The following is a 72,089-nucleotide window of genomic DNA, read 5'->3' as shown; positions in this document are numbered from 1 at the left end:
TAATCCTCCAAATGCACCTCCTTCCCCACCCCCTGCTACAAGGTACAGGAGTGGAGGGGATGAAGTTGGAGTAGACAGAGAAAGCAGTCAGAATGCTTGATCTTTCAAAGAGCTCTCAAGTCAAACCAAAAATGATTTAGTTATAACTCCTGGATAGAGTAATGTCCCTTTACAAGAATGTCATCTTTATACAAAAGGTTCTTGCACGTGCATGTGGCTAACCATACACCAGGATGTGTTTTGGAAGTTTGCAACTGCTGGTGTCCCATTGCTAGCAGAGAGGGAATTAACTTCAATTGTGCTAATTCAACCCCTTTACCATGTGTCCAATATATGTGAACAGATCTCTCTGTGTAATTGACAAACTGCTGATGCATTTTTAGCATACAAAAGCTCATATACTCAAAAATTGGCAAGAACTTTCTCAGGAAAATATGAAAAGGATGATTGCACTGTATTTCAATTCAAAACGGAAGTGACATTTCACAGTTAAAAGTTTGTAACTTACAGGTGCCTGTTTTCAGTCAAAATATGAGCCTTTTCAGTTGAAAATTCATCTATTTATTTATTTATTTAACAGTTTTATATACCGACCTTCATAGTAAATAACCATATCGGATCGGTTTACAATTAACAAGAATAAAAAACTGGGGTAACTACAGTTAGGCTCCTAAGATTTAGGCCTATTTGCTTAGATTTAGGCTCCTAAATTAGATGCCTAGTGCTGAAAATCACTGCTCAGCTCTCAGCTAGGTCTTCCCGCCCTAATTCTGCCCCTGTAGCCACCCAAGTTTTTAAGGATCCTAAATTTAAGATTTCGGCCCTGGTAAATTTTTAAAAGGGCCAATTTAGGGGCCTCCCAGAGTTAGGGGCCTAAATTTAGAAACGTTCACATTAAAAGGCCCGTGCAAGAGAGTATTTGGCCCGCACGTGAGCAACACGGATTTTAAAAGCCACAAATTCCGGGAGCATGTACAAGCTAAAAAAAAAAAAAAGGATGAAGGTCATGTCAGAGGCGTTCCAGGACAGGGCCAAGAGTTACACACATATTTTAAATCCAGCGGTCACAGCGCACGCAGGCTGTTAGCCACACATGACTACTTCTGCTCTTGAGGTGTTAGGCCTAAATTGACTGGGTGAGAGGTCTGGGTCAACGGGGGGAGGGTGGGGGGGGATGACCTTGAGATGGGCAAACCAGTGGATTATTTGGTAAAACTGGGAATGTCTTTTACGTGAATGTGTTTTAAAATCCACTTACCTGTGCGCGTTAAAGCTGACAAATCCCTAAGTGGAATACGTTTGCTCATGTAACTGCTTAAAATTAGGAGTGCACATGTGCGCAGTAGGTGTATTTTAAATCGTATACGCGTAATTGCGCGCGTTATTAAAAATTTCAATGTATGTGCGTTCGCATGCTCATATACACGTGTATGGGTGCCCGCACACTCATTTTAAAGTTACCGTCTGACTTTTTTTTTTTTGCAGTCAGAGGTGTGAATCTTTAAACAAAGTTAAGCAAATTTGCCACAGAATTACCGCGGAATTTTGAAAAATCCGCCACAGAATCGCGAAAATTCTGCCACTGGAAACTGGGGGCCCTGATTAAGGGCCAGACCTGCTTAAGGCTTTTCCCTATTTTCTGATTATGAGAAAAAATGCTCAGTACATCTGGCCCATGTATGGACTCATCTAATTATTTCCCAAGTGGGTTCTGGTGAACCATTTCCAGCCGACTCGTCTTGCTGCAGACATTTGTGCCCGCCTCGCACGATGAGGAAGTGGTTACAACCGCACCCAGCGCAATTATGGGGAATTGCGCACCGATTTAAGTCTTTCAGGCTGGCGAAGTGAAGCTCCGCCATGGACGTTTCAGGAGGTTTGGTCCCGGAGGAAGTGGAGAGCTTTCTCCAGGGAATGGATACTTCTGGGACTTGGTGCCCAGATTGTAACATTTTGGGGAACCACAGCTGCTCTTCCACGTGGAAATGTGACCGCTCCGAGAAAACCTGGGGGGGGGGGGGGGGGGGGGGAGCTGGATCAAGGGCAGAAAGAAGGAAAGCTCTGATATGTGGGATACGGGTGCAAATCCAGTGCCTACAGCTGAGAAGTCCTGCTTGGCCTGGGCGTCCTCGGCCTTGATAAAACTTGGCTGCCGTTGCCGCCTGATTGTGTTTCCTCTTCTATCTCTTCTTGTGTTTTATTTTCATTAGCAACGTCCTTCACAATACTCATCTGTTCTGTAATTCTGGACACACACCTTCTTAGAAAAAGCTCTTAATAAAGAAAATGTTTAATAAAAAAAACCATCTCCAAAGACAATGGATGCTGTGTTCCCTTTCCTACACATTTCAGGGATGGAGGGGGCCCTCATCCCCTCGCTCTCCCTGCCCAATCTTGCCCCTTTACACCCCCCACCCTCTTTTCCTGCCCCTTCCCTCTCTGCTATCTCGCTGCCCCCTATTTCTCCTAGACCTGCACTTTCGCGGTAATTAGCAGTTCAGCTGCCCTAATTCCCCCGTGCACCGGCTCCAAGACAAACAGCCTGTGCTTGGCTCCGGCCTGGTCCCTCCGCGCACACTCACCTCTGTGTTTGCAGAGCGCCGGCCCGGCGCCTGCCAAGAACAACACCCGGAGCCCAAACGCTTCTTCAGGTTAAGAGGCGGCCCTGGAGCGCTGGTGCTGGCCAGCCCTGGCACAGTGGGATCCACTCATCGGGAGGCAGAAAGGGAGTCTCTGTTCCACTTCCCCAGCCGGGAGGAGAAGGGAGGGAGAGCTGCAGCTAACAAGGAATCTGGTATGAAGCTCCAGCCCTCCCCCCCCCCCCCCCCAGAGATGGAGATGGGAGAGAGATAGAGGATGCGGGAGGAAGTCAAATCCTGTGGTTGCTCAATGGTTAAAAAAAAAAAAGGGTAGTCAAGCTTTGCGAGCGTAGATTTAAAATACTATAAATACCTTACGCATAAGCAGCTGTGCACTGTTTGTAAGAGAAGTCAGACGTACAGCGACACGCAACCCTGGATCCGACAGCTGAAAAAACAATCAGGTGGGAAAACAAAATGCTTTCCTCACACAGGGATGGAGACCTCTGCTCACCCCAGAGAACATTCCTGAGAACAAGAACTGCACAGAATCAGACCAGGAGCTGCAGCCCAGCCAGGGGCACCCAGCGCTGCCTGTGTCACCCAGCAATGGACCCAGACAGACCAGGAGCTACAGCCCAGCCAGGGTCACCCCGCAATGGACAAAGACAGACCAAGAGCTACAGCCCAGCCAGGGTCACCCAGCGCTGCCTGTGTCACCCAGCAATGGACACAGACAGACCAAGAGCTACAGCCCAGCCAGGGTCACCCCGCACGGCCTGTGTCATCCTCATTACATAGAGACAGACCAGATTTACAGCCCAGTCAGGGTCACCCAGCGAGGCCTGTGTCACCTGGCACTGCACAGTGACAGATCAGGAGCTACAGCCCAGCCAAGACTTTGTCACATGCCTTCTAGAAATCCAAATACACTATCAACTGGCTCAACTTTACCTTCATGTTTATTTAGACCTTCAAAAAATTCTAAAAGATTGATAAAAGATTTCCCCTTGCTAAAACCATGTTGACTTTTCCATCATGCCACAACTTTCTATACGGTCAGTGATTTTGTTTTTAAGAATGGCTTCTATCATTTTGACAGGCACAGACATCAGACTCACTGGTCTATAATTTCCCAGAACACCCCTGGAGCCCTTTTTAAAAATTGGCATCACAATGGCCATTTTCCAGTCTTCAGGACGTGTGGCTGTTTTAAAAGATAGGTTAAGATTATTAATAATAGGTGAGCAATTTCACGTTTGAGTTCTTTTAGAACTCTGGGGTGGATGCTATCTGGTCCCGGTGATTTGTTACTGTTTAGTTTCTCAGTTTGATCTATTACATTCTCCATTGTCACAGATATTTGTTTTAGTTTCTCAGAATCTTCACCATTAAAGAATGTTTCACGTGGGAATATTCCTAACATCCTCCTCCGTAAAGACCAAGACAAATAATTAATTCCGTTTTTTCGTGTTATTTCCTTGTCCTCCCCGAGCAACCCTTTTGCCCCTCAGTCATCTAATGACCCAATTGACTCCCTTCACAGGCTTTTTGCTTTGAATGTACCTGAAAATGTATTTATTTTATTTATTTAGAAACTTTTATATACCGGTATTAGTGGGGACATCATACCAGTTTACATTTGAACAAAAGGCTTGAAAATACATGTTAACAAGGAAAGTGAACCGGGAGGGGGATAACAAGGAGCAGTGTGGAAAGAAAGATTAATGTAACAGGAAGAAGCATAAGTTAACAGTATAACTAGTTCCTTAATATAAGGAAGTTGCGATCACCATGAGGCGGTGTAGGGATGGGGTGGATGGGGAATCTATTCTGGATAGGCTTGTTTGAATAGTAGCGTTTTTAGTTTATTTTTAAATTTGAATAAACATGGTTCGAAAATGTTTTTATTAGTAGTTTTTGTCTCACTGGCAAGCTTTTTTTCAAAGTCTGTCTTAGCCTGTCTAATTAGAGTTTTATATCTAACTTGCCAGTGCTTATGCTCATGCCTATTTTCTTCATGTGGGTCTGCTTTCCATTTTTTGAACGATGCCCTTTTCGCTTTTACTGCCTTCTTTACCTCATCATTAAACCACCTCTTTTAATGCAAGAAATACATTTTATCTGGGCTTCCAAAATGGTATTTTTAAACAATGTCCATGCCTCATGCAAAATTTTAAGTAACCCTTGTAACCATTCCTTTTAGTTTTCTTCTAATTAATTTCATCATTCTATCATAAAGTTCTTTGGTACCATAGTAGTTTAATTAAGTCCTCCCTCCAGTGATTATGTCAAATTTGATTGCATTATGATTGCTATTGCATAGCAGCCCCACTACAGTAACCTCTTGTACCAGGTCATGCGTTCCACTGATAACCAGATCTAAAATAACTGTCCCTCTTGTCAGTTTTAGGATTAGCTGCTCCATGCAGCAGTCATTTATGACATCTAGAAATGTAAGTTCTACAGCATGTCCCGATGAGGTCATTGAAATCTCCCATTATTATTGTTTTGCTAAATTTAGTAGCTTTTTAAAATTTCAGCTAACATATCACAGTCTGTTTCTACATTTTGGCCAGGTAGCAGGTAGTATACACCCGCTGCTATATTCTTACCTGTCACATTTGGAATTTCTATCTATAAGGATTCCACAGAGCATTTTGTTTCCTGCAGGTCTTTTATCATGCTTGACTCTGCCATCCTTTACACATAGTGCAACTCTCTACCAATTTGATCTGCCCTGTCACCCTATTATAATTTATATCCTGGTATCACAGTGTCCCATTGGTTATCCTCCTTCCACCACATCTCTGAAATGCTTATAATGTCTATATCCTCATATAATGCCATACATTCTAACTGACAGTACCAGCCTTATTTTTCAGATTTCTGGCATTCGCATAGTTATTTACAAGTATTTTTTTTATTTGTACTTTAAGTTCTTTTTGTATTCACAACCTGCATATTAGCAAATGATATAGGCAGCTTAGAGTCATTCACATCTGGGTGCTCTTTGTCTACATCTGTCTGGGCTACTTCATCCTTAAACACAATCTCTCTTCTGGAATATTCTAACTTCCTGCTTTGCAAGTATCTTTGGAACATACAGCCCTCCAAACCGTGTGCTTCTGAATGACTGTCGGCTTTCCCCCATGGTCTAGTTTAAAAGCTGCTCTCTCTCCTAGTAAAAGGTTATTGCCAGCAGCCTGGTTCCACTCTGGTTACGGTGAAGCCCATCCTCGCTGGAATAGGCTCCCCCTTCTCAGAGTATTCCCCAGTACCTATCAAACCTAAAACCCTCTTCCCTGAACCATCGTCTCATCCACGCATTGAGACTCTGGTGCTCAGCCAGCCGCTGGGGTTCTGAACATGGAATGGGAAGTATTTCTGAGAATGCAACCCTGGAGGTTCTGGATTTCAGTTTCCTACCTAACAGCCTAAATTTAGCCTCCAGAACCTCCCTCCTGCACCTCCCTAGATCATTGGTACCCACATTGTCCCATCAGCTCCTCCCCAGCACTCTCTATCATCTTATCTAAGTGGTGCATGCCTATAAATGTTAAATGTTCAAGTTAGTTATTTTATTATCTAAAATGTATATGTTTTTTATTATTTAATTGATTTCATGTTATTTTACTGTGAATGTGATTCTGTAAACTGCTCCAATCAATATTTTTTGAAGGGCGCAATATATAAAACTTTTAAATAAATAAACATGAGGTCAGCTACCTTCACACCGGGTAGGCAAGTTACCAAGTGATCCTCAAGCCCAGAGGTCACCCAGCTGTCTACATTGCTAATGATCGAATCATCCATTGTAACAGCTCTCCTAACCTTTCACTCCTGGGCACATGGTCCTGGAGGCACCTCCTCGGTGCGAGAGAATAAAACATCCCTTGGAGGGTGGGTCCTAGCTACAGGATCATTTCCTGCCCAGCAAGTTGATGGTCTCCTGCCAGGCGACCTTGCTGCTCCACAGCAGCGCTGCTTGACTGGAGTTGGGATCGCTCTACCAGGTCTTCTTTATACCTCTCTGACTGCCTCAGCTCCTCCAGAGATCAGACTCGCTCTTTGAACCGGGTGCACCTACAACCTGTCACCAACAGGCAGATAATCATTCATACGGCACTCGGTGCAAAAGATTGGATAGCCCCCATTTCACTGCTGGACTTCTATCTACCTATACATTTTATGGAGCTGCTAAAGTTTTAAAAGCTGATCAAGAAGTAGGTATGTCTCTTGTTTAAGGGCTTTTAAATTATTTATTTGGTGTCTACGGTTTTTAAATTGATAACTAGGTGACATGCTGGTTTGTGAATGATCACTAACAAGACTAAAATCGGTCAATCATTAAAATCACGGTTAAGTGTATCTTATTCTAAATCATTAACTGACTATTTTTTTTAAAAAGATTTTCCTCTTTTACATGAGGGGGAGCGGGTGGTTACCTATATTAAAAATAAAGTCACTGGGGTGAGTGGGAGAAGCGGAGGGGGTGGATGGGGACCATTACTCTCATCTTTTCAGATCAAGTAAAGTGACCTTTGCAAACTCAAAATTCTAACACTTACAAGTACTAACTTTACTTACAAAATGAATCCAAATTCTCTTCTCCCTAAAGACACACAATTCTTAACACTTGCAGACTATTACTAGCCTTAAAAAACTAGAGTCCATATTCAGTCACTGTCTGGATAGTAAAGTTAGCCGGATAAGTTAATCCAGCTAACTCGGGAGGTATATTATTTAATAGCACAGCTGCACTAACTTTAGGGCAGGTCTCTGTCCCAGGCTTAGCTGGCTAAGTTATCCAGCTAACTCAGTTACTATCCTTAGCAGGACACATGGAGGTAACCTGCATGGAGCGACTGTTCCTACTATAAGCAAATTGCTGGAGAGACTAGCTGGCCATTTGCTCTTAATCTGCAGTCATTAATTTCGGAGTTAGCTAGATATCAAAGCTGGCTAACTCAAGTCCCCCCTAGTTACGATCCCAGAATACCACTAAATTATCTGGCTAAATTCTAGGTAGATAACTTATTTCCCAGCTAGAATTTAGCTTGGATAAGTGCCCAGATCTTCATTTAGCAGAATAACTTCTGAGTTATCTGGCTGAATGCTTTTGATTATGGACCTCCCGACACACAATATGCACAGCCAGTAAGTGAAGAATTTATTTTTGTTTTCCATTTTAAGCATTCTTTCCCGGTAAGTCCGGAGATGAAGCTTCTGCAGTCAGCATTCCCTCTGGACACAGACCGGGAGCTACAGCGCAGCCTGTGTCACCTGGCACTGAACCAGACTGGGGGCATCAGCACAGCTTGGGTCACCCAGCACATTGCATTGCACACAAACCGGGATCAAAGGCCCAGCTTCACTCTCCTAGAAGGAGCTCCCAGTGCTAGCACCATAACAACGGCAAAAGAAAGGCCTTATCATAAGATCTATACAGCGATTCATAAATGTTATAAATAGATAAAAAAAATAAAATAAACAAACAACAAGCAGCCTCAGCACGTAAACCACCCTGCCATACTCTATAGCACCGATGCCTTACAGATGAGGTGCAGCAGAAAGTGCCATCCCAGACTCCCACTGCCGCATTTGCCGTCAGCCAGGTCTTCTCTGACTGAAAGCAGGGTAAGAAAAGTGCACAACTCCTGCAAGGCAGTTTACCTGTCTACCTTGCAAATATCACTCCTTTTGTCTAAGAACTTGCTTTCCTGCAAGTTCAGGAAGAGAAAAAAAAATCGACAGGAAAAAACGAACAAACCTGCAAAAGCATAACCTTTTCAAAAAAAAAAAAAAAAAGGCTCTTGGAGGGGGACAGCTGTTGCAGAAGTGGACCCTTAGGGCAAGGCGGGATTGGTACAACCTGCAGGGTCCCCACCGTCGGCAGGCGGAGCCGACCGGTGCAGAGGCCCAGCTGGAGCTTCCCCAGTACCAGCCCTCGGGTGCCGGGGGCTTCTGGGTTGGTGAAGATGCAAAGCTTGGGAGACGAGGCAGGCAGGCACAGCGGGGAATGCAGACAGGTCAGGCCACAATCTGAGTTGGAAATATGCCCGAGATGTAAAACAGAGAAGAGGGGTCTAGGCTGCATATTTTCTTATGATTGTCATAACAAACACCTCCACATTCTCCTTTTCCTCCGCTTCCCTTACTTCAGGAGGTACCACCCCACTTCCCTTATTTCATAGGGAACCCCCCCTCCCCAACACATCACCTGCATATACTCCAAAGTTAGGTCAAGGTGGGTGACATGTAAATTTGTCTCCTCGTGCGCTGAGAAAGAGAGACCGGTAAAGAAAAGAGTTAGCTGTAAGAGCTGCCAGTTTTTAATGGAAACCCTGATGAGAGAGGAGCCCCCTGGACCTGCCCCAAATCCCTGAGAAGAACCTTTTCTAGGTCAGAGTGCCCTGCGATTCCATTTCCTGCAGGACAGTGTCCAGTCCTACTCCCTGGGTACTTATAAACAGCTTTTGAAGCTAAGGGTCTGCTTAATGTTATACTGCAGCAACTGGCTAGGATGCTGGAAACGTTATGGCAGAGTCAGCTGCACAAAAGCTGGCAGGGTGCGGGGATAAGCCCCAGACTTTCTAACAGACTTTTTTTTAGTTTTTAAATTCAGTCACTGTCATTTTCAGTGCATGGGAGAGGAAGGGGAGGCAAAAGATTATCAAGATGCATGACAATCCTCCCTCTGAGGAAGGTGGAAGCGTTAGGTGAAATAGGCGACTGCCTAGAGTGTCACAATTTTGGGGGCGGAAGCAGCAGGACCAGGCCAGAGCAGATTACCAACCTTACCAGGCCACCTGAGAGAAGACAAGTGGCGAGACTAGTAAAGAAACAGAGCATCTATCTTTGTCCCCTCCCCACCTGACATTACACTGCGGCTGAAGGGGGACTCCAGATGGAAGAACGCTGACTGGACTCGGTGAGAAAAGAGTGGAGAGAGCGACTGTGGAGCAGAAGGAGAAAGAGAGAGAATATTCCTGGGGCTGGGAAGAGAAGGAGAGTTAGAGATAGGAACACTCCTGGGGCTGGAGTGGGGGGGGGGGGGGGGAGAAGAGGTGGCATGGCTGAAAGTTTACCTAGGCCATTAAATACCTTTGCACAGGCCCTGTCTCACCCCGCCCCCCATTACCAGTAAAGAATTTTCCAGCTTTTGCTGCTTGGAAAAAACCTGTTTGCTGACACCATCCCAGGTGGATATAATCAGATTATAATTCTGATAATAAGCAATAAACTACAGCAGTAAATTTATTATTCCCCTCCCTCTCACCACTTCTCTCCAAACAAGTCGTTCCACGCTATGTCCTGCTTTCTTTAGCAGTACAAAAAAAAAAATGTGATAAAGAAACTAGAGACTGATATTCCAAAATAGCCACTGCAAGGCAGTGCCTCTATGTTCCCCCTTAAACCAGTGCAAGACCAGACGAGGTGCCTGATCCCCTTTAATTCTCCTTGTGAGAGAGAGCTCTGTGGGCAGGGCCCAACAGGGGAAGAATAAGAGCTGGAACCCAGCTGGGTTAAGTCAGTACCAGGCCCAGGTCTCCAGGAAGAAGGCAGCTCCTGCAGAATATTGCTGTCCAGACACTGAGCTGCAATGAAGCTATATGAGTACTGAGGGAAGTGTTACTAACTGTGAGTAACTGGAGTACACCGTTCTGAAGGTAAAGACAATCTACTAATGTGTATAGGCAAATAAAGATATAGTGTTTTAAGAAAGGATGGAGTCAGGATGTGTTTATGTCTCCAGGTGTGTGGCTCGGTCCCAGAGCCACACACCTGGAGACATAAACCGGAGTGAAGGCATTTTTTGCTATACTTCGGTATAAAAAAGACTTTAAATAAATAAATTAAATAAATAAATAAATAGGTGTCAAATGTCAGCCGAATTTAGGAGCCTAAGTTTACAGCCGAATATTCACCTAGATTTGGGTATCTAAAAAAACACTCAGGTCCAAAATGTAAGGTACATTAAAAATTAACAAAATGAAAAAAAAAAAACCTAAACAAAACAGGAAAAATTAAACTGTGAAACAAAATGACAAAACGAGAATTTTTTGGTTCACTGTTCCTACTCAGACTATGTGGCTGAGTCGGGGGGGGGGGCTAGTTTTTCCCTAAATAACCAGCTCGTAGATGTCTATAATGTGATATGGTGTTGAAAGTTTGAACCTCGTGTAAGTCTGACAGCTTGTGAGCCAGTTTCCAGCCTGCAGCGAGCCCCTCAGTGCATCAAGATGACAAAGCTTGACCCCCCTCCTGCAGACCTCAGCTTTGCTGATCCGGCATCCTGGTCTGACTGGCACTGGTGATTTGCCATGTACTGGATGGCAACCAAGCTGCACGTGGAGGATGAGGTGCTGCAAGCGTGCACACGTTTATACTATGGTACCTGAAGCAGAGCACATGTTCAAGTCATTTGTCTTTCAGGCTGAGGTATGAATAGGTTCTGGAAAAGTACAAGGAGCACTTTATTCCCAAGTGCAATGTAATTTATGAGGGGGCAATGTTCCACCAGCGATCTCAGCTCGAAGGAGAGCAAGTGGAAGCTTTCATTAGGCAGCTGGTTGAGCTGGCTGAACACTGTGACTTTGGAGCTGTTAAAGAGGATGAGATCCAGGGCAGGCGGGTGACTGGAATTCAGGACAAAGCTGCAAATGCAGAAAGACCAGACATTGTCACAGCCATGGAGATGAGGGCACTCTGAACTGGTTAATACACAGAACCAGGCTTCAAGCACACAGAGCATAGAGGAGGCCTTGTGTGGCAAAAATAAGCTTCAGAGCAGGAAGCAAAGTCAGAGCAAGCTGTAATGCCAAGCAAGCACCTGGAGACTTTACTCCCAGGAAAAAATGAGAGAATTTGGAAGGTGTGGTAGAGATCTGTCTATCAATGCATGCCCAGCCTTACACAGAAAAGGCAATAAGTGCCAGAAAGCTAGTCACCTTGCAGCAATGTGCTGTACTGAGGTGTCAGAAGCAGTCACACAGGGAAGTGAGGAACCTTGGTTTCTAGACTCTGTAACACAACAAAATAGCCATTGACAAAATGCCTGAAGATGTTAGCATCATATCAGGAGCCAGCATGATACAAGAGACTCTGCAAATTGCAGGCACACCAGTGACGTTCAGCTTGGATTCTGGAGCAGACACCTCCTCTGTCTTAACTGTAGCTGCTACGTAAGAAACCTCCCTTGAAGCCAATTAACATGATTTTGATGAGCCCAGATTTGGTGCCCAAAAGAGATCAGTTCATAAAACATACTCATCTTGCCTCTTGTCATTGACTTAGGGAATATTCCTTCTAATTGGTGATGGATTCTGAAGGTGAAAATCTACTAGCAGAAGTGGCAATGGGACTTAGTCACCAAGATGGTGAAATGAGAGTCTTAAGGGGGAAGTCAGTTAAAACTCTTAAAGCAAGGAGCAGACCCTTTCAGTATAGACCCTCCACACACACACACACACACCAACTATATTCCAATTCCACTGCCGCCAAAGTTTAAGGCAGAGATGAAAAGTGTGGTATGATTAAAAGGTAACTCAACTGAGGGATGTAACGTATGGGTTTCAGTGGTCAAACACAATGGAATCATCTATCTATATGGATCTGATGAAATTCCATACCATTGTCAAAAGGGAGTCATATCCTTCCCCTATAGAAGAGATAATGCCCAAGCTGGGAGGAGGAGCGACTTTCTCCAAATGTGACACTACCAGTGGATTTTGGCAGATCCCCTTAGATAGGGAAAGTGCCAAACTAACTCCATTTTTAACACCATAGGGACATTACTGCTTCTGAAGACTCCTATTTGGCATGTCTTCAACTCCCAAGATATTTCAGTTCAAGACAGATAGAATTCATAGAGGCCATTATGGTGTAGTTACCAACATGGATAATGTTAGTCTATGACCCCAGAGCAGAGAAACAATGCACATTGTGTACCCTCCTCCATACCTCAGATGGCACATTGACCAGGCATAATCATCGGCCTATTCATCTCATCACTGATGAAGTGGATCTTGCACCAGTCCAAGAGACTATGCAAATCCACCAAGGTCCTTGAGGCCTGCTCAAAGCAGTGATCTCCAAAAGGTCATGGTTTCCAGATCAGGTCGAATAGTGAAACCTGTTAGACTGGATTTATAGTCTGGAGATGGACAGCTAGGAAAAGGATAGGTCATAATGAAATAAGCTAGATGTTTTAGCAGATGAGGCATGGGTAGATAAGACATCAATAAGAAATAAAGAGAGAACTAGAGAGAGGCGACACTAAGATCTGAAGGATGAAGCAAGTGTCAGTGAGGATAAGTCAATGCCCTTCAGTGCATTCAATAGTAGAGCTACAAGAAAAATCTAGCAAAGAGATAGAGAAACTCAAATCCCTTCCAGACTTTATTTTACAACATAAGAGTCACCAATCTCAGTGCCTATTCATTTCAATTGTACACCGTAAGAGACATCTGTCACAGCATCTATTATTCACCATAAGAGATATCCCTACCAGCCTTCTAAAAAATATGGTAAGACCTGATATGGCCTACCAGCAAAGGTTGTGACAGATGTGTTCTGTTATTTTATGTATTTACTGTTTAGTGTTATGCTTATATGTAACAAAGAAACATAGCAATGACTGAAAAAGACCAAATGGTCCATCCAATGGTCTGACCAGCAAGTTTCTTATGGTAGTAAATGCCGCTCCGTGCAGGCTACCCCCTAATGTTTCTGGGGTGGAATTATACATTCTGCTTCTGTACATCATATTGGGGATGAGGTTAATAAAGTATTTTAAATAAATATGTAACCCCCTTTCAGGTAGACGGCCCCCGATGCAGGGGCTACAGCAGTCCCAGGGATGTCGTACACTCCCAGACCTCTGTCTCACTCAAGCACCAAGCTTCAGCCCTGGGGGATGGGGTTCTTCGGCAGGGGGTCCGAGCCTCCAGGGCCTTAGGTGCTATAGTGAAGTAACGAGGCTGCACAATCACTCTCATTCATTCACTACTCGCACTCACTCACAGTACTGGGGTGGTTGATCCAAAAGGGCACACTTGAACGAAGGCTCAGAGTCCAAAAGTGGTGTTCAACTCCTGAAAAGCTTTACTTGAATTTAAAAAGTAATTTCCACGTTAGGATTCAAAAAATGATAAATAAGAAGAGAAAAATACAAATAAAAAATATGCATGTTTCTTCATCCATGGTGCCTCTTATGATGACCCTCCCTCTCTCAGCTGCGTACAGAGCCAAAATGCCCTCCCCCAAAAGGGTCAGCATACACCAGGAGGTGATGGAAAAATTCCCCAGCTTCAAAAATTGATGGTTTCTTCAAAACTCTTTAAAAATCTAATCTGTTTTCCACCTTAACCAGGAGGTCCTCCCTCTCAGTCAGGAAATGGTACAGAATAGCAAAACCAAAGCTTCTCAAATCTTTGAAAAAAATAAATAAATAAACCTCTTGATCCCAAAAACCTTCTCAAAGAACTAAGCTTTGAGGATCTACTCAAGAGTCCTGCATTGATCTTATCTGAGCGAGCTCAGCCCTCAGTATATAAAGGAACATATAACCCATCCCCAAAAAGAGGAAGGGCCAAACACCGGTGGAGGGCTCAGAATATGCAAAAACCCACATAAAAAAAAAATCCCAAGATGAACCCTGGGGGAAAAAAAAATCCTTGTCAGGTTCTAATCCCCACGCCCAATAAATAAATACATAGATAAATAAGTAAAGAGCTGAGAGATCAGGGAAGAGTCCTGGGGGAGGGAGGAGTTGCTCTGGGATTGCATGGGGGGTAATTTTTGCACATATCTACCCAAAGTGGACGAATCTCAGCCGGGCAGAAGGGATGGGAACTTTGCTCTTTATCTGCCATAATGGACACGGTAACATAGTAAACGACAGCAGATAAAGACCAACATGGCCCATTCCAGTCTGCCCAGCAAAATGTTTAGGATTATAACTGCTGCCGTGCCGGGCGGTTACCCCCATGCCTTCTGCTATTGTTTGTAAGTTGTATTTGCTGCAAGTTATCCCCATGCTGAAAGGTTAGCACAAGTTACCCCGGTTCTCCATTCTCATCCCCTTGCCACTAGGGCTCCTCTGCATTTATTCCACTCCCTTTTGAATTCTGGTACTGTTTTTTTGTCTTCACTACCTCCTCCGGGAGGGCATCCCAGGTATCTACCATCCTTTCTCTGAAAAACCATTTCCTGACATTGTTCCTGAGTCTATCCCCACTGGAGCGTTATATACCATGACCCCCTAGACCTACATATTGTTTCTTGTGCTTTTTTTTTTTTTTTTTAAGGTATTTAGAAGTCAGTTTTATATCCCCTCTGTCTCTCCTCTCAGGTATACATATCTAGGTCCTCAGTTTCTCTTTCATGTGTCTTTTGGTGCAGACCCTGCACCATTATGGACACCTTTCTCTATCCCTTGAGAGATGCGGCCTCCAGAACTGAACAGAGTTCTCCAGGTGAGGCCTCACCAAGGACATCACCACCTCCTTTTTCCAGCGGGCTATTCATCTCTCTCTGCAGCCCAGCATCCTCCTGGCCCTAGTCACCACCTTTTCAGGCTGCTTTGCCATCTTCAAATTAGATGACACAATGTCTCTCTCTCACGGTTTGTGCACATCGGTTTCTCACTAGGAGTGTGCCATCATTTTATTTTTTATTTTTCATTTTGTTTTGATTAGAGTGGAAATTGAAATATTGTGCCCTAAATCCCCAAAATGAAATGAAATGAAAAAAAAAAAAAAAAGCTAACATGAAAAAAATCCAAAAAGAAACTTTTTGGGGGCTGAACACCCCTATTCTCTTGCCCCCAGCTATGTACAGCTCCTTTGGATTTTGGCATCCCAAATGAATGACTCGGCACTTTTGGGCACTGAATCTTTACTGCCAAGCTTTTCCCCACTCCTCAAGCCTTTTTAGTTTTACTTTTCATTCTCTCTGCGCCTTCATGGGGTATCCACTCTGTTGCAGATCTTAATGTCATCCACAAAAAAGACAAAGCTTTCCTTCTAACCCCTCCCCAGTATCACTCAAAGGGATTGAACAGAATCAGCCCCACTGGGCAGTAGATAGTTCACTGTCCTCCCCTTTGGCAGAGTCTCCATTCATTTTCCCATACCCAAGGTAAGACTAGCCGGCCTACACTTTCCAGCCTCTGCTCTGCTACAACACTTGTGAAGCTGCTCCACAACCACCCTCTCCTCCCATCTCGGAGGATCTACTGAACAGGTCCCTTCAATGTACCCGCCAGAACCTCTCTGGGCTCCCTCAGTATCCCAGGATGGATCACATCCGGCTCCAAGGCTTTTGTCCACCCAAAATGCTCTCCTCTGTAAATGGGGTGGCGTCTACCCTTATCTAACTAGCAGCAGTCTTCCACCACGGCCTTCTTTGGTCAACACCGAATTGAAATATTTCCTAAGTGTTCCTGCTTTCTCCTCAGCACCTTCCAGTTTTATAATTCCACCTCTAGGCTTAACAATATCTGAAAAATGTTTTTCTACTTCACTTTACCTCTTTAGCAATCTTTTATTCTACTTCTGCCTCTGCCATCCCGATTTCTTTGTCTCTTTCAGCTTTACCAGGAATTATTCATTGTGAGATCCTTGTACTTTCTGTACGTGGATCTTTTTGCTTTTATTATGTTGGCCCCCTTGTTGGAAAGGCAGGCCCGGTCTCCTTCTCCTCTTTTATTACATAAAGAGTTGTTCCCATTTATTATTGCGGGCCACAGTTCCTCACCTATCTTCTCCTTGAGGTAACTTCCCCATTTTACCAGAAATCGGTCTTTTTGAAATCCAGGACTTTGAGCTTCGTGTGACTCCTTGCCGCCTTGACCCTTGCATGAGATCCTACCCTCTGATGATCACTGGTGCGCTCAGGTGGGATCAGGGCCAGTGCTATGTTTTGCTGCACAGTGCGAACAATTACTGTGCTCCCCCCCCACCCCCCTCAATTAATTCAGTCTCTGTCCTGGAGCCATCAAAAAAAGTCCAGCAGCCCCCGATCCAGGGAAGGATGTTAGTTATCTTAGGCAAACCTTACAGCCTTGCACAAATACACCCCCTCTACAGGCATACACACACAATTCAATTATGCATTTATAACTGATTTTACATGGAAAAAGCATATTCAAAAGTACAGCTTCGGAGGCAAAAATATCACTTACAACAAGCATATTATATTGACATGCACTGCTGTGGTACCAAGCAGAAAATTCTGCAAAAAAAAAAAAAGACACTTGGAACCCCTATGGAATTAGACTTTTTGTAATGTGTGCTGGGTGTGGGCTTGGTCCTCAGAAAGCCATGAATAAACAGAATTACCATTACAATATAATAAATCTCCTATATCAAAACAACCTAGCTGCCAGCACTCAAACAGTAACAACCTTATCTATGAAAAGGTAACACTGCACATATCACACCAGGCCCTAGAACACTAATACACCTCCTATTAGGAAAACAGAACAAATCAGACTGCTGTAGAGCCCTACAGATAAATTATATGGTAGCAGAACACCTCACCTCGGTCACACATGGAGAGCACAGACAGACCCTGACCAAATACAGAATAGAGAGACCAGAAAGTATAAATAGGAACGTGCTGAGAGGAACTGAACTGGAATCCACAATAAGCCAGTATCTATATGCTGAGGAACAAGGGAAAAACAGAAACATTAAAATTCTTCATAAAACATTAACTAATAAAATAGAGAAATATAAATCAAGATAGTAAAATCATATTTGTAAAAAGAATAAATATTTCAAACCAGTTAATAAATAGAATATCCAAAATTTCCCAAACACCAATAAAATACTTCAAAACAACTGATGAATAAAAAAACCCAATAACTAAAAAATGTTCTATCCCCCCACCAAAATAAATTAAATATTTCAAAAGAGCAGAATTATCAAATTATACCCAATAATTAAAACTAATAAGGATTAAAAAGTCTCCTGCTCTCCATAAATGGGATCTTTTGATTTCCAGCCACCTTGAGATTGTGATGGATTGGGGGAAGTAGGGCCATGCTTTATCTTCACACACTCACATATTCATTCTCTCACACACTCCAGCTCTCATATACAACCCCTCCCTCTCCCTCACAGACATTATATATGTGTGTGCATGCCTATGAGATCCTATACGTGACACACAGCCTCTCAAAGGTACTCGCGCGCGCACACACCCATGAACACAAGCTCTGACACACACACATACACACAGGTTCTCACACTCCCACACACACAGCCTCCTTTCTCCAGGCCACAGTGGGAAGAGCTCCACCGCGGCCCCCTCCGACCTCCTCTTCACTTTGGGCCGTGGTGGGACGAGCTCCGCCGCGGCTTCTCAAGTTAGCCTTTCCTTCCACCCCGCTGGCCTTCTTGCGATTTTGGGGGGGGGGGGGGGGGGAAGGTGGAAAGCTCTGAGTACACGTGCGCAGCTAAGAGGGGAAACTGCCGCGGCTTTTCCTCCTTTTTGGCCACCGGTAGGTTGAGCTGCACCAGCAGCCCCGCATTCTCTACGGCTGCTGCCGCCCCCGCCCCAGGTATACTGCCCCACACGAATGCACTGTGGCGCCAAGCCTGGGTGGGATCCTGTGTGCAGATTAGAGGCACTGTCCCATCTCCACTTGTCAGAGGGCATCCATAACCGCTCTACTTCTTACTGACTCTGTAGAAGAGAAACTCCCATTCACATCTGGCAGGCTAAAATCTCCAAACAGCAGCAGCATACCCCCCCCCCCCCCCCCTTGTGAATGTCTTCAGCTAGATCTCGGTCTAGTTCCTCTTTCTGACTCCTCAGTCTGTAGACCACACTGAGGTTGATGGAAGAGCCATTGCCTCTTTAAGATGGCTCCTGCATTGCAGTTGCTTTGATTTTTTTTTTTTTAAATAAAGTGCTATTCCTTCCCCTTTTCTGTCAGCTCTGTTCTTTCTAAACAGGTTATAGCCTGGAATGGCTGTATCTTATTCACGGGAATCATTAAAACAGGTCTCCATAAGAGCACCTATTAACTTCTGTTACACCCCATCACTGACCGTGTCCATTATACACTGTAAGAGACATCACTCCCATGCCATATGAGACGTCGCTTCCAGCCTCATTAACTTCTATTATATATAATAAAATACATCAATCCCATTAATTTCTATTACGTCATAAGAGACACCAATCCCAGAGCCTATTAACTTGTATTATACCCCATAAGAGCCACTGTTCCCTCACTTTACTAATTCTATTGTGCACCATCATCATCAGTCGTGTAGCGCACACCAGATTACGCTGCGCTGAACAGAGGTACAGAATAGACAGTCCCTGCTCCTTGGAGCTTACAATTTAGTCAAAACAGACAAGAGACACAGCCAAAAGAAACAAGTGAGAGGCTGAGAGTTAAAGCAGTGAGGCCACGATTTGGAAAAAAACTAAACCAGGTGGGGTATAAGTGCAATTAATTGTGGAAGGGGCAGATTGGGTCATCAGCGATAACCACCAGGTCTCTTTCCTGCCCGGTGGCCACCAGCCCTTCCCCTTCCAAAAGGGGCCCCTCCATGGCTTATTCTAGCAGTGGAACAGAAGCCTCTCTGCCTTGGCCACCGGCCGCCATCTCCAGCATAAACAAAAGCTGCTCAGTGGCCTCAGTTCAGATAAATGGAGCCTGTTTAAGGCGGCTCAGAGATTTATTGAAATCTAATTTTCCCAGCTGAACAGTGAGGTTTTCTCTGAAATGAAAATGTTAGGCAAGAATAAGAGAGCCTGGGATTTCCCTCCCGCAGGAGACATCAGTGCTGCTCTTTGTCCCAATGCATCACGTTACTGAGGAAGGTCCAATGAAAGAATTGAACTTGACAGCAGTCATTTTAAATCCCTGCGGTTAGCCCTCACGGTGCTGTGTCAGATCATTCTAATGTAGCTCCAATATGTTTGCATATAAACTCATATCATGGATACAACTGCACTATGTCTATCATCTATCCTTAGCAGCCTCCTGCTTCACTCCTGTTATGTAACCCTGTTATGTAATTTCTAACATGTAATGTAATGCCCAAATGACAATAATCCTCCACTAACCTACTTGACACTATACTCCCTAAAGACCACCCAGGCTTCTAATTGCCTTATTATCAATAATCATATGGTCATCACTTAGTCCATTTTATTTTTAATTTTAAGCAATTAAAATAATGTACTTATCTCTTTTCCAGCGATTATGTTACATTAATGGTCAAGACGATTCATCCCCAGAAACACCCCGACATGGGTTTGTGTTTCGTTATGGATCTGCATCGGGAGGATTTATTTACTCGTCATGACGTTCCAGATTGCTTTGTGAAAAACTCCACAGCGTTCTGATGGCAGCTTTTTTCTTACCATTATAAATGTTGAATTCTATCAAGGCAAATAATTGTAAATCAATTTTAGTAGGCCAGGACTATATTAACATTATGATCCCACTGCTCTTTACCATGTTACAAACAGGTTTTTCATTTTAAAAAAAAAAAGATTTCACAACTACAACTTAAACCAGCCCCTACACTGGGTGTTCATGTCCTAACCTTGGTGCCTGAGATATCACCAAAGGTAAAGTCACCAGAAGGAAGTAAACGTAAATGTAAGGGTATTGCATAGAAAAAAATAAAATGATTTAATTTTGATCTGAAAAAAAAAATTAATTAAAGGCCTACCATTCGGACATCTAGGTTAAGACTAGGCGGGACTTATGGGATTCAAATGTAAAATCCAATACTGTTCCCTCACGTTAAACTGTTTCTGGCGATCACCGCCTGGCGGGGAGAGGGGGATTGTTCAATTAATCCCCATTTCAAGGTGTCAGATCGCAGCCAGCATCTAAGCAATGCTGTACTAATGGCACTTTCTTTTATTTTTCTTTTTTGGCAATCACACAAATTCTGTGTTTGATCACTAGAAAACAGGCCCAGCAGGATCCTAATTTAGGGTTCTCTATGGAATATCAAGTCCGCAGCATCTTTTTAGATGTTTTGATTTTTACAGATGGGTTTAAATTTACTGCCACCTTGTATAGGAAATCAAGGGAAAGGAATGGTTTTGCTGGACTTTTCAGCTGTATCATTTGAGACCCAACTTACCAACAGGTCAATTTTTTAAGAATTCGATGGAGCTGTTCCAAATCAAGGGCATTTTTTTTTTTTTAGCACTGTGCATGTTTGGTCATTGGCTGACATGTGAGAATGCAACTGACTGTGTGCGTGTGCCTGTGACTGCTGGTGATTGTGACTGCATGGCTAGGAGCATTTTTAGGCCTCTCCCCCCCCGCCACATGTGTCGCTATAGCATGGCTGTGAACTTGAACTGCACCCATCACCCGTCTCCCATCTCGGTTCAATAGCCATAGATTTAGGGAGCCCTTCGTAGCTCTGCTTGCTGCTGCCTTCATTAGCCACAGTTACCAGCTCTCACTCACCTCCAAGGGAAGCTCTGCATTCATACATCCTAGCAAATCCTTTTCTTCAACCTCTCTCCCAGAACTTTCCCTGCATTGATGTGTGCTTGATAATGCGCAGACCTCTGCAGTCCCGTGGATGAAACTGGGAAATCAGTTACAGATGACCTCCTGCTAAAGCTCTCCCTTAAGTAGCAACAGTGAAGCAGACTCACAAGCCTGGCAGCCCTTCTTTTGATCCAGTCTGCAGCGTCACTTCTTTAAACAGACAAAGGAGTATGGGACCAACTCGCCTGTACAGTAAGGAAAACCACAGCAGAGCTCTCTGGGAGTACTGATACTGGAAGATGCAGAGATAGTGTAAGGGAGAGTGTAAGAGGGCTCTCTGGGAGTACCGATACTGGAAGATGCAGAGATAGTGTAAGGGAGAGTGTAAGAGGGCTCTCTGGGAGTACCGATACTGGAAGATGCAGAGATAGTGTAAGGGAGAGTGTAAGAGGGCTCTCTGGGAGTACTGATACTGGAAGATGCAGAGATAGTGTAAGGGAGAGTGTAAGAGGGCTCTCTGGGAGTACTGATACTGGAAGATGCAGAGATAGTGTAAGGGAGAGTGAAACAGGGCTCTCTGGGAGTACTGATACTGGAGGATAGTGTAAGGGAGAGTGAAACAGGGCTCTCTGGGAGTACTGATACTGGAGGAGAGTGTAAGGGAGAGTGAAACCGGGCTCTCTGGGAGTACTGATACTGGAGGATAGTGTAAGGGAGAGTGAAACAGGGCTCTCTGGGAGTACTGATACTGGAGGATAGTGTAAGGGAGAGTGAAACCGGGCTCTCTGTGAGTACTAATCCTGGAGGATAGTGTAAGGGAGAGTGAAACAGGGCTCTCTGGGAGTACTGATACTGGAGGATAGTGTAAGGGAGAATGTAAAAGGGCTCCCTGGGAGTACTGATACTGGAGGATGCAGAGATAGTGTAAGGGAGAGTGAAACAGGGCTCCCTGGGAGTAACGATACTGGAGGAGAGTGTAAGGGAGAGTGTAAAAGGGCTCCCTGGGAGTACTAATACTGGAGGATGCAGAGATAGTGTAAGGGAGAGTGAAACAGGGCTCCCTGGGAGTACTGATACTGGAGGAGAGTGTAAGGGAGAGTGTAAGAGGGCTCTCTGGGAGTACTGATACTGGAGGATAGTGTAAGGGAGAGTGTAAGAGGGCTCTATGGGAGTACTGATACTGGAGGATAGTGTAAGGGAGAGTGTAAGAGGGCTCTCTGGGAGTACTGATACTGGAGGGTAGTGTAAGGGAGAGTGTAAGAGGGCTCTCTGGAAGTACTGATACTGGAGGATAGTGTAAGGGAGAGTGTAAGAGGGCTCTCTGGGAGTACTGATACTGGAGGATAGTGTAAGGGAGAGTGTAAGAGGGCTCTCTGGGAGTACTGATACTGGAGGATAGTGTAAGGGAGAGTGTAACAGGGCTCTCTGGGAGTACTGATACTGGAGGATAGTGTAAGGGAGAGTGTAACAGGGCTCTCTGGGAGTACTGATACTGGAGGGTAGTGTAAGGGAGAGTGTAAGAGGGCGCTCTGGGAGTACTGATACTGGAGGATAGTGTAAGGGAGAGTGAAACAGGGCTCTCTGGGAGTACTGATACTGGAGGATTCAGAGATAGTGTAAGGGAGAGTGTAAAAGGGCTTCCTGGGAGTACTGATACTGGAGGATGCAGAGATAGTGTAAGGGAGAGTGTAAGAGGGCTCCCTTGGAGTACTGATACTGGAGGATAGTGTAAGGGAGAGTGTAAGAGGGCTCCCTGGGAGTACTGATACTGGAGGATAGTGCAAGGGAGAGTGAAACAGGGCTCCCTAGGAGTACTGATACTGGAGGATAGTGTAAGGGAGAGTGAAACAGGGCTCTCTGGGAGTACTGATACTGGAGGACTCAGAGATAGTGTAAGGGAGAGTGAAACAGGGCTCCCTGGGAGTACTGATACTGGAGGAGAGTGTAAGAGGGCTCCCTGGGAGTACTGATACTGGAGGTTAGTGTAAGGGAGAGTGAAACAGGGCTCCCTGGGAGTACTGATACTGGAGGATAGTGTAAGGGAGAGTGTAAGAGGGCTCCCTGGGAGTACTGATACTGGAGGATGCAGAGATAGTGTAAGGGAGAGTGTAAGAAGGCTCCCTGGGAGTACTGATACTGGAAGACACAGAGATAGTGTAAGGGAGAGTGTAACAGGGCTCCCTGGGAGTACTGAGCTGGAGGATACGGAGAGTGTAAGGAAGAATGTAGCAGGGCTTCCTGGGAGTATTTACAGAGGGTCTGTTGCAGAGCAAAAGATCTCAGGGGATGAGTCACTTCAGAACTGAGGGAGGGGGGTAACTATGCCTGACAGGTGTTCCCAGCTGTTCTGCCTCTGGCTGGCAAGAATTCTTGTTTGCATTGAGCTGAAAAGTCTGATGCTCCTATTGATTTCCCCTTGCAAGGGCACAGGCTACAAGGATCTGAATCTCTCCTGTATCTGCTCTAGGCAGACAGCCTGTGTTTTCCCTGCCATCTGCACACAGCTGGGTCTCTCTAGCAAGGCTGTAAACACTGGAGCAGTCACTGCACATTCGACATCTGACGTGATGCACCAAAGCTGCCCATACAAATACATGAGAGAGACGGCGAGGCACAGCTGCTGCAGAACAGCTCATACGCTGAGAAACTCTTCCTAAAACCAGGACGCCTGAGTTAAGTCAGAGCAGAGGAGAGAGCAGGCATGCGCTGCACTTACTCATCCCAGGGACTGTCACTCCAGAGGGAGCAGCACTGAGCTCAGCACCACAGGGACTGTCACCGCACAGAGAGTGCAGGGATATGCTGCGCTCACTCCCTGTGGAGACTGAGACTGTCACGGCACAGAGGGCAGGCATATAGCGTTCATAAGGAAATCCCACATCATGTAATATTATGCTGAGAAGCCCAGGGGTCACACTCAGTCCCAGTGCTAACTCCTTGCACATCCCTGGGGGTGTTGATTCTCCAATCTCTAGTGCCCAAGGTGTATGTAAGGGGTGGCATTTGGTGTGGGAACACACACCAGAGATGGGTTACAGGTGCCCAGTGGTTCAGAGCAGCTTCACTGCAGCTCTTTCAGAGTAACTGGAACACACTTGATTCTGATTGCATCCTTGTCCCAGAGTTATTCTCACACTGCTTCTCCATCTAGGAAAGTGTCCATTGGTACCTCGGGTCTCACCCTCCAGGGCACGGAGGGCCAGTGGGGGCGGTCTCCTGGATGACATGGAAGTCCCTTCCCAAACAATAACTGAGGTCCGGATGCATTTCAAATTCTCCAGCTCCCAAATCTTCTCGTCTCCTAGGCCAGAGACTCCAGTGCGTGCGGGGGGAGGACGAGGGAGCTCTCCAAATGAAAAAAACCTTTTTACAGTTCTCCTCCCCCGATGGTACTTGGGGGGGACTTTCGCTCCCGCTAATGTCTCAGCAGTCTAACAGCCGCGCAGGGGGTGCTGTGAGACAGGGCAGATGCCTCTCCTAATTCCTCAAAATCTAACCCCATCGAGTCAGCAGATGCACCTTCCCGTTCTTCCTCCTAACGCTGCCCCTAGTCGCGTCCTTTTTCCATGCCCCCGTAAATACACAGGATCTGAAGCAACGAGCGTGCTCGCCATGATAATCATTACGGGAAAACTGCCCTCTAAGCCTCCACCAATGGCACTCATACAGCCTTCTAATGGATTCCTTCCTAGAAGCGCCAACTGGGAAAGACCATCTGAATGAATTACGTCGCTCTCAACATCCAGGCTGTCAGAGCAAGGGATTGGAGATTAGGCGTGTGTGTGCATTTGTTTTCAAATGAAAAGAAACATGACAAAAAAACTCTTGTTTCGTTTGCTTGTGTATGAAAACACTGCCAATATTGGGGGGGGGGGGGGCACTGTCATTTTGGAAAATCAGCAAAAAAAACCAAAACATATAAGTGACCCTAATTTTTTAATTTGTATTGGAGGAGTAGCCTAGGGGTTAGAGCAGCAGGCTAAGAGCCAGGGTTCAAATCCCACTGCCACTCCCTGTGACCTGGGGCAGCTCATTTCATCTTCCATGTGAGTCCTCTGAGGACAGGCAAATACCTACAACTGAATGTGATCCACTTTGAAGTGCCAAAATATCAGAATATAAATTAAAAAAAAAAAAAAAAAGATTTAAACCCTTCCCCTCTCCCTACAGGCAATAGTGCACCCCATCCATGGGGTTGAATCCAGTCTAAATAGGGAGGAGCAATCCCAAATTCTTCCTGCCCTGCCAGCTCCTGCCTGCAGAATGGCACTGTGGCTACAATCATACAACGGGATGGCGCTGGCCTTGGGGCCGGCTGGTGCCATTTTGAAACCGGGACCCAGTGGGGCGGGAGCAGGCCGGGGCTCTATTTTTTTATGGCAGTAACTCTAAGAGGGTGTTGGGTGGGAACCATTGCTTTTGGTTTGTTTCTAATTTCCATTTCTTTCACGTTGCTGTTTATTTCACTCCAACTAAACAAAACAAACATGAAATGAAACAAAATGAAAAGCCTGAACCTAAAGTTCTGTGTGTGCATTCGCTGTACGTATTGGAGAATGAAGTTAACTAATGTTGCATGGTGGACAGTATTAGGGTTGGAAAGATGTACAACTTGATTGGTTTGCTGATGGCTCTGAATTTTGTAGAGTTTTTGCCACTGGAGATACTGGAGGGTGTGTGTGTGTAATCCTTGACTCTGGCTTTTCCGTAACAGTCACAGGGCTAGTCACTCAATACCAGGGCTAAGTCTTTTTTCCTAAATCACTCAGTCTCTTTTAGGATTCTCCGTAGGGAGAAGGATAACCTCCTGGGGTGTTGTCCTCGGGTATTCATTAGTGCCACTAAGAAATCTGGAGTTAGTGAGAATGTTCCAATGCAACCTTTCTGACAAAATAGTTCAAGTATGGAAATAAGGCACATGATGCATATTGCAGATAATTTTCATAAAATAAGCCAAAATGATAAATCGGTGAATATGTGATTCCCTTAATCTATTTCTCAGGGTCCCCTCTTTATTCTTAAATTGAATGTGAAGCCCCCCCCCTGGATAAACTGTAAACAGGTGGGAATCTTCTTCGAAATGCTTGAAATTGGACTCTTACTTTCTACTCTGTAACTGTGTTGTACTGGGTGGGTACCTCCTTAAGTCCTGCTCTATGGGTGCCACACTCTTTTACCTTTCTCGAATGCTGGATACTAGGGCCGTGCAATTCATTTCTTCCATTTCAGAGGGTGCCTGCGTACCTCGCCGACTTTCTAGTGCATGCAGGGAAATGGAGAGTATGCATGTATCTCATTAATAAAAATATGCGCACACTCTCCATTTTCCCCGCATGTACTAGAAAGTTGGTGAAGTATGTGGTTACCCATCAAAATGGAAGAAATGAATGCACATCCCTAGCATCCAGAATACGAGAGAGAACAGGAGAAAGGTAAAGGAGTGACATCCACAGAGAAGGACTTAAGGTGGTAGCCATCCAGTCAACACAGTTACAGAGCAGAAAGTAAGAAACGAAGAAACAAATGCACACGAATACACATCCCTACTGGATACTCAATGGGTATCTTCTCCCTCTTTTACAACCCTGGTTGCTGAATAGGCAATGGAATCCCTCTGACAGAGAGATAACTTGGATTCTTAGGAACTCATGCTCCTCTCACTCCTTCCTTGGTGACGGGCAGGAAGGATGGATAACATTTCCTCTGAAATAAAAAAATCTTACAGGATGCTTAACAGCAAAAATCACTAGAGATACTACAACAAGCACGAGGAGTAAGTAGGAAGTTTCTTCTTACTTTCTAAGGCTTCTCTGCCAAGGCTTTGGGTCTTTTCTCTGAATAATTCAGAGAACTGAGAGGAAATACTCCTCCTCTCTCAAAAGGTGAACAAAAAATTCACACAGGCACTAGAGTTCGCTTGCTTTAATGCAAGCAGGAACAAGCCAGCTCAGCAACCTCTAGAGGGGGTGGCTGTGACACAGTTGGTACATTCCTCCACTCTGCACTGCCCCGACTTAACTACTAGGCCAGACTCCTTTTGTAGGGATCCCAATGGGCTCCTCTATGTGTACAGAAGACCTTTCTCCCTAACTCAGAGACAACTGACATTAGTCTGCTTTTTAACCTCCTTCTGGAGCAGAAAACTGACCCCCTTCCTGTTCAGGGCTGTTACAAACAGATTTATCTCGAGAGTCCCCCATGGAAAGAAGATACTGTTTGCTGTGCTCTAAACTCAGGGAGGATCGTGACAGTCTAATTGGTGATTTAGCCAGTGTGTTCTCCGCGGCTGCCCTTGCCAAATAAGTGTCTGGGTGCTGGAGTAACTAGGGTCCAACATCAATTACACCAAAGCCAAACTGAGTCCAAAACATTCTACTCCCCCCCCCCCCCCCACCCACACCTTTAAAAATAAAAGTCTCATTTTGTCCAGTATTGGAAGGCAGGCCCCCATCCCAATTAACCTTTAAAAGGAGCCCAAGCCTGCCTCCCCCCTTCCCACAGGAAAAAAGGGAAGCTACTGCACCCCATCCCCACAGATATCTTTGTCTTCACCGCCAGGCGTGAGGGACTCTCTCTGCCCCGCTCCCGGGGCTGTTCTGACAGAGGCAGCGCTGGAAGCGTAAACTTTAACGTAAGAAAGGTATCGGTGGGGACGGATTGCAGGAGTTACCCTTTTTTCTTATGGGTGGGGGAGGCAGGCTGAGCTCTTTTTAAAGGTTTAATCGGGCCTGGCTTCCAATACCGAGCAAACTGTGACTTTTTTTTTTTTTAAGGTTTAAGGGGCAGGGAGGTGGAGGGATTTAGAATATTCTGTAGCACTTGTTCTGCTTTGGGGAGGGGGGGAGATGGCCCAGCTTATTTAGTCTTTTCCTTTTGTAGATGACAGCGCTACTTAGCAGGATAACTCTAGGCTGCTATGTTCAGTGGGACATTTCTCCCGCCGAATAGAAGGGACAAGTTAGTGGCTGACTTCAGCTGGCTAACTTGTTCACTTGACCTACTGAATACGGACCACTAAGTGTTTAAGGGTCAAGAGAATTTATCCTAGAGTTGGAGGATGTTCCCATAGCTTTACCCGGGAAATCCAGGGAACAACAAACTTGTACTTGTGATTAGTTCACAACTCTCTCTACTGGATTTAAGTGTGCAATTTGCTTCTCCCTCCTTTTGTAAACTCATTACACTTTAGAAAACTTTATGTCTGGGTGGAACTTTCACAGAGTATGGGAGGACGGAGCTGGTGACTAATGAGAATCGAGGTGAGAAGAGACAATGAGAGTGCATGTGTGTATAGAAGAGGGAGAGAAGTGAATAAGTGAATATGTGTGTATGCATGTATGTATGTGTGTGTGCGTGTGCGTGTGTGTGAAAAAGGGAGAGGGGCAGAGGAGGGGACAATGGGGGCGGGGGAGCGGGGCCAGGGGGAGCGTCATCTCATCCCTTGCCTCAAGCAGCAGATTGCCTTGAGCTGCCCCTGATTGCAGGGTCCTTAATACTGTTTCAAAAGCATCGTATGGTGTGCATGTAAGATGCTTCTCACACTCCTTGCCTTGAGGTTAGTGAGGTAGTTATTTAAAAGCTATCTGTTTTTCAAAGTTAGCTGGATAGCATATCCGGCAATGTTGCTGAATATCCCCATAGTAAGCGGATAAATCTTATAGATCCAAGTTTAGCCTAACGTTGAATATTGTTGCTTAGCCAGATAACTTATTTGGCTAAGTAGCACAACCCCGATCTGTCCACTGCCCGCCCACACTTTATCCAGCTATCTAGTGGCCATTAAATATAACCAGAAATTCAGCGGCTGCTACATAGCTGAATAAATGCTACTTATCTGGCTATCTAGCACTAAATGCACTCTGAATATCTGACCCACGGTGACTGGAATTCTTCATGAGTCTTTTGAGAAAAAAGGTTAGTGAATCCTTGTGCCCTTTCCAAGATGATGAGAAAGTATTGGTCTGGTAGGATGGATGCTATATTCTGAAAGTGCTTCCTCCTTAAATGGCCCAAGGTCTGGCAATCCAACTAGAATGGATTGGGAATTTTCTGTGCAATCTTTGTGAAGGAGGGGTCTTCTGGTGAAGATCTATTTCCTGCCTGTAGAGAAGATAGATCCAACAGGAGATCAGGTGGCAACTTCTCTTCATAACAGTTTCTCTGATCTATGTATAGATCCCTATAAGGGACACCCATGAATGCTTAAAGTCACTCTCAATGTATTACTGGAGATGACATCTGTGGATTGATTAATTTTTAGTGCTCAACGTCAATCCTGAGGGTCCATCAGCCAAGCATTACCAAAGGTCTGGAGAGGATTCTCGCTCACAAACCATTTGGCTTTGACTTGGTATGCTTAGCACTAGGAGGAAAGGAGGAGCAGGGGTGATATGATACAGACTTTCAGATACTTGAAAGGTGTTAATGATCAAAAGACAACGACAAACCTTTTCCATAGGAAAAAAATCAGCAGAACCAGGGGTCACGATTTGAAGCTCCAGGGAGGAAGATTCAGAACCAATGTCAGGAAGTATTTCTTCACGGAGAGGGTGGTGGATGCCTGGAATGCCCTTCCGGAGGATGTGGTGAAGAGCAGAACTGTGAAGGACTTCAAAGGGGCGTGGGATAAACACTGTGGATCCATAAAGTCAAGATGCTGCCAATGAAGAGTGGGTGACTCACCAGAATGATGGCTACTGCCTGGAGTCAATACCCTTATTAAATAAACATACACATGCTTACTGTGACTCCAACATCGCTCTAAGCTTCAACAGCAAGAGGAAATGTGGAAAAAAGGATTTGCACTCACAAAGAGGGGAGTAGCTGGCTTGTTAAGGCGGTAACTACCCCAAATCAAAAAAGCCTGATACTTCACTTTCAATGCATATACAGCATAGTTCTCTGATTCAACGGCAGGGGAGAAGAAAAACTGATACTTCACACATCCAGCAGAGCTCTCTGCTTCAACGGCAGGGGAGAAGAAAAGAAGGTTCGCACTCACAAAGCGGGGAGTAGCTGGCTTGTTACGGCGGTTACTACCCCAAACCAAATGTGCCTGATACTTCACTTTCGATGCACATCCAGCATGGCTCTCTGCTTCAACAGCATGGGAGAAGACTGATACTTCACGCATATCCAGCATAGCTCCCTGCTTCAACGGCAGGGGAGAAGAAAAACAACCAATAAGGGCTGTATAACATAGTCTGGGTAAAACAAATAAGCATGGGTGTAGCTTGCTTATTGCGGCGGCTACTACCCCTAACGAATCAAGCTAGATATTTCACTTGGATGCAGCTCCATCACTGCTCTCTACATTAAAGGTGGGGGTGGAAGGGAAATAGAAGCAAGAGCTAAGAGAAACAGATAAGTATGAGAGAAAAAAGTGTGAAGCTTGCTGGGCAGACTGGATGGGCCATTTGGTCTTCTTCTGCCGTCATTTCTATGTTTCTATGTTTCTATGTTTAGTATCAACTCTTGAAGTCTGAAGATTGATTTTGATGCCAAGACATTCAGGGGAGACAGTAGTTAGGCAAATCACTGGATGATTTGAGTAGAATTGAGCCATTTCATGCTGCCTGACCATCATACTTCGTGTGCTCGGCGACCACAACTACTATTTGTCTTTAGAGTTCATCCTCAAAAATTTATGAGCCAAAATGTTGATGGACCTCAGCAGGAAGATTGACCTCCTTCAAGATATCCTGAAGGGAGCCAAAAGATTGAAGATTGGAGCATAGTGTGCATCAAATGGGAGAGGTAGAGCTTTCCTTCATAGGCAGCTTCCTCTCAGAACCATGCTCCAAAGGAGATCTGCATTGATGGACTTTTTCTTTTGATGGGCCTTTGCCACCATTTCTCCTTGGTTCTTTGCTCAAGCACTCAAGCCTGATGTTTTGGCACTAGCTGGGAGATCAAGATCTATCTCAGTGTCTGGACCTATCCTAAGGCTTCATTGTCAAAGGAGTTTCAAAAGCATCGTATGCTTACTTTGGCAACTCCTTCCCTCCAGTGGCCTATGTAGTTTCATAGTCCTTAGACTTTGGTGCTTTAAGCAGCAAATCAATAGATTCAGACTTCTTCAAGATGAGAAGGAAGTTTTATCTTCTGGATCCTAATGGCCTTTAGCAACAGCTTTGAGCAGATGCTTCAATGAACAACATTATGATCCTCGTCCAGAGACTTGTAGCAAGTCTTGTGATGGTTACAGATGGGTATCTTCTGACTGTAGTCTGGACAAAACTTGAAGCTGTTGGCTTTTTTTTTTTCTGCCATCACCATAAAATGATAACATTTATTTCGGATTTTTATATACCGACATTCTCAATACAAGTATCGAATCAGGTCGGTTTACATATAACAAAACTTTCTCACAAATGGCGTTACATGGAACAGCGTTTCTTAACATATAACGTATAACATATAGCATTTAGCATATAACCTATAACATATAGATATTAACAATAAATTAAATTAAATATTACATAGATAATAATAATAGTAACTCAACAGTAACTCGTCAACAGGACATGAAATCAAATGGAGAAGAGAATTTGAAAGAATGACAGTCCAGGACTGGATTTAAAATTATGGCACCCATAGACAGAGAACCAGAGGTGGGAAATTTTGTCCTCAGAAATCAAGCAGCAGGAGTCCCAGTTTTGGGTGCCTTCAGAGTAGGCCTAAATCTGCCCCTGAGACAGTGCACAATGAAAAAATGAGGGCTGCAAGTAAAAAAGCTGTCAGAAGTTTCAAAGAAAACCAGGCCTGCTCGAGAGGCACTGAAAAACAAGTTAAACTTTAAAACCACCAAAAAAAAAGTTTAAGGAAAATAAAAAGGTAACTAGGACACACTGTGGAAAGAGGAAACTCTGCTGAGCCAAAGATGTAAAAACCGCAGTGAAAGTTAACAGCAGAAAAACCGCATTCATTGGTCTCGGCAGAAAACAGTGAACTGAGGCACCCTTTGCAGCCACGGGACCTGCCACAAATGTTCAAAGGTTCCTTCAGGTTTTTCCTAGAAAGCTCTGGAAATGTGTTCCATAGTTGGCACCACTGGATGAAGTGACCTCCTGTGTGTGAGACAGTGAACTGCTTGGCATCAGAGAATGCATGGACACACTGTGGACACTCAGCACAAGGCCACTCATCTCAGGGACTGAGACTCTCTCTCCAGAGAGAGCAGAGATATCTCGTGCTTACTGAGCCAAGGCCCTGGAATTGTTTCTTAAGAGAGAGCTGGGATAAACACAGAGACTGTCTCTTTAGAGAGAGCTGGTTTCACGATGAGATGCAGGAACCAGTTCCAATTCTTTCTCCCCTTTTTAACTCGAAGTATTGTGGTTGCCACATTAGCACACTTGAATATGCAGAAATATCGGTCTAAATACAAGTTGTAAGTGAGACCTTTTTCTTGGACTAACTCAATACATCTGTGACTAGCCTTTGAGAGCTGTGCGCCTTCATCAGACCGAGCTCTTTTCTGTAGCTATTATGACTTTTCCTGATCTTCAAAAGACCTAGACACCTAACTCTGAAAACTTTTGGAGGTCCTATATTCAATAGCCATTTAGATGGATAACTCAAAATGTATCCATCTAAAATAGCAAATTTGGCATATGCACACCAGATAAGTAGTTTAACTGAATAAAAGAGGGAAGCTCCAGGGGCATTCCAGGGAAGGCTTAGCCGAATATCAGATATATCCAGCTAGATTAGCCAGATAGCTTCAGTGTGGAGGAGTAGCCCAGTGGTTAGGGCAGGGAAACCAGGGTTCAGATGCCACTGTTGCACCTTGTGACCTTGGACAAGTCACTTTACCCTCCGTTGCCTCAGGTACAATATTAGACTGTAAGCCCTGTGGGGATAGGGAAATACTTATAGTGCCTGAATGTAATCCCCTTTGAAGTGCCAAAAAGCTGAATATAAATAAGATTTGTGTGGTCAGATAACTTTACACTTAAATAGCTATCTTAAAAAGAATATAGCTGGTAAAGTGGTGACCTCCTCCCTCTTTCCCACCCAGATTTGGCCCTGCTGCCTCCTCTCCAAAGTGCCCCCATCTCAATTGTAAATAAATAAAAGGGCCGGGTCTCTCCCCCATCCTCAATACTGGTCTACTGAAATAAGTTTTATGCATTTGAGGGCCCCCCCTCTAACCCCCAACATCTTATCTTAGTTGTAAGCTTTTCTTCAGCCCGGATCACGGTCGAGTCCTACTGCAATCTGGGCCCAGCACTACTCCTGCTACACTGGAAGGGAAGGCTTCCAGTGTAGCACTCTCTCTGTTAATAGACCTCTCTCTCCCATTGTTCCTACTCTGCAGCAAACAGTCCTGAGGCTGGGAGCCATGCACCAGTGCTCGAAATCCAGCCATCAGGTGTCGCCCTTAACAATGACCCTAACTTTCTCTCTCTCCAATCCCCCCCTCATCTTGGGACTGTGAACACTGCCTGCACTGCATTCCCAGCTCCAGCCAACCCAAGGAACCCTCTCTGCATGGCAACGCACGACCACTGGAAATGGAACTACTGTTTAATTGTATATTAACTGAAATTTAGGCCCCGGGGGGGGAGAAATGAATGACTTAGGGGACTTGGCCCAGAATTACAACTTTCAGCTTTGGAGGTCACTGATTCAAATCTATCTCAGGCGGGCAGTAATGGAAAGTCAGTACTAGTTTAAAGCCACTGTGAATGGCTGTGTAAAGAGCTGACAGGCATGTGGGATTCCTAGGATATCAAACTGACGGGAATGTGGTGTCCTGGGATCTCACAGGCCTGGTACCCTGGGACACAGGCACTTTACCTTTAAGAGCAGACTGTGCCTGGGAACAGCTGGTGAGATCCTGCACAGTTGGGATGTGTGAGCATTATCCAGGGATAAACACACTGCAGTATTCACTTTGGAAACAGTCTCTGCAGCAAACACACAAATAAACTCTAGGGAAAACACACACATACACACACAGGCGCGCGCACTAAGTAAGGGAGCTACATGCCAGGCATGTTAGCAAGAACTATGTGTGTGAATGGAGAGACTGGGAACTGGTTTTATTCCTGCACTCAGCATAGGTAGCAAAAAAAAAGCCAGCTCAGATGCAAATCTCAGGGCTGTGATAACGGCAAATTATTGCCCATGGTGACATAAGAGGAGATGGAGAGTGGGATCAGTCACCAGGAGGGACTCAGCGCCATTAAATGCAGTGGATAAGAATATTTTGGAGAGAGAGAGAGAAGCAAGGAAATACCACCCAGCATCAGGCTTCCAGAATAGAAAAATCTCTCAATCTGTAAGAGAGGCTGACAGAAATCAGATTTTGCCCCGTTGCATCTTCGGACTTGTAGTTTGTTTCTGTAAACTAAATAAATGGGATTTTTGTGAAAGAGTTGACACACTATATAAACAAAATAGACCAAAAGGACCTCCGAATCACAATCATCAAAAACCACATGGATGGACAGTCCACAATAACGATTATCAAAAATGAAGGTATCGTAGTGTTGGGCGGAGGTCCCCATGATTCTGGTGAGCTAACAAGAGCATTCGAAATAGAGAGCTAAGAAGCTAAGTATCACACATCACAATATTGTGTTTAGAGTAACAGTCACAGGGGAGCTGCGGATTCATCTGTTTATTGGAGACATAACCACGTTGTTGTTTGAGGAGAACTTGTTTGCACTTGAAAGCAGTTATTAAGATTTTAAATGCAGATAGAAAAATTTAAAAAAAAGAGAAAAAGCAATATTTGCAGTACCCAAGTCTGGTAAATGATTAAAGCATTGTGCATTCGCCAAATTCCAATGGCTGCTCTGCACAAAGTGTGAGGCCAGTACGGTAGGTAATCGTTATTGTGGACGGTCCATCCATGTGGTTTTTGAAGAGAGTTAAGACACCCAAACTTTTGAGAAGAGAATTTTTAAAGGGTTTCTTTTCCCCTTATCTCCCAGCCTATGCCAGTTGAGGAGGACGACTTCCATGCCCTCCTTGGGGAAAGATTTCTGGACACCGCTTCAGAGCCATAAAGAAGCGTAGAAATGACAAGTACAATGAATAAAGAAACCGCAGCACTCGAGACCGTCATTCTTTGTTGTTAATGATGATGTTTGCCATTTTGGCATGGATTCTTTTCATTAAGTTAAACTTATTTTTGTTGAACATTATCCAAACCTGCTGTGTGAGTTTCTTCATATGGTTCCTGGCTGCTAAAGACTTATTACTGTGTAGTGCTTGGTGAGTGCTTGTAAGTAACTGTGTAAGTGAGACCACCATGCCACTATGGCCATGGAGGCTTGGATCTTATCCCCACCGGTGAACTCCAGCACCCAGGGCTGAGGTCTGATGTTACTGAGCAGTGTGAGAGAGACCCAGGATTAAAAATGTGGCCCTGGGACTTTGCTGTAGCCCCTGCATTAGGGACACCCAAACAAAGAGGGGGTTACAAGAGGGACTGAACTTAAGGGAAACTGTAGAGCATGGGCCAGGAAGGAGGAATAAAGATAAAAGGGAACCTCAAGGAACAGACCAGGAGCAAAGGACAGAACTAAAGGGGATCCTCAGGAACTGAGTCAGGAGGGAATGACAGAGCTAAAGGAGAACCACTGAGAAGATATCAGGAATGCCTAGGTGCCATCAAGGAGAGAACTAAAGGAGAACTGCAGGGAACGAGCCAGGAAGGAGGGACAGTTCTCTCAGCCTAGCCACAGAGTCTGGGTTAGTGCAATGATGGCATAGCTTCCGGTGCTTTCTCCATGCTCTACTGATCATGTACAGCCATCCCATATCACAGCCATTGCACAAGCCCCACCATCTCAGTTTCACTATCTCTCCAGAACCCAACAATCGCGTTGCTATGGTGAATGATTCCTCATTACAATTTTTCATGTTTTTTTCAGTCTTCTTCTCATGGATTCCCTTAATTCCACCTCTTCCCATCCTTTTTAAGTGGCCACAACATCAGTGCATCAAGCAGCATCAATGAGGGTTTTGTTGAGATCGAGTCATTTGATTTTACAGCAGATATTTTTCACTCACTGTCCCGCAAGAAGAAAAACGCCAACAGCTTTATGCTCCCAGTGCATACGGATTATGTCTGTAATGGATTCCCATGAAAATTGTGTGCTTTGCCTGGGGCTCAACCATAACATCTTGGGTTGCTCCACGTATAAGGAGAGAACTCCCAGAGGTCTTTGATTCCATCTATAGCTCATGAAATAGCTCTCTAAGACAGGTAAGTCCAGGTTATCTGCAAAGGAGGCATTGACCTACAAGTGCCCGGGAGCTGCACTGGGCATTGATGCATCTACATCAAGGCAGCATCATTTAGGTTGAGCATTGAAAAAGACCATGGATGTAGGCCAGAGGAAAATTGGTTCTTACCTGCTAATTTTTGTTCCTGTAGTACCACAAATCAGTCCAGACTCCTAGGTTTTGCCTCCCTTCCAGCAGATGGAGACAGAGAAAAACTTTGCAGACACCACCTCTTAACTCGGTGTGCCACCTGCAGATCCTCAGTATTACTAAGTACCAAAGTATAAAATAGCTTTAAGAAACCCTTCTAACCAATCAACATTATAATATTCCCCAGAATGAGCAGAGGAAAGAAGAACATTTATAAACAAATATGGAACTGTTATTGTTGGGACTCATCAGAAACCTATGCCATTCTTCAGAATTATTACAGAAAATCAGATTGAGCGGACTCTCCAAACCTCCTTTCCACCACCGGGCAGGACTCTGGATTGATTTTTGTTACTACAGGAACAAAAATTAGCAGGTAAGAACCAATTTTTCTTTCCCTGTACGTACCCGGATCTGTCCAGACTCCTGGAATGTACCAAAGCTCCCCTAACCAGGGTGAGACTGTGAAAGTCCTGCTCGGAATATGCTTTCACCAAAATTGCAAACATCCAAGGCCTGGATGTCCAATCAGTACTGTCTGGCAAAGGTATGTAAAGACTTCCATGTAGCTGCCCTGCAAATCTTTTGTAGTGAAACCAGTTGACATTCTGCCCAGGAGGCCGCCTGGGAGCGGTTGGAATGAGCTCCGAATGCCAAGACTCTAAGAATCTCCAAACCCGGACTTATGCCAAGGAAGTAGAAGTCTTTCGAGCCTGCAGAGTGAAATAATATCTTCAGGATATCCCTTCTTCCTTAATTGCCGCCTTTCAAAAGCCAAGCTGCTAGACAAAAGTGATCAGCTTGATCTGAAAATATGGGGCCCTGCCACAGTAGATTTGGTGGATGTCCCAGTCTCAAGGGGCCATCCACTGCTAGATTGATCAAATCTGCAAACCAAGGCCATCGTGGCCACTCTGGAGCTACAAGAATCGCCTGTCCTGGATGGCCCTCTTCTCTCCTTACAACTTTGCCCATCAGAGGCCACGGTAGAAACACATAGATCAGAATGTCGTATGACCAAGGAAGAACCAGGGCTTTGACTGAAGAAGTGTGGTGCCTTGGCAGTCCTCTGGAGTTGCCATCAGATCCATATGAGGAATGCCCCATCTGCAAGAAATGAGGGTCATTGCTTCCTCTGAAAGCTCCCATTCTCCCGAATCCAAATGCTGTTGGCTGAGAAAATCCGCTTGCACATTTTCAGATCCCGCTATATGCGAGGCCGCTATCAAGGTCAGATGCTGCTCTGCCCAGCACAGCAGCAGCTCCGCTTCTAGAGCAACTGCTCAACTCTTGGCACCTCCTTGGTGGCTGATGTAGGCCACCGTCGTCACATTGTCTGACAGGACACTGAATGCCCAGTTGCGCAAAAGAGGAAGAAACTCCTGCAGAGCCAGCCACACCACTCATCTCTAGGTAATTGATGGTCTAGGCCGCTTCCTCCTCCGACCATTGGCCTTGCACCGACTGGGACTGACACACATCTCCCCAAGCAGAGAGAATGCCATCTGTAGTCACTGCCATCCACTCTGGCATCTCAAGGCACAGATGGTCCCGGGCAAGTCACCACAAAAGACTGGACCTAGCGGACTCTGTAAGCAGTAGTGGAAGATGAAACTGCTCTGAAATCAGATCCCACTGGGATAGCAATGCATTCTGTAGAGGTCACATATGAGCGAACACCCACGGGACCAGCTACAAGGTAGATGCCATGGAACCGAGGACCTGCAAGTAATCCCAGACTCTGAGCACTCATGCCTTCCACAGGTTCCGAACTTGAGCCTACAGCTTGACAATTCACTCCTCTGTGAGAAAGACCTTCCCCACTCGGATATCGAAGTGCATGCCAAAGAATTCCAGAACCTGCAAAAGAGAAAGGTGGCTCTTGGAGGGATTCATTATCCAGCCCAACAATCTCAGGCGGTGCAACATCACTTCCACCGCCTGCCTGCAAAGGTCCTCCGATTTCGCCTGGATGAGCCAGTTGTTCAGATACGGATGAACCAGCATGCCCTCCTTTCTGAGGGCTGCTGCCACTACCACCATCACCTTGGTGAAGGTCCTCGGGGCAGTTGCTAGTCCGAACGGGTTTGCGCAAAATTGAAAATGCCTCCCTATTAGAACATAAGATATGCCATACTCTATCAGACCAAGAGTCCATCGTCCAGTATCCTGTTTCCAACAGTGGCCAATCCAAGTCACAAGTACCCGGCAAGTACCCAAACATTAAATAAAACAAACTACTATTGCTTAATAATTACCATCATAGTACTTTATGGATTTATCCTCTAGGAACTTATCCAAACCTTTTTTAAACCCAATTACAGGATCAGAAACTGGAGGTACCTCTGATAGTCCGGGTGAATCCCTATGTGCAGATACGCCTCCATCAAATCCAAGGAAGCCAAAAACTTCTCGCTTTGTACCGCAGCTATGACAGACCGCAAAGTCTCCATTTGGAAATGGGAAACTGAGAGCCGAGTTCACCTTCTTTAAATCCAGAATTGGACGAAAGGTTCCTTCCTATTTTGGCACCACAAAATAAATGGAATAATGCCCCATCCCCTGCTTATCCAGGGGACAGGAACATTAGCTCCCAGCATTTGTAGTCGGTGTAAGGTCTGCTGAACAATCAGCTTCTTTTCTGTCGAGGCACATGGAGATGATATGAACAGGTCTCTGAGTGGCCAAGCAAATTCTAAAGCGTGGCCTTGTCCTATCACGCTTAGAACCACTGGCCAGACATGATTTTGACCCACTCATCATAAAATTGAGTCAGACGACCCCCCTATGAAAGGGATGGAGGAGTGGGATAGCCCGACTTTCCTTTAGGTGAACAGGGTGCACACTCAGTACCAGAACTAATTTCTGGACCCACTCTCACACCACCACCAATGCAAGTTATCTGATAGAGAGGGAAGGATAAAACTCTGACCTCAGTGGTGAGGAAATGAATGGAAGGATAGTGCAGCTTCTGGAATCCAATGGATTACAGGATCTGAGACAGCATTGGCTTAACCAGAGGTAAGTCCTGTCAGATGAGCCTAGTCAATGTCTTTGATGGGGGTTAGATCAGGGGATAGTGCTAGACGTAGTGCACTTGGATTTCAGTTAAGGTTTTTGACTCTGTCCTGTATAGGCAGCTTATAAACAAACTGACCACCCTAAATATGGGCCCTAAAGTGAATGACTGGGTTAGAAACTGGTTGAGCAGGAGGTGGCAAAGGGTAGGAGTAAACTGAGGGGGGTACCAGTGGTGTTGCGCAGGGATCAGTCCTCATTCCAGTTCTCTAACATTTTTTGCAAGCAATATTGTGGAAGGGAGATCAAGAAAGTTGGACTTATTTGCAAATGATAACATCTGCAATAAAACAGACACTCTGAAAGGTGTGGAAAAAATGAAGAGGTATCTAGTGATACATGAGGAATGGTCTAGGGTCTGGCAGCTAAGATTGAATGCTAAAATATACCAAGTCATGCATCGGGGCTGTGAAGTTCTTCTGGGTACAAAAGAGTGGGATCTGGGGATATTCCTATGTGATGATCTCAAGGTGGCCAAAGAAGTAGACAAGGTGACGACAAAAGCAAAAAAGAACGCCTAGGGAGAGGAAAGGCCATCAGGAAAAGGGAGGTGATATTGCCTGTCTATATCTCTGGTGAGACCTCATTTGCAATGCTATGCACAATTCTGGAAACCGCACCTTCAAAAGGACCTAAACAGAACAGAGTCCGTCCAGAGGATGGCTACTAAAGTGGCCTATCGGGACAGACACGCTGTAGCACTATATAAATTCAGAGTAGTAGTGCAAGTCCTATCACCACAATGGGGTGAAGCCAGATCTGGCTCTTTGACCTGGAGCCAGCAGGGAAGCCTGCATGGAGTGTAACCACAAGTTTTGGCACCTTGTCTGTTTCCATCCTTCACGCTGTCTGCCCGGGGCTCTTCAGTTAATGCTCCATTTTACAATAAACATCTTGTCCTGTAACAGACAGACTGTCACTATCATAGTAGAGTGTTTACATCGGACCCTCTCCAGTTCGAAGCTGGAAAGGGAGGGGGGGGGGGGGGAAGGAGGGTTTTTGTTACGTACTTTCCTCGAGCAGCTCCTGGGAACTTTCTCCTTATAAACGATTCCTTCTAGCTGGGTGTATCTCTGTCCCTGAAGCTCTGCAGGGTGTGTTTATTGCTATGCCTTGGTGAATTCCTGTCTGCTGCGTCTCGGGACGGTAATAAAAAATTGCAATTTATGGAGTGAAAGGAGATGCTTAGTGTCAAGACGAGCTCGAGCTCTCAGCTGATGGGACACAGATTTGCTCTCTGTCTCAGGACTTTTTCTTAGATTTGTCCACATCTCCTCCTTTTTCTTTTCTTTTCCTCTTTCTCCATCATCTTTCTGCTTTGTTGCTTCTCTCCTCCTCTCTCCCTAATCTGCCTGCAGACTTCTTATTCTCTGGGAGCCCCTTTGTGCACACCTGCCTCTTACCAAACTCCATATATGCAGAGACAGGACGCCACCGCCCAGAAAGCAAGAGGCACTGCTGCAAACATTTTGCACCATTAGTGCAAGGTGCTGGGCATGCATCTTGGTGGCGTCGCTAGACAGAAGAACATTCAGAGTAACAAAAAAAAAAAAACCACGCCCTGGCCAGCTTCAACCATTAAGTAAAACTACCACTACAATTATTCAAGAGCATCAAAAAAACATTCTTCTAGATAGGAGTGGGACAAATCCCAATATAAAACCTGCACCTGACATTCTAGAATACCCTGCGTTCACAGAAACTCCCCCAACAAGGGGCGCAGAGCAGAACAAGGCATTTCCCCTTAGCACTCACCAAAAAGAAAAATAACATTCAAATTCTGTTGTCATCTTAGTAACAGCAACACAAACTCCCTCTACTACCAGAAACATTGTAAAATACAGAATCCTGCAAAAAAATACACTCAGATTATATAGGCAACCTGCCATATCAGACCTATGAAAAGGCAGCACTGCAAATATTACACCAGGCCCTCAAACACAAAACCAGGCCCTCAAACACCAATACACCTCCTAAAGTCAGGCTGCTTTAGATCCCTATATAGAAACTACATGCTAGCATAATACCTCATTTAAGTTACACATGTAAAATTCAAGAAGACCCCCATCAAATGCAGAATACAGGGTTTAAAAGTATAAATACAAACGTGCAGACAAAAACTGAGCTGGAAACTGCAAGAAGCCAGACTCAGTATGCATTGCAACAATGGAAAAACAAACATCACTGTTCCTCATAAAATATCAAATAATACAATCAAGAAATATAAAATAGTAAAACCATACTAATAAAAAGAATATTTCAAAACAACTGACATAATAATTTAAAACTCATAAATTATTTTTAAATTTCCAAACAAAATATCAGACATCAAATAACAACCAATAATTAAAACTAATAAGGATTTAAATATTTCCCAATCTCCATACCTTGGAACTTTTGATTTCCAGTCACCCTGAAATTGCTATGGATTAGCAGGGGTGGGGAGGTGGTCCCCCAACCTTTTCATTTTCACTTGTAAGCAAGTTTAGGGGTGCAGGGACCCGTCTGCTACAGAACACTTCCAATTGCCATCCCACCTTACTTGCAATCCTAAGTCAGGAAAAGACAACGTGATTTCTCCTCAGAAACACATTTTTATTTATCAGATTTGGCAGGATAAAGCATTTAGAAAATAACAACGATTCCTGTCTCTAACATCCTGGTCACTAAATATCAGTTTTCCCTAAAGAAAGTTCTGTATCACGGGTAGTAACCAACATGCCATAAACCTTAGCCTGCTTAATATATTAATACTTATGGCTTCAGGTGATATCCCTCTGTTTATCTCTGAAGCAGATGCTGACTGGAGGTCTGGAGAATGTGTGCAGGGAAAGACTGGTTTCCTGGGCTTAGTACTGGCAGAGCAGGCAGGTGATCCCGGAAGGACATTTCCTTCTGGCTCTGGTACTTGTCAGGCTGTCTGGGCTTGCTCCTGCCCCTCACCATCTTAGACTCTGTCCCACTCTCCGCCCCCGAGCAGGCACCTCCTCTCTCTGATCTCCGGGCCACACCTAGCCTTCTCCCCCTTCTCAACAGCAGGGAGTGCGGGTCTGCTTCGGAACCCCCTTTCACTTTCAGGGATGCTCTCCAGATTCATTCCCCTCAGGGTTCACTTTACCAGGGGGTCCCTCACTTTTAGGGTTTGTGCTTATTTTTCGCTCCTCCTTTCTTCTTCTTTGCCTCCCGTCTTATACTTTCCAGCTGATAAATATGTATAAGCTCATGCATAATCATGTGGTAGGTGGGGGGGGGGGGTCTTTGCCTCACTGCAGGTCTTCTCCCCCCTCCCCATTACTTCGGGAGGGGTCCTGCCACGTTGCAAGTTTTGTTCCCCCTCCCCATTTCTTCAGGGGGAGAACTGCCACATCTGTATGCCAAGCTGTTTGCCAGGGTCAGCATTTTTCTCTGTCTGCCCTCCCAAGGGTGGGGATCCATCTGACTTGTGGACTTTGCCTTGGCTCATCCATGACTCCTGCTTATGGGCTTAAGTTGTTGTCTCTGTCTGCTTTGCTCCTATTGATACAGAAATATGCAAACAGGCACATCTTGATAAGGTATCCTTCAGTGTATCAGGGCAAGGTCTTCATTTTCTATTGAGACAGTGCTGTTTTAAAGTTCACCTTGGTAAATTCTCTCTCTTGCTGTGACAGCGTTTCGGGCCAGGCAGCACGCTGGCCTGTATAGTTCTTTGGCTCTTATGATTCATTTTTGGTGATTCAGTGGTAAAACATGAAATATCTCTCTACACACATACATACATGCTCTCTCTCTCATATCCACACATACACTCCCTCTCTCACACACACTCTCTCATACAGACATGCCCTCAGTCTCTCATACACATGCTCTCTCACATCTACACACTTCTTGCTCACCCAAACATACTCTCATACTTGCATGCTTCCTCTTTCACACACAACACATGCTCAAACCCACACATACAAACATGCTCCATCCCTCTCACACACACATGCTTAACACACAAATGCTCCCTCTTTCTCAAACACATGCTCTCTCTCTAATTCACACACACACATAGGAAATATATATATATATATTTCCTTTCTCTCATACACACAAGCTCTCATATATACACACGTACAGACGCTCCCTCTCTCTCATTCACATTGGCTCTCTCTCTCATACATACATGCTCATACATCCTCTCTCTCAGCCATGCCTCATTTTTTTCCTGGAGTCTGCAGGAGTAGAGAGGATCTCGCGGCTTCTTCCTCATTCAGGTGGCCCTGCAGCCTTCCTCAGTCTTTAGCTGCCAGTGAGATGGGGTTTTTGCTGGCAGCCCCATGGCCTCCTTTACACTTCGGCCGCTGGCGAGATGGGGTGCACCAGCAGCCTCCTTCACAATTCGGCCACTGGCGAGATGGGGTATGTTGGCAGGCCCGCAATCTCCTTCACACCAGCTGCTGGCAAGATGGGGTGTGCCAGTGACCTGCAGCCTTTTTCAGTCTTCAGCCGCTGGAGAGATGGGGTGTACTGGTGGCCTCTCAGGCCTCTTCTTTCGCAGCTGCCACAGAATGGGGACTGGTAGTGGCCTGTTGGGCCTCTTCTTTGCTTGGGCTTTTTTGTCTTCTCCCATAGCTGGTGGATCCCTTGTTATGATCTGGCAGACCCCTAGGGGACCATGAACCACTGCTCTATATCAAACCTCTAACCCTCCTGAAATCCACTTTATTGCCACCATCATCAGCAGAGGCATTTATTAATCATTGTAAGAGCCCAGCCAGTACAGCTGTGTGACCCCACACAAAGCCCTCCTCACCCCCAAGAGTTACCATCCACAGAAACCACACACCACTTGGACACACAAACTCCCCTATAATAAAAACACTAAACATTTGCTCTGTCCACAATAAGATCAGCAGGCTACATGACCTCCTCACACTTGAGCAAGCAGATATCCTATGCCTCACTGAATCACTAATCCTGACACTAGCCCCTACAAGGAAGCTAGAAGATACAAACTATCTTTCTGCAGACTGACACATACTCCAAATGGGGGCTTTTCTTAGCATACCATCCACTATCAAGACAAGCAACAAGGAAGCCCTCTATGACCTCTTACAACTGATCTTGGAAATTACTCTAGAATACCCCAAGATCCTGTTCCTAGGCGATTTCAACAACCACATCAATAAATCACATCTTAATCTCTTACAAGATTTTCTAGTCTCACTAGAATTCCTGGGCCTCATCCAGCTAGTCACTGAGTCATCCTACAAGACAAGCTTCACCCTGGATTTGCCTCACCAAAAAATCTGCAATACAGTCCACCAGAGAATTTAGAGACTACCCAACTCCCCTGGACAGATCACTTCCTAATACAACATGCATCTGCCCCCTCTATGGAAACCCAGTCATGAAAAGGCCATCAAATGAGTCTGCCAAACAGCCCATCTGGATGCAGAATCCCTCCTCCTAGTCTTACAATATCCCATGGAAACCAATCTAATATCATCCTACTCAAAAGCTGGAACACCGATCTCAAATCAGCTATGGACATGGACAAGATCACATCATGGAAAACCATAACCACAAAAAACCCTAAATCAAATTTTTGATTCGCAGAGGAGCTGCTTGAGATGAAACAAACTGGTAGAAAACGTGAATATAAAAGGCGGAATTCAAAATCCCAGTCTGACAAGTACAGCTGCAAAAGACACCAGACAGCCTACCATACAGCAGTCACTTATGCCAAGCGAGCCTACTACACAAAAACAATAAATCAAGCTGGGAATCTAGAATAGTTCTATTGGTGAGTTATCAGTAAACTCCTGGACTCCAAACCTACATCCCCTTCCCTTGAAACAGAAGCGCACAGCAATAAACTGGTCATGTTTTTTTCAGACAAGATGGAACACATCCAATTGAAACCTCAGAAAGCACCAGTGACTAAACCAGTACTAAGTTCCTTACCAGCAGATCAGACATCATCTTGACCTTCCATCTTAACCTTCCACTATCAGCAGATGACTAACTCTCTGCTCACCACTTTCAGATCAACCACTTGCCCAGAAAGCCCTTGCCCTTCCTGACTGATGAAACAAGCCAGACAGACTACTTGCCTGCATCCAGACCATAACAAATTCATCGTTAGTGGAAGCTCACCTCCCCACCTTCCTAAAAAGATCCATTGTAAGACCCACACTGAAGAAGGCAAACTGATCCAAACAACCTGAATAACTACCGCCCAATCTCAGATATTCCCTTCCTTGGTAAAATCATTGAAAAATCTGTACTACTGCAGCTAACCGAGCACCTTTGCAGTTCAAATGGCCTGGACCTACAACAATTGTGTTTCAGACCACCCTACAGCACTGAAACCACATTTCTAAGTTTAGTTGATGAACTCTGCCTAGACTGGGGAGACTCAGCTTTATTCATTCTCTTGGACCTCTCTGCTGCACTTGACACAATGGACCATAACCACCTTCTTGTTGACTACAAGATATTGGGGTATTAGGCCTAGCCATTGCATGGTTCTCATCTTACATCAATGACTGCACCCAAACGATTTCCATAGGATTAGTGTTCTCCAAACCATCCTCGCGCCCAAAACAGCTTGCTTAGCCCTGAGTAAACGCATTCAAGACTGTCACATTGTACATTACTCCTATGTAGGGTCGCCAACTTTCAGTTGTTAAAATTCCAAACACTTGGGCTTGCGGAGTATTTCCTATATTTCCTTCCACAATACAACTTATTACTAGAAAAGTGTGCACCAAATGATCCCAATTATACAAATATCAATAACATTCCATTAGAACAGTCAGGAAAACTAAAATTCCTTAACAACTTCCATCCCACCATTAGGAAAATCTTGTCTTTTTCACCTGATATCACATCCCTTGACTCTCCACTGCTATCCCAGAGCTGGTGCAAAGGTATTAGGTACCATAGGCAAAGCATACAGTGTTATGCAACTCCCCTCCCCACAGACACCCAGTTAGAAATTGTGCATTTATTGTAACAGATTTTACAAGAAAAAGGACATTCAAAGTATAGTCTTCTGAGGTAAGAATATCACTTACAAAAACATGTAGATTAAATATATATGCACTGTTGTGATGCCAACCAGAAAACTTTGCAAAAAAAAGACATTTGTAATCTATATGGTATCAGGCCTATTGTAATGTGCATTCAATGTGGGTTTGGCTACCAGAAAGCCATGAGTAAACTGAATTACAATTACAATATAGTAAATCTCCCATCCCAAAACAGCATTAACTGCCAGCATTCAAATAGTAACAATCCTATCTAAGAAAAGACAACTGCAAATATTACACCAGGCTTAAAACACCAATACACCACCTGTTAGGAAAACAGAACAAGCCAGGCTGCTGTAGATCTCTAAATACAAACTACATATCAGCAAAATATCTTACCTCAATCGCACATGCAGAACACAGACAGATCCTTACCAAATACAGAACAGACTATAAAATATAAACAGAAACATATAGACAAAAAATGATTGGGGAAACTGCAACAAATCAAACTCTGCATATAATGCAAGAATGAAAAAACAGAAACATCATCAATTTACCCAAAACATCAAACAATAAAACCAAGAAATATAAATCATAATAGTGAAACCATACTAATAAAAAGAATATTTCAAAAGTTAATGAATAAAACATCATCCAATAATTAATAATTAATATTAGAATTTTAGGAAATTTACCAGATACCAAAAAAAATATTTCAAAACAGCAGACACATCAAATAAAGTCCAATAATTAAAACAAAGAGGAACAAAAAATATCCCCCATGCTCCATACCTTTTATTTTCAGTCATCCTGAGATTGTTGTGGATATGTGTGTGTGTGTGTGGGGGGGGGGGGGGGGGGGGGAGTGAAGGTACACACTTTATCCTCTCTCTCTCTTTCATATACACAAACTCCCTAACACACACATATTCATTCTCGCTCACACACACAGGATCTCTCACTCTCACTGGCTTTCCCTCTCTTACATACACACTAGCTCTTCCCCTCACATACATATGCAGGCTCTCACACTCACTGGCTCTCTTCCCCCACCCACACACACATATGGTCTCTCACATTCACTAGCTCTCTCTCTCTCTCACACACACATACATACACACACACAGGCTTTCACTCTCACATACATACACACACACAGGCTCTCACTCACACAGACACACATAAGCTCTCTCTCCTGCCCGCATACACACACGCAGGTTCTCTCATCCTCACTTGCTCTCTCCCTTTCATACACATATGCAGGCTCTGTCATAATCATTGGCTCTCTCCCCCTCACATACACACTCTCTCTCCCTCCCTAATTTGCAAACACCCTCACACACTCTCTCACCCTCCCTCCCTCCCTCACACAGTCTCACATTCAGTGGCTTTCTCTCCCTCACACATACAGGCTCTCTCACAATCAATGGCTTGCTCTCTCCCTAACACACAGGCTCCTCACAATCACTGACTCTCGCCTTCTCTCTCTAAAACAGGCTCTCACCCTCATAGGCTCCTTCCCTCACATACGCAGGCTCTTTTACACTCACTGGCTCTCTCTCCCACGCACATACACATAGGCTCTCTCACATTCAATGGCTTTCTCTCTCCCTCACACTCTGGCTTGCTCAAACTCACTGGCTCTCTCTCTTACACACAGGCTCTCAGTAACTCACTGGCTCACATATATACACACACACACTCATTGTCTCTCAAACATACACACACCCCAGGCCAAAGATGTTGAAGGCCTGGTTAGGCCTCTTCCTGTTGCACTGTAGATGGGTGGGGAAATGCCGATGCCCCACATCCCCTGGGGCTCTTTATATTACACCACAGGCAGGAGAAATCAAAGGCCCTGCCTAGCTTCTTTCTATTGTGCCATGGGCAGGAAGGAGGAGATGTCAACAGCCCCCCGGGCTTCTTTCTACTGCACCATGGGTGGGAAGGAGAAAATACAGACAGCCCCTCCTGGCCGCTTTTTGTTCTGCTATGGGCAGGGAAGAGAAGGAGAACCCGATGGCCCTGCCTAGCTTCTTTCTATTGTGCCACAGGTGGGAAGGAGGAAATCCCGAGGGCTCCTCCGGACCGCTTTCTGTTGTGCTGCAGGCAGGAAGGAGATGCCGAGGGTGCCACTGAGCTCCTATTTATTGTGCCATGGGTGAGAGGGAGGAGATGCCAACTCTCCTGCCAGCAGCCGAAAAAGTGGAGACACTGATCCTTTGCTAACAAGCTCCTGCCCTGTGCTGTTTGCTGCAGCAGAGAGAGGGGGCGCATGTGAGGGAAACTTGTTGGCGTAGTGTAGCGCCACCATTGGCTGTGGAGTTAAACTACAGCTCCTTCAGACTAAGTTTCGTGATATCTGTTACGCCAGACTGGAGGATTAAAATCTGGACAATTTTCAGACATTTTAGCCCTCTGTCTGGCTTCTGGACAATGACTTTAAATTCCGTACTGTCCGGTGAAAATCCAGAGACAGTTGGCAACCCTATTTATTCATTTAAAAAGGTTTCTACACTGCTGAGTCGAGGGATTTAAGGCGGTTCACAACTTAACATTAATAAAATAAAAGACATACAAAAATCACACAAACTCTTATCAATATAAAAACATTGACAGACACTTAGCGTGACTGTTAAAAGGGCTACCATCAAATTACCCCTCTGAAGGAAATGCCTGCTTAAAAAATGCGTTTTCAGTAGGTTCTTGAAACTTTTTCTGCAGGACCCATTCCTAAGTGTAGCTGATAATGAATTCCAGAGAGTGGTACCAGCTACAGAAAAAGCCAGCTTGGCCTGTTTCAGCGATGGTACATCTAGCAATCTTGTTTGGCTCACCACAGTGATCCAGTGGGAGCATACTATGCAGACAACATCCAGTTACTGATCCAACAGACTCAAAACAGGAACAAACTATCACTTATCTCAAACAAAAATTGCAAACTAGCTATACTATAACAAACTTAAACTAAACCCTCAACAGACAGAGATACTATGGAGAAGGGAAATGGATTCCCAACACTTCTACCAAACGTTAAGCTCGGGGGAGACATCCCTCACTCTCAGCTCTCATGTTCAAAGTCTAAGTTTCATCCTGGACTCCAAACTGATCACTAAAGCCCAGATCCAAGCTGTGACGAAAGAGTTTTTCCACCTCTGCCAACTCCACCATCGCCTCCCATTGCTAGAATGACACAGCCTTTGCAACCATGGTCTGAGTTACTGTGTTTTCAGACCTGGACTACTGCAATGCACAATATGTGGGGATCCCTAACACCTTAAACTGCCACTTACAATAAATACAAAATGTTGCCACTTGCAAGATCATGAATGCACAAATACGATTGCATAGCTCCAATCCTGAAAAGTCTCCACCGACTGCCAACTCTATTCCACATCAATTTCAAGATCTTGACCTTCGCCTACAATCCCTCAAAGATTTGACCCATCTTAGTAGCTTGCTCTTTCCCTACAGACCTACCCATTCACTGTGCTCAAAATATCTCAGACCCACCCAATGATACCTTCCCCAAGAATTATGAGCCTCACAACACATGGACAAGAACGTTTTGCAGGTTCTGCCCTCACCCTCTGGAATGCCTTGCCACAGTACATCAGAGTTGCCCCAGATTCTCTTGACTTTCAGGAAACGTGGCTCTTTTTTTTTTTTTTTTTTTTTTTTAGAATTGGGACATACTTTTGAGGATTTACGTTTTGTGTAAATTGACGTGGGGGTGATTTCCCCTGCCGTCTTTTGCAGACTGAACAATGGTGGGTGCACCGTGTCAGCACTTCAACACCTGTTGGGCTAAGTCCTTTACAAGGAAGTCTGGAAACAATCAGGAGTTTTAATAATGATCATATCCAGAAAGGTCACTTCAGGCTCATGTATGGTGGCAATGAATGTTAAATGTGGATCATGTTTCGGGTACAGGAGTAAGGTGAACAAATCTGGGGATATAAAGTAGTAACCAGGCACAGAAATGGGAGGAAAGAGCCAAAGTGGAAAAAAGTGGTCATATGTCGGGGTGAGTAGAAAGAGCCAATCACCAAAGGAGGAAGAAAAGGTCAGGAGCAAGAGACTGGCAAGAGGGAGTGATTTAAAACAATAGTGGGTGGAAGAGAAGGAGATTAAGAGGAGGAAGGACTGGTGGAAGAGGAGGAGAATGAATAGAGAGAAAGATGGAGCTAGGCAGGAGGAAGAAATGATGGGAGATTAACAGGAGGAAGAGATGGACATGAGAAAACAAGGATCTCAAAACTGAAAAATAGAAGTATTTTCCAGAGAACAAACAAAGAAAAAAAACCCACCAGTAAAATCACAGAAATGGAAAGGGAATAAGAGGGAAAAAAAAGGACTAAAACTGAGAGAGCACACATCCAGGAAAGAAACATTAAGAGAAGGAGGTGGCAAGCATAGGCCACTGGTTATAAGCAGAGTAAAAAGAGAGAATAGAGAGACCAGAAAGCACTGGACATAGTCTTTAATCATTGCAAGGAAAAGCCTTCGTGCACCAGGCCTTAAATGAAATACAGTACACAAAGAATTGGAAGGGTTTTTTTTTTTTTTGCAATTTGAATTCCAAGCTTTGTGACACGGTAACATTTTTAATTCCCCTAAAATGTCCTGACCTTCAGCATTTGAACCCACACAGTATTCTGACTTCCAGAAAATGAGAGTAAGTCCTGTCCTCGTGGTTCCCGTTCTCTCTGTCCTGGCACCATAATTACAAGGATTTTTTTTTTTCCCCATCTCTTTTCATGGCTAGTGAGACATCTATTTATTTTGGTTCTTTTCCCTCAATCTTATCATCTTATAATTGTCTACATTAAGCAATGTTTGGGATAAACAGTAATGTCACTGTCTGCTTCGGGATAGGAGTGCAGGCATTTTAGGTCTGACAAAGTGCAGAAAAGATTCCCCACTACTGGCGCATTGGCTAACCCCTCTTTATTGAGTCTCCCTTCCCCCCAAGCATTGGCTCCTCCAAACAGTCCACTGTCCAAGAAACAGCAGGGCCTTCTCCTACCCTTACTAATACCTGTGATCTGTCTTTATCCCTCCTTTCCTCCTCTGAACTGCCCCCAGAGAGAGAGAGAGGGAAACTTTCAGGACAGATGATTGCCAGGGGACGACAGGAAGGGGCAAGCTGGTAACTGGCAAGAGGAGGAGGAGGAGGAGGAAGTGGGGTGGGTGGAGGGAGGGAGGGATGGGACACTGGCTGGTTGCCAGGGGAGATGAGAAAGGAAGAGGCACTTGCTCGGAGAGGCCCCATAGCAGGAAAGGAATGAGGGTCCCACTGGCAGCTGGTATGTCTCTTCTGCCATGGACAGTGCTGGGAGGTGGGAGAGCAGGGAAGCCTCTTATCAGATCTGGAGACAGGTTACTCCTAAGAAGAGGCGAGCTGGCTTGGACTTTCAGAGCAATTATCAGCCTGCCTGCTCTCCGAACCTTGATGTTTACAGGCATCCAAGTGGGTGGTGGAAGACAGGAAGCCAGGAAATTCTCCATCTCAGACACGGGGCAACACTTCATTTGATTCCAGCTGCAGTCTCAAGCACAGCAGATCTGCAACATGGGCGAGGGACAAAAAGGGCGAGAACAACTCCTTGCAGTTGATTCCATATTCAGTGGTGGCGGAGTCCTGCTGCTTGTGCACCTCCAACAGGCCTCTCTCTCCAGTCAGCGGTAACCACATGGCTGGATTCCTAACAGATAAGGCCCTCCACCTCACAACTGAGAAAAGGATGCAAACTGCATGATCACATGTATGAGTCCGATATCGATTTACCAGCTGGATCCCTTTTTCAGGACAGACTGACTTTTCAGGAACCCAAGGCTTGACACAGGGACTCTGCGTGTTATGCACAGAGCTGCCTGTGAGCTATCCAGTGCCGAGCACTCCAGAACTTCATCATTCCTAGATCCTTTGGCCTTCAGCACACAGTTTCCCATAGGAAGCACTTCACAACTTGTGGGTGAACAGAGAGAGAAGGGAATGGATGCTGGACAGAGGGGGGATAGGCAGAGAAGGGACTGCTGGAGCGCAGCCACCATGGCCAAAGTTAAGAGGGGGAAAAGAAAGCACACACATGAAACATGATTTATGCACAGACATGTGCTGTATGCATACACTTTTTTTTAATTTATTGCTTAGTTTGCAAAGCATTTTCCCCCAGCTTTTTAATGAGATGGGAGAAGGCCAGGTTGTAGTAGGGATCCCTTATTGCTGCATTCTTATGATGATGTATGCTGATAATTTATATTGTTATATTTGTGCACATAAAATAACTGAAGAGATGCACCAGGCAGGCATCCACTTAAAGAAGTACATCTCTTAGCACAAATGCAGCTAGTGTGTGCCAAATTGTTTAATTGTTATGTCAATTCTCTGAGGCAGGCACTTCTTGCAGCAGAACTGTTGTATGTACAGCTATCCATCTTTATATAAGCTCTATGGGAAGGTACTTATAACAGCGCAATTGTCAGCCTCGTGCGGTGCTCGCTCTATGTACAATTCTCTGTGTAATGTAATATAATGTAACGTTAGCTTGCTCATGCCTTTTTTTTTTTTAATGGACAAAGCCCACACTCACTGCATGTTACAATAGGCCAACTAATCAGGTTTTATGCACATAAATCATGTTTTATGTGCAAAAGCACAAGATTGCCTCCCAAGCATTTTAAACATTGTCATAAAATACAAACAATAAAAATCCTTACTACAGCCTGACCTTCCCACCCACTAAGGAGCTGGAACAGATGACATTACATTACAGACTAAAACAATATTATCAAAATTTCACTCCCAGACAGACAATATCAGTAAAACTATGCTTCCACCCAGACTAGTCCAGGACCCCTGCACCCAGGAACTCCAGGTCCACAACTATGCTAGCCCCAGGAGTTAAATTTCCAGCATTAAGAATGCACGAGTTGAGCCTTCTCAGCTTTATTGCACTTCCCTATCATCGGGGAGTAAGAACTAATGACTTTATTTAAACATGAGATTTGCCTGGAGGAGCTCTGATTTGTGCACTAAAATCCTTATTAAATCACGAGTAAAATTACACACAAAAACTTGTGCACAAATGGAAGTAAATACGTGTGCTCGGCCTAGCTCATCTCATTACATCAGTCCCAGAGAGAGCAGAGATACACTGAGAACAGCCACCACAGCAAGAGAGACCATCACTGCACAGAGAGGGCAGGGATACTCTCAGCTCACCCACTGTAGATACAAAGACTGTCACTTGACAGTGAGAGCACAGAGAACGAGACTGGTACTCCACAGAGAGCAGGCACACACTGAGCTCACTCCAATAGAGACTGAGACTGTCACAGCACAGATACAATATCCACCCAGACCCTAGTCCAGGATCCCTGCACCCAGGACCATGCAGTTACAACACCATACACTAACACCAGCTCCAGAAATGTGAGCCAATTTTATACCATCTCAGAGTTAAAATTTCCAGCCTTTAAGAAAATACGAGCTAAGCCTGAGGGTCTTTAATGTACCTCCCTGCACTGTGGAGTAATAGCTAATGCCTTCATTAACATGGGATTGGCATGGAGGCGCTCTGATTTGTGCACCAAGATCCTTATTACATCATGAATAAAGCTGTGTGCAGTCTTCATTGCACCTTATTACATTGGTCTCAGAGTGACTGACCACAGATAGAATTCAGGCCCTATCTGGAGTCAGGAAGGAATTTTTTTTTCATTGTATTAGAACTGGCTAGAGATGTGCAATATTTCCCACCTTCTCTTCGATGACTAATCAGAGGAAGACTGGACTCGCCGGACCTTGGGTCTTCTTTCAATCTGACCAGTTATGTAAGGAAGCCTATAGTTCCTTCTTCCCCTCGCTGCAGAGCCCTTCCTGTTGTACCTACTGAAGGTGCCCAAAGCAGAGTCAGAAATGCCTTGGGGATTCTCGGGTTTGGCTTACTGTTTCCATCTGGAATTGTACACACGCGGGAGTTGACAGAGCACAAGTTAAGGCTGTGAGCAGCAACAGTCAAGGCTCCGATCCTAGCTGCCACTCATGAGTTTCAAAATTGTACTAAGTCAACCCCCGCTTGTGCATGCTACCATGTGTCCAAGATATACAAAGATTTTTCATTTGAAATTTGTGATACTTGCCAATGAAGGCTAGGTCTCAGGGATTGGGCTCTGTTCTATTGTTCATAGAATTCTGCTGCCCTCTGCTGGACAAAAAGTACAAATACCTGATTGATTAGTCACTTGCCTCTAAACCTAGGAAGTCTCATTCAGAGAGATAAGGTCATAGATCTGCTTTGTATCGAACAGTAGCTAACTCTACCGCTTACTCCCATGCTTAGCTCCATTTTCATCCACAGTCTTTATCTAGAGAGTTACCTGGAGTGAACAGCTCAGAATAGGAAGAAATCAATCCATGTACCTCCTTCTCAAGTGATGGCTGTTCTCCATAATTGCCTGTATTTGTGAGGATATAGTGTAATTGCCTGTATTTGGTTGATATAGTGTATCTGGATTTTCAAAGGCATTTGACAAGTCCCTCATAAGAGGCTCATCAGGAAATTAAAGAGTCATGGCATAGTAGGCAAAGTCCTATTGTAGATTGGTAACTGGTCAGGCAATAGAAAGTAGGACCAAATGGTCATTTTCTCCAATGGAAAAAAGTAAATAGTGAAATGCCCAAGACATCTGTACTGGGACCGGTGCTTTTTAATATATTTATAAATAATTTGGAAAAGGGAATGTTGAGTGAAGTGATCAAATCTGCAGATGACACAAAATTATTTAAAGTAGTTAAATCACAAGATGATTGTGAGGAATTGCAAGAGGATCTTGCGAGAATGGAGGACTGAGTGTCTAAATGGCAGGTGAAATTTAATGTGGACAAGTGTAAAGTGATGAATATAGGGAAGGATAATCCAAACTATAGGTGCTGCTGGGTTCCATATTAGGCTTCGCCATCCAGAAGAGTATCTTAGAGTTACTGTGCACAATACTTCGAAATGCTCAGCTCAGTGTAGTAGCAATCAAAAAATAGCAAATTGAATTGTTATTAGGAAAGGAAGATATCATAATGCTTCTGTATTGATCCATGGTAAAACAGCACCTTGAATATTGTGTGCACGTCTGGTCACCCCATCTCAAAAAAGATACAGTGCAACAAGAAAAGGTGCAGAGAAGGGCAATCAAAATGAGAAAGAGGATGGAGTGGCTCCCCAGTGAGGAAAGGCTAAACAGGTTAGGCTCTTCAGCCTGGAGAAGAGCTGGCTGAAAAGAGATAGGATATAGCAATCTATAAAAAAAAAAAAACACTTGAGTGGGTTGGAATGTGTAAACAGAGCAGAGTTATTTATCCTTTTCAATATTACTATGACTAGGGACTCGCGTAATAGGTATCACATCTAAAACAAATCAGCGAAAGTATTTTTTCATTCAGTGCACAATTAAACTGTGGAATGTGTTGCCAGAGGATATGGTGAAAGCAGTTAGCATAGCTGGCTTTCAAAAGGGTTTAGACAAGTTCTTGGAGAAAAAGTCAATATAATCGCTCTTAGCCATGTGGACTTGGGAAAGCCACTGCCTATCTCTGGTTGTGAGCAAGAAGGATTGGACCTATTCTTTGGGATGCTACCAGGTACTTGTGACCTTGATTGGCCACTGTCGGAGACAGGATGCTGGGCTTGATTGGACTTTTGGTCTGGCCCAATATGAAATTTCTTATATTCTTAGAATGCAGCTATGGGGAAAAGAATACTGCTGTCAGCCTCTAGCATGGCTGGTGGCATGATTTCCCTCCTTTAGTCACAGCAGGAAATAAGTCAATACTGGGCCTTTAGTTTTTCCAGGCTGGATGTGGGTCACTTGTAGGAGGAGGAAGCTCTTCTGGAGATCTGGAAAAGGGGGATGAAAGTCCTGACACTCTGGGTTAATGCTAGAGTTCCTAGATTGCAAACTCGTCCTAGAGATAGGCACACTGGTTGATGCTCCTGGTCTGTTCTATTAGTCTTTCAGATGGTTCTGGCTTCTTGGCACGAGGAAACAACAGTTAGTGACAGAAGCTCAGAGAGGATGGCTAGACTGAGGCTCTTAGGACATTGGGATATATTCCCTAATGTCTGGCAGATACTCCAATTAGCTATTATGATTTTTGTGATTGATATTTTGTGAATTTTATAATAGCTTTAAAAAAAATGACACCTATAAAGCAATATGTAAAAATACCACATTGTTGTGCATGTTGCCATCACACGTCCTAGGATTAATAAGTAGGTTTTAAGAAGAAATTGAAGATTAGAGGGGAATTGGAACTAAATAAGCAGTAGCTAAGATCTCAGGATGGCACAGCACCACACCCCTTATTAGAGTTATAACACATTTCAGCACCTACCTGCAGCCACTGTCACCTATCTCACTTCATTTTCTGCTGCATTATGGAAAAATAAAGGAAGGCTGCAACACTCAGGAAGACTAAGCAGGCTGCAAGGACTTCAGCCTCTCAAAAGCAGCCCATAGCTTTACAGAGAAATAGAACCTTCACTGAATCTCCCTGCCAAGTGCAAAATGGAGAGGAAACAGAGGTCTCTCACTTCCAAGAGCACAGATACTGCTATCAAATAAAGAGGGGGAGTCAAATGTACAGTACTGTTAATAGGATTGGAGTGACTAAAACAAGCACCGTGATATGAGTGCAGGTTGGCCATAAGCTTTTAAAGATCAGGTGTCCCAGAGGAAAGTAGCCTACTTCCTAGCAACTCATGGCCCTGAACGAGCTATTATCCAAAACACCATGTGTAAGAAAAGTATCATGGCTGATAAGAGCCATGCAGTTTCAGCCTAGTAAATTAAAAAGCAGAGTACACCATACCTGTAAATTGACTCTACCACTAGAGCTACAAGGCAAATTGTCCATTCCTACCCCCTCTTTAAAAGGGACCAAAAGGTTTTCATAATGGAATGCTAATGAAGTCTTCTTTTGGTGAGACCATCACTTGCTGGAGCAAGCACAGAACCCATCCCATCCTCTACTATGTTCAACCCCCCCCCCCATGAATTGTGGCTGCAGAAGACCATCAATAGCCAAAAGCAGCTCTGGGAGTAAGCACTCCTCTAACATGTACTTGTCTGGCTTAACAATTCAGCATGGCAATCAGGCACACCACAGTGAAAGAAATGGTCACAGTAAAGAGGTCAATGATGATGGGAAAACACAAACTGATAAGAGTACGTTAGAATATCTGTATGAAAGGTGCCTCTTTCTCCAGATCACACTCCTATTCAAGTTGATGAGCAAGACCTTGGTCCTCCGGCTCTGTAGAATGCTACAGAAGTCATCAATGTGGTTGATGATGGGATCTCTCTTATTTTCCAAACACTTTCTGCATACCCTATCCACATCTATTGCACAAGACCTATCTCATGCACCTCCCTTCACTATGCAGATGGATGACAGGATTACAGTTATAGGTCCAAGGGAGGAACCCCCCCTCACCCTCCCACATAGGCAAAACTGCAGTCCCCACATTCCTCTGGTGAGAGATCTGGAAAAAACAGAACCTGAATCAATCCAGAGATAGGTATCACCCTAGAGAAGTTCCTGTGCGAGGCGGTCATCCCAAACCCAGAATCTTTAGCAATAATGGGATGTAGATCAGTGGTTCCCAAACTATGGTCTGCAGACCCTCTACTGGTCTGAGGGCCATCAGATTCCATGCAGGCTGGGAGATCAGGGGAGCGGAAGGCAGCAGCATCTTGGGACCTGTGTGTCAAAGCAGGGCAGCAGCAAGAAACCAGATCAACAGCGCAACAGCTGAAAGCCAAACAGCAGCCTAGGACCTACATAAGCTGGGAGATCAAAGTCAGCCCAGAGTTCAGCAGAAGCAGCAATGGCTGCAGAAATAATTTGAGGGAAGGGCAAGAATGGTAAAGATGGGCTTGGGTCAGGAAGGAGAGTAAGAAACTAAAAAGATATTAGTGGAAAGGGGATGGTGTGGAGAGGCTTCTGTCACTTATTTTCACAAGAAAAAATAAAAAGAATATGGACTATTTGATGACCAGTGATTATAATTACTAGATGTGGTCGAGAAACAGACCATATACAGTCTGCAGGTGAGTGTCATCAGCATCTCTATATATGATGGTCATATTAACTTTCCAAATGTAGTCTTCCAAATTGATATTTTCTGATGTGCCATGTATGATCAAGATGAGGGATCGGGGCCTCTCGATACTGATAGACAGACACTCCCCGAAGGAGTGTATGTAACAATCACAGACCGCCGAGGCAACTAACCCACCACAGGCCAGCAGCCTTGGATAAGGGAGGTCTCCACTGCAATCCGCAGAGGGGTCCCAGCTAAAGACGGTCCAATGACTGCCTCAGCTGCTCCCCAGCCCTGGCCTCCAAGGAGATGTGCCGATGCAGAGGATTGGGGCTCTGGATCAGAGAAAAACTTCTAAGGGACAGAGCCTCAGGGACTGATCCACAAGAACATGGTAGAGGGCAAAAACATAGGCCTCTACTGAGAAAGGAGAGGATGCTCTAGCCACTCTCACGATGTCTACTCACCTCAGAATCCAACCAGGAGTGCAGTTCTAGGTCAGTCCTGCAGCTGTGGAACACAACCTGTTGCGACTGCCTGGAGGGAACAAGCACGCACACAGAAATGCCCAGGTGACAGAGGGCAACTGGAAGCCCTCTGCTGCGAAAGCAAGCTGGGCTGAACTCATGCAATGGTAACCCACCCACGAATGGTGGCACACCCATGATCCTGAGTGCTGTGCTTGTGGGAGAAACCCCACGCCCTAGCGAGGGCCAAGAACCACATAACAGAGTCAGTCGCCCCATGACCAAGCACAGAGCATGTAATGACACCTCCCCTGCCAGTGCTTCTCAGCACTATACGGTGCGGACTGACGCGGAGGTCAAGACCAGGCTGAAAGATGGCAGAACTGCAGTATGGCGGAGTAGTGCACAGCCAGGGAGAATGCCACCTGCCAGCATCTGTCCCAATCACGCCAGCTGTGCGTCAATGCCTCAGTAACTCCAGCAGAGTGGAGAGGACAGTGAGATGGTGACGTCCCCAGCACCACTGGTGCCCTGGGTAAGGCATGGTGGAGGATGGCCGTCTATGGCGTCACCCCCTCCAGTACCAGATAACGCTCCGAGGTGGGCCAAACTGCATTGGAATATACTCACCTCCCCCTGGGAACCACCGCAGTGAAGTCCCTGATGAGTGCAGGTGCTTATGGAGGACTGCGGACATGTTCTGTGATCTATAAGCAGTTTGCCGGTGAATACGGCCATTCCTGGCGCCCCAGATGCCCAAACTGATGGGAGACTCCAGTTCCACAGATGCCGATGGCACCGAAGGCCACCGTGGCATTGTGGGCAGTCACACACCGACACAAGGGTGACCCTGGCCCTTGATGGCGTCAATGATGAGCCCCGTTCCTGATGCGATCCAGACATCGATGCATTGGATGAACAATGTACTGGTCACAGCTGTGCATGAGCAACCATTCATGGGCATGGCAGCAAGCTGCTAGCCCAGGTTCCGCTCATCCTCTCCCCCAGGGAGATGGCATTGCCACTGCAAGCCGTCACTGTATGATATTCAATGTAATCAATTGTATTAGATGACAGACACTGAGTATTATCCTTTAAAGCAGATGGGTAGAGTGTTGCCAGGAAGCTCCTTCACAGGAATCAGGATTTAAGCACCTCCTAACCAGAATGAGAGCAAGCACTGCGTAAAACCTTCAGTAATTTTTAAAACCCAATATTTTAAAACTTATAGGATGTAGCCTCATGCATTGTGTTTATTTAGTATTTTTGAGTCTCTTTAAGGCTCCCTCCCTGACTTTTTAGCCCCTAGTGACAGAGCCATCAGTTACAATCTAGCAGCAGCAAGCTCATAGCATTTGGTTTAGCTAAAGGGGGTTAAGGAACACGTCCGTAATACTATAATTGTTAGACTAGGCCAAAGTATCACCCAATCAATTGACTCACTACAGAACCTACTTTAGCTCAATTTATCATCCTCCTTTAATCAATGCTGGCTCTGCCTCTTCCCCCACCCCAATACACTTTAGTTACAGCTAGACTAGGGTCCTTCGTTTTCAGTTTTTATTTTTCCTTGGAATGTCAATGTTATAACAAAAGAATCAGGTTAAAAAAAAAAAAGACTTTTCCACTGATTTTCCTCCTGTGTCATTTTTCCACTCAATTTTTTCCATTATAACATTGAAATTCCCAGGAAAAATTAAATAAAAATTGAAAACTAAGGTCCTTCCTTATATTCTTTAATATAAGAAGGAACCATTCCAGGATGCTCTAGTATAACCTTTGACAGACAGGATAACAGTAGCTGGAGAAAGCATACAGCAAAAGCTTTGTAAGCCTGTTTTCTATGCAGCATTGGTTTAACCAAAAGTTACTGAAGAGTAAATAAAGCACATGGTACTGGAGTATTCATGCAGACTAAGGGCAGCATTTTGCATGCAATCATAACTTCGACAAGACTCAACCCTAGTGCACTATGCTCCAGCTGCAACTGGTGTAGGACCCCAGATGCTCATACAGGTCATCATCTATGGTGAAGAACCAATAGCTGACTGGGGGGGGGGGAGCTTTGAACAGCTATTCCAATGGTGAACAGGCTAGGTAGGTTTATGAGTGGTAAACTGCTGCCAGAAAACATCTGTAATAGATAAGTATGTTCACTACAGCAAACAAGGATGACACCCTACCTATTGATTTTGAAGGGCACGTAACTAAATCTAAAATCCAAATACAAGAGCCGTCTTAACAAATGAGGAAATACAGTAATAATAGTAGCTGATACAGATAAAGACCAATCAGTCCACTCTGTTTGCTCAGTTGTTCCTCACTTTAGTTCTCTATTAATTTGGGTTGATGAGCATTTAAAATTCCAAATATCTGTCAGCCTTGTGTTTGTCAATATTAAGGTTGTAATAATTGTCATTTTGTGCAGATCAGCCCAGGCACCTTGGAAGTCAAATGCACATGCGTTACACAATGGCTAATACTCATCTTCTTTGCACTCTAAAATGTAACCAAAAATAAGCAGGAAAACATTTTTGCTGGGAAAACCCTATGGGGCAGATTTTTAAAAAATACGCGCGAGCAAACAAGAGCACACCGGATTTTAAAAGATACGCGCGTATCTTTTAAAATCGGGGGTCAGTGCACGCAAGGCTGCACAAAATCGGCAGCCTGCGTGCGCCGAGCCGCGAGGCCTGCCTCCATTCCCTCCGAGGCCGCTCCGAAATCGGAGCAGCCACGGAGGAAACTTTTTTTTTGTCCCCCCCTCACCTTTCCCTATCTAACCCACCCCCCTGGCCCTACCTAAATCCCCCTACCTTGTTCGATGGAGTAACTTGCGCACACCGGCTGGCCAGGCCCCGACACAGGCCGCTGTGTCGGGGCACTCAGCCATGCCCCCGGATCGCAGACACACCCACCGGACCGCCCATTTTAGCAAGCCCCGGGACTTACACACGTCCCAAGCCCCGGGACTTACACACGTCCCAGGGCTTTGCGTGCGCCGGCAGCCTATGCAAAATAGGCACGCCAGTGCCCTGTGCGCGTAAATCCGGCAGGATTTACGTGCACAGGGCTTTTAAAATCTACCCCTATATCTATAACTTAAGACAATAGCAGAGACATCCCAAAATCATAAAATGTATATTAGGGGAAATGGTGGTGGGCTCTGACCCTCAAAGAGGCCATGGAAGATGCAAACATCCTCAAGGGAGGTATACCTTAGATGAGCAACCACTGCCCTCATGCCCCCTGTACATTAAGCCCTTCTAAGATCAGGCCTGTAAAAGGAGATGCAGGTTGCTGCCCAATTAAAAGATACTGAATTTTGTTACTGAATTTCCAGGCTTACTGGAGTGAAAAGATACAAAAAATTAGGAGAACTTTCTATGGACTTACGTTCACTCTAGGTATGTGGCAAAAGCTCTCTTGCAATCCAGAGAATGAAGGGCCCTTATATGTTTATGGACATGGATCTAGGGAAAATGTTAATAGGGTCATTGAATAAGATGGAAATCCAACATCACCTTAGCCAAGAATTGATGCACAAAATACATTATCCTATTGCGATGAAATCTGGATAAGTCAAAGCCTGAAGCTCACAGACTGCAGGAGGAAGTGACCACTGCAAAAAAAGTGAGCATGCAGGCTAGGTACTTGAACTCCCAATGTTCCATGACACTACAAGAAGCCTGATGGGAGCCTTCAGTTGATGCAAGCCCTGCATGAACCTAACTAGAGACTATACAAAAACAGGTGTTTCTTCTACATGGTGATAATCACCAATTGTGTTAAGGTGAACCCTGACAAAGCTGGTTCTGAGATAAGACTCTGAAAGATTTTTATTTATTTTATTTATTAAGGCTTTTATATACCGACTTTCTTGATACAAATCAAATCAATTCGGTTTACAATGAACTAAGCAGAATATACAATTAACCAATCAACAAGAGATACGGAGCATACAGTTACATTATAACAAGGACGCCTTAACTTGGAGTAGGAAAATAAAGAAGGGGTGAACGGAGCAATAAATATATAAATAAAATGAAATAAAATAGAATAAATACTATATACAGAAGGGGGGGCAAGGGGCCAACCTCTCTTTAATGGATATTATGTATGAAAAATTTGGAGAGTTTTGTTTCCAGAGATGTGTGGTGTACAATTCTAGATCAGGCAATGGAGTTTGTAGAGGGGAAGGCTTTGCTGAACAGCCATGTCTTTAGTTTCTTTTTAAAAGTTGTTAGACAAGTCTCCAGTCTGAGGTCCGGAGGCATGGCGTTCCACATGGAAGGGCCTGCGGTAGAAAAAGACCGGTCTCTGAGGTATGCGTGGTGCACTAATTTGATAGTAGGAACGTGTAAAGATCCCTTGTAAGCATCCCTTAAAGGCCTGGCTGTCGAGTGCAGTCTGAGAGGATGAGACAGGTCAAGCGGGGTTTGATGGTGGATATTTTTATGAATGATTGTGAGAGATTTATGGAGGATCCGGAAATTTACTGGGAGCCAGTGGAGATCTTTTAGGATGGGAGAAATATGCTCTCTCCGATTGGTATTTGTCAAAATCCTTGCCGCTGCATTTTGTAGCAGCTGGAGCGGTTTAATGGTAGAGGCTGGAAGACCATGCAGAATGGAGTTACAATAGTCGATCTTGGAGAACAGAATGGCTTGGAGGACGGATCTGAAATCGTAGTGGAATAGGAGCGGTTTGAGTTTTTTTGAGTACTTGTAACTTGTAAAAGCACTCCTTAGTAGTGTGTTTTATAAAATGCTTTAGGTTCAGGTGACTGTCGATTAAGACTCCAAGATCTCTGGCGTGTGATATATGTGGAATATTTTGTGATTGGAGAAGTATGGGACTACCTTCTGGAGTAATTAGCAAGAGTTCGGTTTTAGAAGTGTTGAGCACAAGGTTGAGGCTGGATAAGTAGTGGTTTATAGTTTGTAGATGAGAGTTCCATAACCTGAGTGTTGAGTCCAATGATTTGGATATAGGGATTAAAATTTGAAGGTCATCTGCGTAAATATAAAATTTGAGTTTGAGGTTTGAAAGTAGGTGGCAGAGGGGGAGAATGTAGATATTAAACAGGGTGGGTGAAAGGGAGGAGCCCTGGGGGACGCCAAAAGGAGCATTAGTATGAGGTGATTCCATGTTTTTTATTTTTACCTTATAGCCTCTATTACTGAGGAAAGATTCGAACCATCTGAGGGCTGAACCTGTAATTCCTATGTCTGAGAGTCGGTTTAGGAGGATGTTGTGATTTACCGTATCAAAAGCCGCAGAGATGTCGAGGAGAGCTAAGAGAAATGACTGTCCTTTATCAAAACCAATATATAGTTGATCCAGGAGGGAGGTGAGGAGGGTTTCCGTATTGTGTTCTTTTCGGAAACCATATTGTGACGTGTGAAGTATATTGTGGTCTTCTAGGTAATTTGAAAGTTGCTTATTTACAATTTTCTCCATGATCTTAGATACAAATGGGAGATTTGATATGGGACGGTAATTGTTGAGGTCTTCCGGGTCCAGGTTGGATTTTTTGAGTAAGGGTTTGAGCGTGGCCAATTTGAGCGCGTCCGGGAATGTTCCTTGTGTAAGGGAACAATTGATGATATCAGCTAGAAATTTGGATATGTATTCTGGAATGAGAATCAGTAACTTGGAGGGTATTTGGTCCAGCGGGTGGGTCGAAGGTTTCATTCTTTTTATCAGCGATTCTACCTCTAAAGTGTGGGTCGAATCAAAGGAGTCCAATCTTATGTCTAAGTTTGGTAGGAGAACTGTGTCCGGAAGAGTAGGATTTGTGTTGACAGGTAATCTAGCCAGGGTATTGGTGATTTTATTTTGAAAGAATAAGGCCAGGTCATTGGCCTTTGATTGAGCTGTATCGTCAGGGATATTAGGAAGAGCCGTTTTGGTAAGTTCCGAAACATAGGAGAAGAGGGCCCTCGCATCATATAGCATATCGTGGATGCGGTGAGCATAGAAATCTCTTTTTGTTCGGAGTGTTGCTGATCTGTACTGGTGGAGAGTAGTTTTGTATATGGAAAGAGTGAGGGGATTAGAATTCTTCCTCCATTCTTTTTCTTTCCGTCTTAGATTTTGCTTCTGAGTGCGGAGTTCATTTGAGAACCATGGTTGCTTATTTTTATGGGAGGGGTTTATAATTTTTCTTGACAATGGGCATAATTCGTTGGCTATCATTTCGGTGATGTTTTGCCATGATGTGATAGCTGAATTGGGATTTGAAAGATCCAAGTTTGGGAGTTTTCTGATCAGGGATTTGCCAAGATCTTCTGAAGAACAAGTTTTTCTGTAGTATAGAGTTGTAGGCTGATGAGGTGTGGTCAATCCTGTCAATGACCTGAAGGTGGAGTTGATCATAAAATGATCTGACCATGGGACTGGTAAGCATATAGGGGGTGAGAGTGGGGTGAGATTAGAATTTGTGAAGATAAGGTCAAGAGTGTGACCTGCTTTATGTGTTGGTTGGTTAATGTGCTGTTTGAAGCCCATGTCCGAGAGTGCTGATAGGAAAGCATCACAGTTGGTCGATCGAGGATTGGCATCAATGTGGAGGTTAAAATCTCCAATGATTATGGCAGGAGAGTCTAGTTTTAAGTATTTGGCTATAACCTCTATCATGGGAGAGGCAAGGACAGGACAAGGCAAGGGCAGGACAAGGGAAAGATCGAAGGTCTTACACCTTCAAACCAGATGGCAAACCACCGGCATTCAAAGCCATAACAGCTTCTTACATAAGAACATGCCATACTGGGTCAGACCAAGGGTCCATCAAGCCCAGCATCCTGTTTCCAACAGTGGCCAATCCAGGCCATGAGAACCTGGCAAGTACCCAAAAACTAAGTCTATTCCATGCTACTGTTCCTAGTAATAGCAGTGGCTATTTTCTAAGTCAACTTAATTAATAGCAGGTAATGGACTTCTCCTCCAAGAACTTATCCAATCCTTTTTTAAACACAGCAATACTAACTGCATTAACCACATCCTCTGGCAACAAATTCCAGAGTTTAATTGTGCATTGAATGAAAAAGAACTTTCTCCGATTAGTTTTAAATGTGCCACATGCTAATTTCATGGAGTGCCCCCTAGTCTATTATCTGAAAGAGTAAATAACTGATTCACATTAAGCCATTCAAGACCTCCCATGATTTTAAACAGCTCTATCATATCCCCCCCCCCCCCAGCTGTGTCTTCTCCAAGCTGAAAAGTCCTAACCTCTTTAGTCTTTCCTCATAAGGGAGCTGTTCCATTCCCCTTATCATTTTGGTTGCCCTTCTCTGTACCTTCTCCATCGCAATTATATCTTTTTTGAGATGCGGCAACCAGAATTGTACACAGTATTCAAGGTGCGGTCTCACCATGGAACGATACAGAGGCATTATGACAATCATATTTCCTCTCTCTACAAGTGTGAATTTCTTTGAAGTTAAAGATGATACCTCAGTTGAGATTGTGACCTGTATATCCTCTTTTCTTTTTCCTATAGTAGCCTTATCCTCATTGTTGGACACAGACCCAACGTTTAGATCCTTGTCAATTAAAGTACAAGACGTATTAAACTTAAATATGGTTACACAGCAAAAAGTAGATAAACTGGAGGGAACAGTAAATATAGTAAAAGAGAAAATTGTAGAAATTGAGAAAATTCAGTCCAATTTTATAAGATCAGAGAAGATAAGTAGGGATAAAGTTGAGCTATTGGAAAATCAAATTAGATTGTTGAATCTTCGAGTTTTAAATTTCCCTAAAATTCATTTGATTTCTCCTAATGATTTATTCAAAAGCTATTTAATAAATGTATTTATTTATTTATTTTTAATTTTTATATACCGATGTTCCTGTATAGCATACATATTGCACCGGTTTACAAGGAACTGAACAGTCGCCTCAGGGGCGGAATACATTAAAACAGGAAAACTTTTAGGGAGACATTCGTAAACTCGATTAAACGGGAATACAGTAAACAGTCGCCTCAGGGGCGGAATACATTAACAGGAAAACTTTTAGGGAGATCTTCGTAAACTTGATTAAATGTAACTGGGTTTCAAACTCGGAAACATAATACAGAGTAAGTATATTGTCTATCGCTTCAACCGGTTTTTAGCTCTAAATGTATTGAAATACTCAGAATCAGCAATCCTGGCTATTTCTAGAATTTATTATCTGCCCCCAAAACAAGGGGGAGAAGAAAATCAGCGGCCGAGTGACCAATCAGATGTTAATTTGAACTTAAAAGATATATTGGAGAAATCATTTGAAATGAAATATTCAGTCTAAGGCCACTTTAATGGTACAGTTTTCATTTCTAACAGAAAGATTCAGTACTAAGGCTTTATTTCCTTTACCAAAAGCAAAACTTTTATGGGTAAAACCTTAGAATATTTCCAGATATAGCCCACTCTACTCAACTTAGACGGAGAGAGTTTCTCTCTATGCTGACTGAGGTGGTGGAGAGAGGGGCTAAATTTGTACTTAGATTTCCCTGTTGTTGCCTGATAATTTATCAAAATTCTAGATATATTTTTAATTTTCCTGAACAATTGCTATTGTACCTGGATTCCCACTCAAAGTTTCTATAGATCTGGGTTTAACTGAATGTAAAATAGATGAAGTTAGACAACAAGAAAGTAAAGGGAAAGATGTTACTTAAATTATTCATGGACAGATTATTATCTGCAATTTCTCTAGTTTTTCCCTATCATTTGAATGATGTATAAAGAAGGTCATTTGGAGATTTATGTTAATGATTTTACTTAAGGACTTGTATCAATGTCTTCGATATACTGTATCTAGAGAATTATGTGAAAATCTCAATAAAAATAAAAAAAAAACCAGAGGCATGATGACATTTTCTGTTTTATTCATCATTCCCTTTCTAATAATTCCCAACATTCTGTTTGCTTTTTTGACTGCTGCAGCACACTGAACCGACGATTTCAATGTGTTATCCACTATGACGCCAGATCTCTTTCTTGGGTGGTAGCACCTAATATGGAACCTAACATTATGTAACTACAGCAAGGGTTATCTTTCCGTATATGCATCACCTTGCACCTATCCACATTATATTTCATCTGCCATTTCGATGCCCAATTTTCCAGTCTCAGACGTTCTTCCTGCAATTTATCACAATCTGCTTATGATTTAACTACTCTGAACAATTTTGTATCATCTGCAAATTTGATTACCTCACTTGTATTTCTTTCCACATCATTTATAAATATATTGAAAAGAACAGGTCCCAATACAGATCCCTGAGGCACTCCACTGTCCACTCCCTTCCACTGAAAACATTGTCCATTTAATCCTACTCTGTTTCTTGTCTTTTAGCCAGTTTGTAATCCACAAAAAGGACATCGCCACCTATCCCATGACTTTTTACTTTTACTAGAAGTCTCTCATGAGGAACTTTGTCAAACGCCTTCTGAAAATCCAAATATACTACAGCTACCGATTCACCTTTATCTACATGTTTATTAATTCCTTCAAAAAAGTGAAGATTTGTGAGGCAAGGCTTGCCTTGGGTAAAGCCATGCTGACTTTGTTCCATTAAACCATGTCATTCTATATGTTCTGTGATTTTGATATTTAGAACACTTTCCACTATTTTTCCTGGCACTGAAGTCAGGCTAACCGGGCTGTAGTTTCCCAGATCGCCCCTGGAGCCCTTTTTAAATATTGTGGTTACATTAGCTACCCTCCACTCTTCAGGTACAATGGATGATTTTAATGATAGGTTACACATTTTTACTAAATAGGTCTGAAATTTCATTTTTTAGTTCTTTCAGAACCTGGGGTGTATACCATCCGGTCCAGGTGATTTACTACTCTTCAGTTTGTCAATCAGGCCTACCACATCTTCTAGGTTCACCATAATTTGGTTCAGTCCATCTGAATCATTACCCATGAAAACCTTCTCTGATATGGGTATCTCCCCAACATCCTCTTCAGTAAATACTGAAGCAAAAAAATCATTTACTCTTTCTGTGATGGCCTTATCTTCTCTAATTGCCCCTTTAACCCCTCAATCATCTATCGGTCCCAACTGACTCCCTCACAGGCTGCTTTGGATATATTTTAAAATGTTTTACTGTGAGCTTTTGCCTCTACGGCCAACTTCTTTTCAAATTCTCTCTTAGCCCGTCTTATCAATGTCTTACATTTAACTTGCCAACGCTTATTTCTTCTGTTGGATTCTCCTTCCAATTTTTGAATGAAGATCTTTTGGCTAAGATAGCTTCTTTTGCCTCCCCTTTTAACCATGCTGGTGATAGTTTTGCCTTCTTTCCAACTTTCTTAATGTGTGGAATACATCTGGACTGTGCTTCTAGGATGGTATTTTTTTTTTTTAAACAATGACCACGCCTCTTGCACACTTTTTACCTTTGTAGCTGCTCTTTTCAGTTTTTTTTTCTCAACTTGACCAAATTTCTTCAGGTGTAATTCCTGAAGTGAAAGCTTAAAATTTGTTTCTGCCAATACAGAGCTATAAGAATCATAGCATCCTAGTCCTTAGAAATTAAAGGTTCTGGTCACCAATGATATCGGAAGATACATATACAGAATACCTATCTCCCAAAGAAAGGAGGCATCTGCAGTTATCCTGACAACTGATCTTCTCTTGAAGTAGAAGACTGCAAGATCCATGAACAGAAAGGCACCACATAGATCACATGAACATCCCAATCCTGAGATCATTTGAGGGGTTCCAGATGGTGACACTTTGTAATACTGCTGTCTTTTTCCTGCCAGGTACATGGCTCTTGGGATTTTCTCACAAGGGATGGCTCAGTTCCACATCTTAATAGTCTCCCAACACAGAAGGCATGAGTCTGTTCAGCTAGAACATAAGCCCCTTATATTCTGTACAAGCACAATTTAGTTGGCTACCTGCTTTTTAAACGTCTTTAGAGAATTCAGTACTGGCTTCAACTCCAGCAGTTTGATACGTAGCCTCTTTACCTAGAGACACCAGGGGCTATGGGTGAGAAGCCCTTTCAGATTAGTTCCCTGCCCAGGCTGGAAGCATCTACACTCAGGACAATTTGGTGAGAAGAGATTTGAAAGATTAAACCTAAGTTCAAATTGAAATGGAAAATCCACCAAGACAAAAAGCCTCTCAGTTCTTCCAGGACAAACATGCTGTCCTTAAGCTCCTGGGAGGTGTAGTTTTCACTGAGACATTAGTGTCCATTGGGTTTGATATGGAGATGTGCCATGGAAGTCACCTGAACAATGAAAGTAATATGGTTTAGCATTCTCAATATGGACTGTGTTGATATCTGCAGACTCTGAATTATCCCTTCCACTATGGCCATAATGTTCTTGGGCCCTGGCTGGTAGGGAGATAGGCCACAGCTTATATTTAGGCTCCAATCAGACTTGAGAAAATTCATGAGACTCATGATTGCAACAACCAAATAATGTCTACAAGCATTTGTCTAGCCGTAATGTGCTCTTGATCAGTCAACAATTTAGATAGGGAATCACATGAACTCCTAGTATACTGATATGCCATGTCAACTGCAAGGTATTTTGTAAATAGCCACAGTACTGAGGCTAGGCCAAAGGCAGTACATGGTATTGGAGGTGCTGTGTCCCTAATTCAAATCTGAGACATACTGCGATTTCAGATCCAGAAAACACTGCCAGTGTCCCTTGTTTAAAAGGGAACAATGATAGCTAGGATAACTGCTTTGGAGTATCACAAAAGGTGGAATACACAAAACGTTTTTTAGGAATTTAAGGACAATAAGTAAAGGATGTGTAGGAATCATCCTCTCTCTTTCTGGAGACCAGCTCAAGTAAACCCCCATTTGCCTGCAGTGGGACAGGTCTGATTGTTCAGGCCTGCAAGAGATTTCCAACCTGAGCAGGTCCAGGAGCTGAATAAGCTTAAATGTTTTTTTTTAATAACTTATTTTTAACTGCACTTATATACACTTAGGTTCACCTTTTAATCTTGTATCTTTCAAGTACAAAAAGAACCAGGATGTCATCATTGATGTTAACTCATTTGCTCTCTACCTCCTCCAAATTTTACTGTTTACGAACACTGAAAAAGTTCTTCTTTTTCTCTCCATAATCAATAAAGTCCCCACTCTTTGTTGTGTCAGCTTGATCTCTTAAATATGCAAGCTGTTCCATTTGAGTAATGTCTGCAACCTTAATCTTCCAGCAGGCAAGCATTGGGTAATCTTTTCCACATGTAAGCCCCTGTAAATCATGCAGCATGCAAGAAATGATCCACCAGAAGAAGATGACTTCCTCGCATGCTAGACCTGTTAGGCCATTGACCCAGAAGATACAATGAAGGCTCTGGCTCCATCCTTTGAGAATATATTTCTGAAAGATAATCCATAACCTCTGCCCACAAGAACTGTACCTGCTGATATTCCCATGTACATGTGTGTTCTCTTACCGATAGCCCCTCCAGCACTTTCCTGGACACACTAAATGTAGCAAAAAAAGAAAAGACAGGGAGTGCAGAACATTTGGTGTATCAACTTATGCAGCAACTTGCCCTTTACAACAAAGTATACTGAATGCTCTTTTGAGACAGAGAGTTGGAGCTGTATGAGATTACAATGGGCCAACAATTTAAGAAAAAAACTTCAACTTCCCCTCATACAAGATCTTCCAGAATACAGTCTGCAATTCTGGCTATGTTCTCCAGTTTAATTTGTATGGTAGTATGAGGCTTAGAACTCCTATGCTCACATTGGCAAGGCCTTGAGCGCCCATTACTTGGAACAAGTAAGGACACTGCAAATATTTCTTTTGAGGATAAAACTTATCATGCTGAAGGTAATTCAGTTAAGCTAATGGCTAGGGTCTGAAGTGTAGACTAGTGATTTTTCATAAGATCCACCATGTCCTTAACCTTATCTCCAAAAAGGATGGCTCCACTGCAGTCTACTATTCTGAACATCTTCATGAAG

Source organism: Rhinatrema bivittatum, chromosome 15, assembly GCF_901001135.1.
Source record: "Rhinatrema bivittatum chromosome 15, aRhiBiv1.1, whole genome shotgun sequence".
Lineage (NCBI taxonomy): Eukaryota > Metazoa > Chordata > Amphibia > Gymnophiona > Rhinatrematidae > Rhinatrema > Rhinatrema bivittatum.
The sequence above is the reverse complement of the archived record's forward strand: the minus strand, read 5'-3'. Positions refer to the sequence as shown.